Here is a 72,089-nt window from a genome sequence, read left to right as displayed (position 1 = left end):
AGATATATTTTGACAAATCTTATCAATGGCTCAGCTAAATCTATACAATCCATAAGATTCCTTCATTTCAATTTCTTCCAATAGTTTCAAGCCACAAGGTTAGGCTAAAAAATGCATGCATGTCACTTTTCATATTTCCTCTAAACTAGTGTTTAGTATAAGATGATCATTCTAAAAATTATGGTGATGTATACATGATAATTAAATCATTATATTTGATATTTAGCAGTAATATTGGATTATAAAAAATGATCAGATCATTATCTTAAAAGGTGATTAATTTTCATATAAAAAAATAAAAAATTTTATATAATTAATAATAATTAATTTTATGTATTTGATATATAAATTAAAATCTTACCGCATTTTAAAATTATAATTATTTTATATTTTTAATCTAATATGCATTATAAGGCTCCTGGGTAAATTTCGTCATTGCCTCATCAGCTAGTCGCGGCAATCGTTCGATCCGTTTGTAAATTTCGAACTCAATTATTTAAAATTAAATTAATCAAATTAAAATTCTTAATTTTAAAATTAATAGATAAAATTTAATTTGACCAATTCAATTAATTTTTTAATTAATTAAATAATAAAATATATTGAAATTAAATTAAAATTATTTATATTTAAATAAATTAAATAAAATTGTTCAACAAAATATTTAATAATCATATTATAAAATAAAAAACTCTAAAAATTTATAAGAGAAAATAAATAATTTTATATCTTTATTTTTATATAAGATTTTAATATATTTTTATTAATAGTTTTGTTAATTTAATTAATTTAATTATAGAAATCAAATTAATCAAAATTAATTTGATGACAGATTAATTAATTTAATTTAATCGCTTAATTCGGTTTTAAATGAATTATGACCGATGTGTCTAGACTGTTAAAGAAGAGGTGTGCGGCCGTGATTCTCTGATCCGCACCTCTCGATTGTTGACATGGGCTTCATTCGTGACCCACGTACTCATAAATTGATGTGCTCTTATGCTACCTAAGTACTGGTCTATCGAAGTTCAGGTCGGATGCTACAAGCCACATCATCCAGATATAAAATGCCTTTTATTCGCTCACAGTTAATCCTAAACCATTTATTCATTTTTCACCAGCATCTCTTTCTTTCTTTTGACCACTTATTAACTTGAAAGTCTAAACACAAACATAAAAATCACCTCCAGTTTTATTCCTGAGCTTTGGTCTTCCCTGACACTAATATCAGTAATTCACTTAATAAATGAGAAGGGTTTTGGTTTCGGCTTTAACTTGGTTTTTTGTTCTGATAGAGTGGAGAGTAATTGTTGGAACCGGCACCAGTTGCTTTACTTGTTGCTGACTTTCGTGGGGCTGCTATCATGCTCACGCCTTAATTCGCTTTGACCACCAGTGAATCAATTGCTTTTTTTCTAAAATCTTATTATTTGATTATAATATAATATTATCGCTAGTATGAAAATTTAAGAGAAACTATTAGATACGATTTGATGCATATTATGTATCGAATATCTATACAAATAATAAAAACTATTTCCTTCTTAAAATATATAGTCAGATCATTTTTGTTTTAAAAAATGTTTGAAAGATAATTTTTAAAATTTTTTTTGTTATATTAAAAAAATAAAATTTTAATACAAATAAAAAAATTTTTATTTCGAAACCAAATTATTAATGTTTTCTTAAACACCTTTAATTACTGGATTAAAAGCTTATGAATGATAATTTTAGAATTAAAGTCTATATTTGTTTTAAAAAACTGAGCTTATGTGTTGAGAAGCTTTTTTAAAAGTTCAGTTTGTTTCGTAAAAAAATATTTTAAAAAAGTAATTTTTTAATTTTAAGTATTTATTTGATAAAAAATTAATTGATCAACAAAAAAAAGATTTATTAATCAATAAAAAATAAGAATTTTTTTTAAATTATCTTACAAATTTTAAAAAGAAGGATATTTTTCAAAAAAAATTATCTATGAGTAGAATTATTATCAATATTTTTTAGCATAATTTTATTTATAAATAATATTATATTATATTAATAAATATATAGTGATAAATAATATATTATTAATAAATAATATACTATTAATATAATATATTAACAAATATTATTAATAAATAATATTATAATATATTAATAAACAATATTATAATATATTAATAAATAATATAAAGAATACTAAATAGTTTATTTTAAGTATTTTTATGTTAATATAACATTTTAATATTAAATATTATTATGAAAAATATAATTATTTTAATATTAATAACTTTAGTAATAAATAGTTTTAATATATTTTAATAATAAATAATTTTTTATATTTTAATAGTTATATTAATATTATTTGAAAAAAAGTAAATTTTTTAAAAAATAACCAAATCATGAAAAATATTTTTTATTAATTCATCCAAACAATAAAAAAATTTTAATTTTAAAAATATATATATTTTTTAAAAATTATTTTAAAAAAAATTTTTTTTGGGGGAACGGAAAAGAGAGAAAAGAAACCAAAAAGAGAAAGAGAATATAATATAGAGAACGGACAACACCTGTGGCCTCGGTTCACACCTGAGTTCTTTGGGGCATTTTGAAGCCATTACCTGTATTTGGGTCGACGCTTGGCCTTTTTTATTTTTACCGGGGTTAGGGTTTAATTATTTTTTAGCTTAGATAAACGAAAATAAAAGTGAGAAAGGGAGCATTGAAGAGATAGAGAAGGAACTGGAAAAAAGTACTGAAAGATAGGGGAGAGACAATGCGAAAGAGAAGGAGATGAGGTAAAGGTAGAGCAAGAGGAAGAGGTCAGGCACAAGAAACTCTCAAACACCTCTTATCCTTCATCCAACAACAAAAGTTTCTTTCTTTTTAGTCAAAATCTGAAACACGCAAAACTCTTTTCTACCTTTCTTTTTTTGGAATAAATTTTTTTTTTTGCCTTGGATCTGATTGAACTTTTTTTGTGATGTGAATCACCATAGGAAACTCCACGAAAAAGCATTCGATTTTGCATTTGAGGCATGCAATTGTTTTAGGAGGAGGTAGTCCCTAATTTTTTTTCTTTCATTTTAAAAATAATTAATTGTATGTAATTACAAAAGCTAGCTGAAAAAGCCCAAAAAATTTTAGTAAACATTAAAATAAATAAATAAAAACATCTTTTTCATAATGAAATTTTCTTTTTTTTACTGTTTTCTTCTTTTGAACTCTGAAGTTTCAATTGATCAAACCATCTTTTTTTTTCTTGAACATGAATGACTTACGGTAATTATCGATCACTTTGTTTATTCTCATATGTAGTAGTTTGGTCTGTTAATTAAATTAAGATCGTGAACTTCTTGAGTTCTACTTCTTTTTCTTGATTAATTATTGGAATTTTATTTTTGGGTTTCTGGTTTTATTTGGTTTGGTGTTCTAATTTTTCTGTTGCTCTTGATCATTTTTTACTTTAGAGACAGCCTTTTTTTCTCCTTTCAACACTGAAACCAACAAGCTTTTTTTCATGGCTATTGAAGAGGAATCGTTAGAACAAATAGCTACATCACGTAGAGATAAGCTTAGAGCTCTAGGAGTTGTTGAATGCCCAGATGAAGATTCTTTTCAATCCGCTGAGGACAAAAGACAGATGAAACAAAGGAAGAAAAGTAAGTTAAAAAGCTTACAATTTTTTTAACAATAAGTGGTTGGTTCAATCTATTAGGTTTATTTTTATTGACAAAAAAATCTAAGATTTGAGTTTTATTATGTTCATTTATTAGAATCATCTCGAATGTATGACTTACAATTATTTATTTTAAATTATTAAATATAATACATCTTATCCTGATCTAATGAACTGAACAATTTATTTATTTTCAAATTTTACAATAAAAAAAAAAGCTTACATTTTTTGTTTAATTCCCAACCCAATTTTTTTCCCATAAAATTAATGTGCATCAAAGTTTAATAATTGGGTTCACATTGAGTTTTGTTTTTCTTGTGAAGGTATGGTTGTTTTTAAACTATGGATATAGGCATAGTATGAATCATTGTTAAAATTGACTGATGTTATTTTTCTTTTTATTTTTAATTAAGTTTTATAGAAATTGTAATGGGCTTCTTCATAATATTTCAATTTATACTAATTCTAATTCTTGATTTTAAGTTTAAGGAAATTCAAAAGTGGGTTTAATTTTCAATATTATATTTTTATGTTTCTATGTTTGATCTTTTCCTTCTTTCCTTCTTTTGTTGAGTTATAAAATTCAATCATATTGGTTTCTACAATCATATTAGCTTAAATTGAATCATAGGTTTTTGCTATTTTAAGATTTGATGTGAGAAAATTTCAATTCTTGCTTTTTTCTTAGAGCTTTTTGTTATTTTTTGGATGAACTCAATCAAATTGGTTAAAGGAACAATTTATTCCAATTTGGCGTTGAATTTGTATAATTTTATGATTAGAGGTTAGATTTTAGAGGCCTTATAGTAATCCCAATCTTTTGCACCATAAAAAAAAAGAATTGGGTAATTGTTTTTTTGCATAATTATCATAATTGGATTGGATATTAAACCGTTCAAGATTTTAATCATTGGATTAATAGTTAAATCATCCGGTTAATCGGGTCAATTGTCGGTTTTATAAATAATATTATAAAAAATATAAATATTTTAAAAATTCAAAATTCACACTTTTAACTCAAGTTATAGTTTAATAATTCAACCATGAAACTATAAATTTTAAGATATATCATAAACTATAAATTTTAAAATATAAAATTCATTGAACAATTAATTACTGGGTAGAAATAAAATTACTTAATATTTTATTAGAATTATATTTATATTTTAATAGTTAGAAATAATATTTATATTTTAATAAATATAATAATTAATAAATAATAAATAATGATAAATAATAATAATTATTTATATTTATTAAAATATAAATATTATTTATTAATATATAATAATTAATCTTTTTATAACAAAAAAGAAATATCTATATATAAAATTAATAAAAAGGAAATATTTATATTATGAAAATTAGTAAAAAAGAAATTAAAATTATTTTTATATTGTTATATGATTGTAGATTTTTTTTTATTAATTTTAACATATGCATTTTTTATTAATTATTTTTTGCATGGTCAAATAATTAATCATTTTTATTAACATTTTATTTTTTATTAATTTTATATATTATTATTTTTATAATTATTTTTAATTATGGTATCAATTAATAAAATTTTTTGTTAGATCATCTTTTTTTTTTAAATTGCTACTTTTATACATGTAAGGTTTTTTGCAATATCATTATTCACATGTTTCAAAATATGCCAACATATCATTAATAAGGATACAAGGGTTTTGATAGTAGAAAATAAAAGTTGAGGGGTTTATTTAGATGAAATAGTAGTATGAAGATTTAATTAGATTATTTTGAATACTTGAAGGGTTTTTTTCATAGTTTATCTAAACTTATTAGTTGATATTGAATAAGTCTAGTTAAAAAAAAATTTGCTCAGTTTACTGGTTTATTATGTAAACCATCAGTTCACAACGGTTTAAAGTGGTTTAATTACAAAACTAGTCTAATTATAGAACCGAATCAGTTTCAGCACCAGTTCAATCGGTCAGCCGACGGTTCAATTCAATTTTGATAAATATGGTTTTTTGTTTATGAAATCTGAATTTCACAGGTTTAATTTTGTATTTCTTTTGTAATATGGTTGAAGCCAATACTTTACTTACATGCCACTTGCCCCACTTTATTCATGAATTTTTTTCAAATAACACTTGCAAGTAATGGATAAGTAACAATGCCACCAAAAACAAAAAAAAAAAACTTAAATCTTTGATTCAAAGTTGGATTAATTCATTGATGTGTAAACAATAAGTTAAACTTGAACATAAGACTTTTGATTTACACTATTTCATTACTGTGTAACTTTACTATTTTATTATATTGATCAACATATCATTTTTGTCTTACTATTATTAATTTTTTTAATACTTCTGGTGTGCTTTGTTTTTGGAAATCTTTAATGAACTTATCAAAAAGAAAGATTAGTACAAAACAATTGCCATATACATAGCCAAGATGATATTGAGTAGTAACCCTCATTATCGTATAGTTGATCCTTTGGAAAAATAGTCTTACACATAACACAAACTTATTAAGAATAACTATTAATACTTTTTTTTTCTATATGTTACCCAAAAAAAATAACTACTTGATTCAAGCACATGCATATTACCTAAAATGAGTGATTGTTGGTCTCATCAAGTGTCAACATTATGATTTTTTTTTCTTTCATTATAGTAATCTCAATTTTACTTTGATAGTTATTGTTTTAAAAAATGATAGACTTAGTTGTGGTGTTCTTTACTATATTCCAAGTCAATTGTTTTTTTCTTTTTGCCATTTTTTTGAACAAATAAGAACTTATACCAAGCTCTAATATTCCTATTTATGCCTTTATATCATTTTAGATGTATGGCATAGAGCTAAATCCTTAGTTATTGGGTATTGATCTCAAATATGCAACTTACTTCTCAATTTTCTCCACATGCTTTTTGCTTGATAAGACTACGACTTCTGCCCTTACAAAAATAGATTTATTGTTTTCATGTTATAGTCTTGGTTGTTTAAACTCCTTATGACTGATCAATAAAGTATCTATGTGTTTATGCTATATAAATACAAGGGTGAGCGAAAATTGGTTCGAATCGATTTAACTTACTGAAACCAATCGAATGTGGTAACTCAGTTCAGTTAAATCGGTTTCAATTTTATTCGATTTTTTTTTGGTTAAATTGGTTAAATAAATTGATTTTTAGTTTTTGAAATTGATAATCAAATAAACCGAAATAATCAATTTTTTTCAATGGTTAATTACTGAAGAGCAAACATGTCACTTCCCATCTAAAGAAAACCTAAGTTTTCTCCTAATCCTCTAAAACCCACAACCCTAAAATGGAAATTGCTTTGCCTTTCCCATGTTTTCTTTTAAGTTCTGCATTTCTTTGTCTTGTTCCTTTCCTTATTTTCTTCTCATATTAATCTACTGATTTGTTGTTAATCCCCTTAAGATGCCCTCAAAACAAAAACATGATCTTAAATCAAGATTCAATTTGTCGATCGATTTGCATAAGATCAAAAAGATCGAGGACAAGACTTTCTTGCTAATCCCTAGTTGGATCATGGGTAATACCACCAAAATACACCACCGTGAATATTGACCCAACCACTTTAACCATCATCTAGCCACCGTGAGCCTTCTTTTACTTGTTTTTTAACCCATCTTTTTTTGTTATTCTTCATTGCTTGTGGTCTTGGATTTACTTGATTTTATTTTGTTTGTGTCTATACTTAACAGAAAAAGCTAATTTTTAAGGTTTTATATAGTTAAATTTAGTGATTGCAATTCTGGAAACATAAAGAGATGATTAATTGAAAGACAGAATATAATAACTTAATAATCATGAAACCAATTATAAATATGCTTATTTGGGGGTTTTGGAATGATGATGTTGGATTGTTTAAGTTTTTATTTACTTTATATCTTCTTAATGTTCTTCAAAAATATTTGATTGAACCTACTTAATCGAACTAACTTAAGCCAATTAGGTTATTCAAAAAATAAGGATCAGTTAAATCAATTATCAATTTTTTTAAACCGAACCAATCGACTATTCACTCCTATGTGAATATATTTCTTTCACTAATGATGGAATCATTGTAGGAGATTTTTTTTCATTAAATAATGGGATGGCTACTTACCAACCTAACAATTCTTGCAAAAAAGAGTTGAAGATGGCTCTGTATGTTTAAGGTAAAATGTAATTACCAACTAGTAACTTCTAAGAGCTAATAATAATATAAACAGTATTTGAGGTGTAATCGATCGAGTTCGAGCCAATATACTATCAAGGTCGAGCTCAAGCTTGACTCGAAACTTAAGGCTCAAAGTCGATTGAGTTCTATTTTTTTAGTTTGAGCTAAATTCGAGATAAAAATTAAGCTACTCAAACTTACTCAATTAGACTCGTTTAACATATAAAAAGTCAAGCTCGATTTCTATAATTGACTTCAAACTTGATTACGTGTGCTCCAGCTCGAACTCGAATTGAAATTTTTATAAATACAATAAAAAATTAAAAAATAAAGAAAAACAACGTAAATAATAAAATCTGTGAAGAAAAGTGTCACAACAAATCAAATTCTTGGAAATAGTTATCAAGCAACATAAAATCAATAGATCTACAACATAAACACAAAGCTAAACAAATCCATTTCTCATAAAAACCAAAAATATATTCAACAAAGATGAAAAAGAACTATCCTTATCATATAAATAGTAAAAAAAGGCAAATTTCATGCAAAGCTAATAAATTAAGAAAGCAATATCTACCCAACTTAAAATCGAATGCATAAATGATGAAAAAAAATCAAAAGTAAAAACATCTTCATATATGTAAAAAAATAAATAAAGAAGTTGAAAAGAAACATAGCATTCTCATTTCCAATCTATCCAACTCTACTTACCAAAACATTTTTCCTCTACTATTCCACTCTCATTTGAGCCATCTTCTTTCAAGTAGTCACATCACTAACTCTATCAAATAGGTTTCTTTCCCTTTTTATCTCTTTCTCTAATTCGATGAACTAAATATAAACTCACCCTTTTTATTTCCACAAATTGATATAGAGAATTAGATATCTCAAACAGCCAAAGAAATATTGGTTGGCTACTACTGCTATTGGGGTTTGGGATAAAATTTGGAGAGGAATGGAGTGCCACTAGTTGAGACCAGACGAGTGAGAGAGAGACTAAGTCAGTGTCAAAATGATGGTTGGTTGGCTGCTAAATAGACGTCGAAGATTGAAAGAAAAGACGTCACAAGGTCCAAAGGGAATAAGACAAAAATTAAGTGAAAATGATTTGAAGTTTTTAGATTATGTAATATTAAGGCTAAAATAGTAAGTTAATAATTAAAATAATAAAAACATATATTAAAATAAAAAATTCGATTAGGCTCGTAAGCTATTTGAATTAAGTATTAACATACTCAAACTCAGCTCACTTGATAATTTAAGCTACTTGAGCTTAGCTTGATTCGATAATAATCAAATCGAATTCAATTTTTTTTTATTAAATCCCAGTAGCTTGCAAGTATAAGTATCTTATTTACACCCCTAGACATTACAATTAGAAAGTGTAAAAGTGATTTTATAACATTTGTCATAACGTATCAATTTGGAGACTCGATCGCTAAATGTAAAAATTTAAAATCGTAAAAATACGAGGAATCGCCACCAATCATTTTTAGAGTGTGATTGACGACCCAAAAAATTTATCTTTTTAATAAAATAGTAAAATAGATTTAAAATTTATTAAAAAAATAATTTTGGTATATGAAAATATGATTAGATTCAGGAGTCGGTTATATGTAAGGAAGGATTAGCACCGTCACAATGCCTATAAAATTTGGTACCAGTTAACCATGCACTATCTATAATTTTGGACAAAAATAGTTTTATCTAATATTTAATAACAATTTCTTTTTTAAAGAAAGAAAATCAATTAAAAATCTTTATTTAGGAATATTGTGAAAATATTTATATTAAAGAAATATCTTTTAATTATTCAACATCTAGGTAAAATTCAAAGATAATCTTTTCTATCTGAGATTCACCATAAAATTCTTTTAAAAGTAAAAATAAAATTCTTTGCAAATGACAATTGTTGATAACTCTCCAACATCTAGGTAGAGTACTAAAAATTGTTTCTTTCGGAATGTTATTTTATTTTTATTTTTAAATCCATTTTTAAATAACATTTTCTATAAAAAGATATTTTTGCAAAAAAACTACAATTCACCAAAAACAATAGTAACAATTAAAAAATAAATATATGAATGAATGTGATGTTAGGTGATGAAATGCAATTTTAAGATCAAATCCTTAAATACAAAGACACTAGCAGACTTCCTAACCTCTAAACTCTCTTATCAAATCAATATTCTTCTGATTCTTAGAAAAATTGTAAGGATTATTTTTGAAAATTTTTTTTCTTTTTAGAGCACAAGAATTGCATTCTATTGAATGGATACATAAATGGATAAATGAATGAATAAATAAATGAATGAATGCACAAATAACAAAACTTTTTGGTGAAAAGTGTGAAAATTAGAAAAATGGCAAGAATTAAAGACAAATCATAATTCACATATTTAGTTTGAAAAGACAACACCATATTAACATAAAGAAATACTTCACAAACAAAAGAAATTCATAAAGCATTTCATTTTCCAAACAACCTATCACATGTAAATCCTCTTTAATAAAAAAATCACATCCATATTCATTATCATGACATCTTTTTTCTCATTATTCTTAAATCTTTATCACACTATGGTCGTTGGTTCGAACCACTACGCATCTATGAATGATTGCACCTTGTGTTTGAAACTCTCACAGTTCTCAATTGTGTGCCCTATAATCATACCATGGTATTCACATCTTGTATTTGGGTCAAAATATTTTAGATACGGAGGCTTTAAAAGCTCTGAAGGCACATGGGCGACAATGTGTCTTTCAAACAGATAGGGAAAGAGTTTTTACATATGAAATGGGGATATGATCTAACTATTTCTTTTTCTTGGATAATTTTTAAGCAACAGATTGATTAGGAGTCTAAGGATTTGGTGGTGGTATAAAGGTTTGAAGTTGAAAAATTGGCTGAATAGGTGGTTGGGGAATAGCAAGCTGAAGATTTTGGTTCAAATATGGACTTTTCGAAGATTGTATAAAATGTTAGGGCTTAATCCTAGATGCTTGGAAAGGAAGTCGAAAATAGTCATGGGAAGGATTTGAATGCAAGTTCAGGTTCGAAACAACTAGTGAAGGTTGTATGGAACCTAGTAACTCCATCCAACCTTTTTGCATTATAATTATTTATTATTATTCTAATCATATTTATTGTCATTTATGTTTAGTTTTGATTATTTAATAACTTTGTACATGTATTAGCTTTTCAATTGGCATGCTTATATTCTTTGATCATATTTTATGCATTTTAGTTGTTATTTGCATTTGTTAAAATGAATTTTTGCCTAAAATATAATAATAAAAATAACAACAAAAGATTTTAAAATCCATGTCTAGATGTCGAAAAGAATTAAAAATCATGTTCTAAAGATTAGTAATTCTACCTAAATGTTGGAAAATTATTCAATAATAAAAGAGAAATAAATAAATAATAAATTTTTAATGAAAAAGGAAAATATATAAAAAAAATATACAAATTAATTTTTGGAAATCATGAAAAGTGAGTTTGCTCCAAAACTCTACCTAAATGTTAAAGGTTTTTAGAGAGGTTCATAAATTTGCGAAACCTTAAGTGAAACCCTAATACAACAAGAATGAAAGTAATAAAAGGTTATTTTTTTCATCACAGTTTAAACCACTCCAAATCTTTTTCTTTCTCATGTTTTATTAGCTTTAAATACAACAAGAATGAATGTAATAAAAGGTTATTGAAAAGTGATTCAAGTGGTGGGTCCCCAACTATTTGGGGGGATTTAGCTTTTTATAGGTTGGCTTTCAAAAGTTTGCGTCCACGTTAGCCTTAAGTTATTTTAGTCAAAAAGTAAGAATAGTTTTTGGTACCAAAGTCTAACATGATGGAACAAACGTTTTGATAAGGAAAATGTGAGGACAGTGGGACATCTTGGAGTGGTTTCATTTTGTATCAAGGTTAGCCTTCTATTATTTTAGTCAAAAAATAAGAAGAGTTTTTGGTACCAAAGTCCAATATGATGGAACAAATATTTTAATAAGAAAAATATGGGGATAATGGGACATTTGGAGTGGTTTCATTTTATTAGTAATAATAATAATAATAATAATAATAATAATAATAATAATAATAATAATAATAATAATGCAAAAAGGTTTTTAAACATTCATATAACCTAAGTTTATTATTTATTTGATTTTTATACAAAGTTATTATTTTTTATTTAATTTTCCCACATCTAGGTGGAATTAAAATTTTAAACTATAATTTCAAATCACCTCCAATATTTAGGCAAGATTTTCAAAATTATCCAAAAAAATGTACATATTAATTTTATAAATCAAACACACCAAAATTTAATACTTAATTAACAAAAAAAAAAATCATAATCAAGCCTATGTGGTAGCTAAATACTAAAGAAATGAAACCACTCTAAATGTTCCAACGTCCCCACATTTTTTTTATTAAAACATTTGTTCCATCATGGACTTCAGTGCCAAAAACTCTTCCTACTTTTTGACTAAAATAAAGGAAGGCTAACCTGAATACAAAATGAAACCACTCCTATCGTACCTAACTTTTCCTTATAAAAATATTTTTTTCATCATGTTGGATTTTGGTGCCAAAAATTATTCTTACTTTTTGACTAAAATAAAGGAAGGCTAACATGATGCAAACTTTTAAAAACCAACCCATAAAAAGTTAAATTCTCCCAAATAGTTGGGGACCCCCCACTTAAATCACTTTTCAACAACCTTTTATTGCCTTCATTCTTGTTGTATTTAAAGCTAATAAAACATAAGAAAGAAAGAGACTCGTAAGTCCCTAAAACCACATGCCTCGGCCCATACAGTAGCTAAATGCTAAAAAAAGAAACAAAGACAATAGCAAAGGCCACTTTCGTCTGCACTTTTTCTTTTATAGATAATTTGCCTCCTCTTACCTTTGCTAACATTCTCTTCAATTTAAGGTTGGAAAACATGAAAAAAAAGAGACACCCAAATGCATAACGACCCTTAAAACTACCATCCCATACTAAAGCTTTACAAGACTCTTAAAGCTTTTAAACTCTTTAATTTTCACAAGCTACATTGCTATGAGCTCTTATTTATAGGTAAAGAGCTACTTTTCAAGCGAACATCATGAATGATAACATTTAACCCTAAACCTCATGGGAAATAACAATTGTATCCATCAAACTTGCAAACATGAATGAAAAATGAATATTTAAGCCTTGCACCCCTTCACCCACAAACAAAGCCAACATGCAAAAAAAAAAAAAAAACACACACACACACACACACGCACACAGAGCAAACATGAAAAAAGTTTCTAGTGGAAAACATGAAGCAAAACCCCACATGGAAAACATGTCAACTATTGTGACCCAAGAAGAATTAAAAATTTACCTTTTTTAAAAGTCCTCCAAAAAGCTATGGTTTTTTTCTTCCTGAGTTCTCTTTCATTTTTTTTTTTTTACTAGCCAAAAAACTAAACCCTTTTTTCTTGTAGGTTTTTGTTGTTTTTTTTTTTTTTTATCCTTTATAAAACCTCGTTTTTAATAGAATAAGTGCCCCTCAAAATTTTTTAAACCTTATTGCTAGTGCTGCTTTCTTGGTTGTGTAATTGCCATTAGGGAAAAGATAAAGTGATGAGCATGCCATAAACTAACCTTACAAGTTTTGTTTTTCAGTTTCTTTTCAGTTTTTATGCTTTTTTCATGAATCTATATTCTTTAAAAATCGATTTAAACACCCCATTTTGTCCAAAATTTTTCAGGATGAAAATTGGGCTTTAACTATAAAATTAGGCTCAATTAGGAAGCTTCGAGCCCAATAAAAATATTTTAATTTTAGTTTGATTTATTTATTATTTTTCTTGGTTTAATTTTATTTTTAAAAAAAGAGAGAAAAAATGAGATTTAAAAAAATATTAGAAACAAAAAAAGGAAAGTTTGAAAATCTGAAAAGAAAAAATAGTGAATTGAGGAACCAATTATTTGATTTGATATTCAGGATTCAATCCCAGAAATTTAGCTTGAATAAAGCAACAATCAAGCCATAAAACTTGGTAATGTCAATCAAAAGGATAAATCAATAAATGGGATTGAATCTGTTCAAAACAGATTCAATCTTGGTTATTGAAGAGGAAATCCTAAAACTTTCGACAAAAAAAAAACTATAAATGGTATTCAAGCCACACGAAATGAAGGGGATATGGAGGGAAGGTTGGTTGACTTTTTAGGGTTCTAGCCATTTTTAAAATTGGTCTGAAGGTTTTAGCAAATGAGAGGGGAATCTAGAGCGATTTTCTTAATAATTTTAGAAATCGTTTTGAGTTGTGGGTTTTTTGGAATTTGATTTTCGTTATAGGTTTTCATTCTAGTCTGTTCTTAAAAAAATTTAAGTCTATTTGATTTATGAATTTTAAGGAATTTTAGTTTCCTGGTAATTTATGAAAGTTTTTTAGACTTGCGAGTTCAAGATTACTGGGAAATTTTAGGCTTAGGTTTGAATTTGGGTAAATTTTGGGTTTAATTTGATTTTCTGAGAAGGGCTTGAATTTTTCGATTGGGTTTACGATGGCCAAAAAAGAAGGTGGTGGATGGATTCTAGAATTACAGGCTATTTTCTAAAAAATGTTTAGGGTTTTTGACGGCCAATTGAATTTTCTAGTGCCGAAACTTAGGTTCTTTGGCCTTGTTCTTGGATTTTCTTGGAACTGGATGAATGTCTAGAGTGAGAAACAAAAAAAAAAGAAGAAAAAAAAAGAGAAAAATTGATCTGAGGATAATCAATTTTTTTGAATTTTTTATTATTGCTAAAACAACGGCATATTGGGGATTAAAGTGTCGAGATCCGCATGTTTCTTCAAACTGACCTAGTACTCGCGTAGATGATCTGACCTTAGCACACAACTCGATTTCAACAGCCAATAGGCAAGCTAAGCCAAGTCACCGTTCAAGTCACTTCAACCAATCTTTTTCTCTGCAGCTGAGCCATATCTCAACCAAGCCGAACCACCTTTGGTGTTTTTTCCTTATTTAATTTATTTAATTTATATTTTATTTGTTTTAATCATTTTTTTGTCTTAAAAAATGAAAAGGTCATGCGCATGATGTTTATTTAGCTTTTACATGGTGTTTATTTTTGCATGAATTTAATTACATAATTATTAATATATATTTATTTGCATGATTGGTATATGATTAATATATTTATTTGCATATTTATATATGTGATTGCATGATGTTTTAATTGCATGATACATTATATTACTACATGATGATTTTCATTTATTTTAATTGATTTTTTTCTTTCTTTTGATAAAAAAAAGGTTTACAAAAAAATGTTTTTTAATCATACCAAATTGTTAGAGGATTTTCAACTCAAAATAAATTTTACCAAACTATTAAAAAATTTAAAGATCTGCATCAAAGTAAATCTTACTAAACTATTGGAGGATTTTGCTGATTATTTTCAAAATAAAATATATTAATGAATTCGATAATTGAGCCTTTTCAGAGTAAGACATTAGTTTTCACAAATAATCTTAATGTGAGAGAATTATCTTAAATTGTTACTAAATTATTAGAATAATTTTAAGATTAATTTTCAATATTAAGTATTTTGGTAAATCATAAATATGGTTAAGGCTTAGATAATTTGAAATCAAACTAATAATATCCTTTGAATGAGTGTTGTGAGGGCGTTATAACATTCATCATGCATAACCGCACTCCTGAATCTAAAATCTGCTTTCATGAACTAAAATTTACTATGTAAAAATACCTAATTTAATCTTGGGACTCCTTTTTAAATAAAATAGATTCAATCAGGTGATCAATCACACCTTAACAAAAAAGCTAGGTTGTGAATCGTTTAATCTATGTCTAGCAGTAGGTTTACAGATCTATACATTATGACAGTTTGACAATTCCACTGGGGACTCCGAGAGTTGGGCCAGTAAATGATTTTATGTTATCCAAGCCTAACTAAATAAGTTTAAAGTTTAAGAATTTTTTTCCTCTTTTTTCTTGTCTATGTTTTATTTATTTATTATTTTTATTTCTCATATCTGTCATTGACTTACATTTGCATAACATGGACTCTATAATTGGGTTTTATCCCTTAGGAGAGAGTAAAGTACCTACGTTTTCATGAGATTTCATGTCTTTGCATAGACTAGTGAAAAACTCTCACTCAAATTAAACTATTTCCACTTATAGCTTATAATGGGTAAGGATTGGAATGACTCACTAGTTTGTGATAGACAATGATGTAAAAAACAATTTGAGAACTTGTAAAGTCAACTCCAAATCACATATAGTGAGCCATAATAAACTTAACCCATAGGTAAAGGCATATTCTTCCTTTTTATAGAAATAATCCAAATTAGGTCACATACCTTTTGAGTTACGCATTAACTTTTTTTTCTTTCTTTATATTAAATGTTAATTTTGTTCTTGTTTGTTGCTTCCTTAAGATTCGCATTTATTTATTTATTTATTTATTTGTTTGCCTATCTATTTTCATTCATTTCATGCATCTTATTCATTTATATATTAGCACCATCATTTATTCATCATGTTATTGCATAGTGAAAATTTGTCACTCATTTGGGGTAACAGTTTAAAAAGGATGGAAGATCAATTAAAAGTACAAATCCAAGCTTTGGAACTTAACTAAAAAGAATTTAGGCATGACCTATAAGAAATAAAAATGCAACTTACCAAGCTAATGGAAAAAATGAAAAATCTTGAAATGGTCCATTCTTGAGAATTCTCATCAACTCCAATTTGTATGTGCATTAAGCAACCATCTGGTCAAGATCAAAAAGCCTCTTATAATATTAATGTCGATCCAAGTCATGTCAATGCATCTAATGGCCTAAGAAAAAACCAAGTTAGAAAAGAAGCATAAGAGATAAGGCCTTCTAACCTTGCACCAGTTTCATAAATTGACCCATACCCATATACCTTCTCGGTTATGAATTATGTTTTTTAAAACCCTGGTACTTATCAATATATTCAACAGGCAAGCTTTCCAATGAACCTTTAGGCATATACACTCAATTCTATTCCAAGATTTGCACCTGTGAGTCAAAAAACTACTCAACACAAAAATCATTGAGAAAAAAAATAGAGAGAACAATCATTGATCAAATCTCTATGACTTGCACTGAATTATTCTCACTACTCCTTGAAAATTATATGATCGCCCTAGTTCCTCTAGAGCCACTAAAACTACCTTATCCTAAATAGTTTAATGCTGAAGCTCGATATGATTATCACTTTAGGAATATGGGCCATTCAACAAAAAATTGCATTACTTTCAAACATAAGGTGCAAGGTTTAATCAAAGATGGTACGCTAAGTTTTAGGGATAAAGGAAAGCCAAAGATTGTTAAAAAGGTATTGCCTAGTCATAGTGGCTGAAAAACTTATCCATGGCTATACCACAATCTTAAAGCTGAAAAATAGGATTAGGCAATAAATTTTAGGATTTTTCCTATGAATTTTTTTTATTTTTAATTAGAGATTTTCTTTTTCTTCTCTTTTTTATTATGTGATAGAATGTAATGCATGCACCCATTCATTCATATATAGATTTTTTTCTTTTCTTACATAAGTTCATAATAGACATTGTTCTAATTTTTAATTGTGACAATAAGGTTTAAAAGCCTGATCATCAAGGTAATCTCCTTGCCACTTATAGAGCCAAGAAGACATATTGAAAAAATGAGAGTAAATTTAGTCTAGATAATGAAAATGCTAAAAATTTTGAATAAAGAGAAAGAGGTGAAAGAAGCCTACATACAAGCATCCTATAGAGCATAATCACAACAAGCACCACCTTTAAGGGCATACTCTTGTTCTTGAATACCTTCAACAGCTTCACCAATTTCAGTCCTTGATGATTCTGAAAAGCTAGCAAAATTGAAAGAAAGTTCATTTGAAGCAATAAAAGATTTAGGTGCTAAAAAAAATAGATCTCATAAAAGAAAGGCTTCAAGCTATCGAAGAAATATATATCTATGGATCTATGAATGCATTAGAGATTTGCTTGGTGCTAGATGTGATTGTTTCACCTAAGTTCAAGATCTCAAAATTTAAAAAATATGATGAGACTAAATGCCCGATAACCCATGTCATTACGTATTGTAGAAAGATGGCTAACTGTACCTATGATGATAAACTTTTGATTCATGTATTCCAAGATAATCTTATAAAATTTACTGCTATATGGTATGCTCAGTTGGATAGAACTCAAATCACTTTATGGAAAAAATTAGCTAGAGCATTCATAACTCAATACGAGCACATTATAGAGTTAGTCCTAGATCAATTGTCTTTACAAAATATGGAGAAAAAAGATGTTGAGAGTTTCAGAGAATACGTTCAAAGGTGGAAAGGTGCTGTTGCCCAAGTTCAGCCTCTTTTAACAAAAAAAAAAAACTACAACATTGTTATCAACACTTTTAAAGCTCCATATTATGAAAAGATTATTGGAAATGGAATAAAAAATTTTACTGACATGGTCATATTATAAGAGATAATAGAAAATGCCAAAAAAAGTAAAAAGTTTAAAAAGAATAATGCACCTGGTGTAAAGGATGTGTGTGTACTGAGAATGAAAATAGTATATGTTCAAGTCATAATGTATGAAAGGAAACAAGTTTAAAGCTTTACCCCACACATGATGTACCAACCTTACCACCTTACTATAAATAACTTTTCTCAAAATTGTTTTTCATTAACCAACCAAAAAATCAGCTTCTCACATAAATCATTATCCCTAGTCTATTACTCGACCATTGAATGGCTAAAGAAGATCCCAATTCCAATTTTTTATCTTTTGCCTTTACTGGTAAAGTATCAGTATTTCACCCTAATACCTTTGAAAGTAACTCTGAATCCATCAGCCAAGAGTTAAGATCCAAATGGTAAATGTAATTATCACATAGGGGCAATTAGGCATTCAACTGAGAAATGAAGATAGTTGAAAAAAAAGATTGAAAGCCTCATCCATAGTGGCACCTTAACCAAAAAGCTTTTTGAGCAATAAAAAATTATTTTATCATAGGTTGATTATTCTTTATATATTAATTTCTTGGACATGAAGTCATTAGTTTCTGATGAGTTTTGATTGTTTGGGTTCTTACAAATGCATGTGAAAAAAATCTCAAGAAATTTAGTGATTATTATTAGGAACAGGTATCTTAAGCCATTTCCCTAAACATTTTTATTCTTTTTAATTGGAAGATTAAAAACCTTGAGAATTTCTAGGATGAAAGTTTCAAAACTTCACCTTATTTGACCATGATGAACCTTAAAATTTATTGATCTTCATTTAGGCTATGAATAATGAGATAGTCGATTAATTTGTAAAATTTTTTAAGGCATTCTCCTAAGTTTTTTTATTTTTGGTGATAATATAAATATCAAGGTTATTTCAAACACATCACCACCTAAATTCCTTGAGCCATATTTTTTCAATTTGTTCAGTATTTTGGTTTGTGCTACATTCATCTTCTTTTTAAATCCTTTACCAAGCAATCATCTATACTCATTTTAAGGCAAATTTATGGAAAAAGCCAAATTTACTTGATGTCTTAAATAACCTTTTTGACCATTCTAACTTATGAACATGTATGAGTTACCAAAAATAAAAAAATAAAAAAAGATTGATTGTGAAATCATGCATGTGAGGCATTTAAATGAACCTAAAGTCAATAAAAAAAATAAATGGTCTCCTGAGATTTATTTTTCAATAGGTATCCATACTTGAAATGAAAGATGGTTATCTTTCAAATTCCCTTCAGAAAAGAAAAAAATATTAATTTGCTACCTCTTTTAAGCCTATTGATTATTCTTTCTAAATAAACCCTAACCAAGGATCACTCTTCAAATTTGGGGGCAAGTTTAAGAAGAAAAGGATCTCATTAAAAAGACATGTGATCTTATGTTGAAAGTTAGAAAATAATGCCTTATGTTAAAGAGCAAGCTTAAAATAAGATGAGTTTCAAAAATTTTGAGCTCATGCAAAAAAAAAAAAAAAAGTGAAAAGGCATGTTTTTATAAAAAGAAAGATGTCTCTGAAAAATAAATAATCCTTGGTTTGATCATTTATAAATACATTTTTAGGCTTATTTATCCTTTCTTTCAAAACCCTAAACCCCAACCTACATTACGTCTTTTAAAAAATCTATTTTTATCAAGTGTGGATATCTAAATTGAAGAGATTTTTTTTAGGAAATCACCATCACTTTTTTATTTTTGATGAATTTTGAATGCTTAAATGCATGATGGAATATAAAAAAAAAAAAGAATGAAATTCTAGGGTGAAAACCCAAAAAGGTAGTTTAGAGCAAGATTGAAACTTTGAAAGCAACTCATGCCTTTTTATGTAGCACCAAGGAGACTTTTTTTTAAAAGTCCAAAGAGATCGATCTCATTATGAAGATTACCTTTAAAATTTAGGCCTTGTTCTTTTTCCATACCTAAAATTTTGAGCCTAACATAGTTGGTCTTAACATTTATTAAAATATCATATATCAAAAACTAAAATGAGTGCCAAACTAGATTGCACTTTAAAAGACTATTTTCAATTATGAGGAAAGATAAAAAAAAAATGTTCTTATTCTCATTCAGTGGTCAAATTTTTTTGGTAATTAGGATCCCTCTTGATGTGTTAAACCATTATATTCTTTTGGAAGACCAAAGTTATGATTCATCATCCTTATTCAAGGTAGTAATTATTAGCTTTTAAGAGATTTGATCACATGCGGAAGAGAGTTATGTGGGGCAATTTTTATAGTTATTATTAGGATGTTTTAAGAAATGTTTAAAATATGTTGGATCTTAATACTCATTGTGGGAGATAACTAAATGCTATAAGAGATCTTTCTGAGGCAAGAAAATGCCAAATACAAGGGATCGATATTGAAATAACTCACTAGATGAGAAAAATAGTTTTCAAGAATGAAAAATGTTGATAATGTATGCTTTTAGGCATAAAAAAACTTGTCAACTAGTTTAGAGGCTATGTCATGGAAATATGGAAGGAAAAAAAAAAGTTTTGAAATTCCTATTACCATAATTAAAAATATTTGGTATATAATTCATTCATCGCATTCATTACACTTCATGCACTTCTTGCATTGTATGCATCACATCTATTTCATATGTTGCATTCATATTTTACAAGGAAAAGAGATGTTAACTTAAACTTTTGATAAAAAAGAAATTTTTTATCAAACACGATTTTACCTTAGGGTGTTTTTATAAAAATTTTTTAGTATTAGTCTTAAAAACCTCAGAGAATTCTTATTAAAATCTCTGAGTACATCGTTAAAACTGTTAAACTCTTTTTAAAGTCCTCCAGACATGATTTTTTTTAAAACCTTCAAATATCCACTTTCTTTTTAAAATGGTTGAATATTTGTTTTAAAGAAGCTTTTTCAAAGTTTGATTTGTAAGACTTTCAGGCAAGATTCATAAGTCTTTCAAGCTGAATTTATTTTGAAGTCTAGATTTGTAAGACCTCCGAACATAATCTCTAAGTCCTATGGGCAAGATTCATAAATTTTTCAAGCTAAACCTATTTTAGAGTCAAGATTTGTAAGACTTTCAAGTGTAATCTCTAATATTTTCAGGTATAGTCTCCAAGTCTTCCTAGCATGATCTTGCAGGTACCTTTTTTTAAAAAATGTGAAGCCTTTGTTTTAAACTAGCATTGTTTTAAAGTTAAGAATGATTTGTAAGACCTTCAAGCTTAATCTTCAAGTTTTTGGATGTAATTTATAAAAAGTTGTGTGCTTTTCATTTTTTAGTTGCCTATGAAAAAAAAAAAACAAAACAAAAGAAATTGAATAATTTGGACCCAAACAAAATGGATATCTTTTATCTTTGCGTAATTCTTGTTTCACAGAAACTATGCAAAAGAAAGGTAAATATAAACACCTCATTTTGTCCAAAACTTTTTTGGGATGAAAAATGGGCTTCAACTATTAAATTAGGCACAATTGGAAAGCTTCGAACCCAATAGAAAATTTTTAATTTTAATTTAATCTATTATTTTTCATGGTTTAATTTTATTTTTTAAGAAAAGATAAAAAATGAGATTTAAAAATAAATCAAAAATGAAAAAAAGGTTTAAAAATCTAAAAAAAAAATGAATTGAGGAATCAATGATTTGATTTGATATTCAAGATTCAATCCTAGAAATTCAGCTTGAATAAAGCAAAATTCAAGCCATGAAACTTGGTAATGTCAATCAAGAGGATAAATCAATAAATAGGATTGAATATGTTCAAGATAGATTCAATCCTGGTTATTGAATAGGAAATCCCAAAACTTTTGGCAAAAAAAAAAAAAACCTATAAATGGTATTCAATCCCAAACGAAATGATAGGGATATGGAGGGAAAGTTGGTTGACTTTTTAGGGTTCCACGCATTTTTAAAAATAGTTTGAGGATTTTAGCAAATTATAGGGGAGTCTAAGCGGATTTTCTTAGTAATTTTAGGAATCATATTGAGTTTATGGGTTTTTTTGGAATTTGATTTTCATTCTAGGTTTTCATTTTGGTCTATTCTTAGGAAATTTTAGGCCTATTTGATTTATGAATTTTAGGGAATTGTAGTTTCTTGAGAATTTCTAAAAGTTTTGTAGACTTTGGAGTTTAAGATTTTTGGGAAATTCTGGGCTTACGTTTGAATCTGGGTAGCTTTTAGGTTTAATTTGATTTTTTGACAAGGGCTTGAATTTTCATGTTGGGTTCATGGTGGCTTGGAAGAGAAGGCAAAGGATGGATTCTAGAATTACAAGTTGTTTTTAGGAAAAGTTTAGGGTTTTCGAAAGCCGACTGAATTTTTTGACACCAGAACTTGGGTTCTTTAGTTGTGTTTTTGGATTTTCTAGGAATTGGATGAATGTCTGTAGTGAGAAGAAAATAAAAAGAGAGAGAGAGAAGAGGAAAGCTAATTTGAGGAAAATCAAAAAAAATTTTGGATGTTATATTGTTATTAAAACTGTGGCATATTAGGGATTAGAGTGTCAAGATCCGCGTGTTTCTTTAATCCTACTTGATACCCCCACAGACAATCCGACCTTAGGGCACGACTTGGTTTCAATAGCCAGTAGGCGAGCCAAGCTAAGTCACCCATTCAAGCCGCTTTAGCCAATCTTTCTCTCTATAGCCAAGCCATATCTTAGCTAAGCCAAGTCGTCTTTGGTATTTTTTTTCCCTATTTAATTTATTTGATTTATATTTTATTTGTTTTAACATTTTTTGTCCTCAAAAATAAAAAAGTCATTTGCGTGATGTTTATTTAGCTTTTACATTGTGTTTATTTTTGCATGAATTTAATTAAATAATTATTAATATATATTTATTTGCATGATTGGTATATGATTAATATATTTATTTGCATATTTGTATATGCGATTGCATGATTATTTAATTGTGTGATACATTTTATTATTGCATGATGATTTTCGTTTATTTTAATTGATTTTTTTCTTTCTTTTAATAAAAAATGAGTTTAAAAAATATTTTTTTAATCCTACCAAACTATCGAAGGGTTTGCATCTCAAATTAAATCTTATCAAAATATTGAAAGATTTAATTCAATTTCTAAAAATAAATTTATCTCACCAAATTATTGGGAGATTGCATCAAAGTAAATCTTATTAAACTATTGAAAGATTTTACTCATTATTTTTAAAATAAAATATATTAATAAATCTGACGACAGAGCCTCTTTAAAGTAGGACATTAGTATTTATAAATATTCTTGATGTGAGAGAATTATCTTAAATTGCTACCAAATTATTTGAATAATTTTAAGATCAAATTTAAATATTAAATATTTTGATAAATCATAAATATGGTTAAAGCTTGAATAATTTGAAATCAAACTAGTACCATCTTTTGGATAGACATTGTCAGAGTGGTATAACATTATTCATGCATAACCATACTCCTGAATCTAAAATATGGTTTCGTAGATCAAAATCTACTATTTAAAAATACCTAAGTTAATTTTAAGACTTCTCTTTAAATAAAATAAATTTAATTAGATGATCAATCATACTTTAACCAAAAAGATTAGTGATAATTCTTTTAATTTATATCTAATGATAAATTTATAAATCTATATATTATGACATCCGACATAAAAATACTTATGAGCACAAATATTTTAGGCGCGGTGGTATCTTTGAGTGCTTTCAGCTAACGGCTTCAAAATGGCATGTAAATTGTATGGCCTGCGAGATGCATTGTTACGTGAATAACATAACAATGAAATGGCATGTGGTGGAGACAAGATGGCACGAACAAAGATGATAGTGGGATAGGATAAGGTGAGAGATGTGGGAGGAAAAAAAAAAAGGTATAGGAACAAGAAAAAGTGATGTCTAGGTTTTTTTAATTATTTATTAATTTTAATTAATTAATTAATTAATCTTAAATAAATGAAGTTGGGCTCTTTGAATAATTAAATTTGGACTCAGTGTATCATAAGCCTTTAAGTTTAAATAATCAAACTCTTTGAATTGGATCTTGACACATTATCGATGAAGGTGTTCAAATAAAGTCAAATCGAAATGTATAAATTAAGCATAAAGTTGAACAAATTTAAGTTAATTTGAATAAAATTAAGTGTTTATAATATTATTAAAAATATTTTTATTATCAATCTTAAGCTTAACAAGAAATATTCATTCAATTTTATGAATATTTTTGTTGTTTACTTGAATTTGCTTGAAAAGTATTTTTATCTAAGTTTTAGATAATGAGTTGCATAATAAATACAATAATTTTGGTAATCAATCAAAAGCTTTAGAATTTAATTTAAAAATATAAAAAATAATTGCTAACAAAAGTAAGTAAAATAATACAAATTTAATTTTCATTTTTAAAATTATAAAATTTGTACAAGCAGAGCTATACAGTTAAATTTACAGTAATTCATCATTCAAAATCAAGTTTGACTTGATAGTGAGTCAAATGGAATTAAGGATACGATGGTAAATAATTTGATATCCAATATTATTAAATTCGTTTAGATTCATATATTTTGTGAATAAATAATTAACAAATTCAAAAAGTACATTTGCTATTATAATGATTCGAATAATATCATTTAAATATTTGATATTTGAGTTCTTATCCGAATCTATTATTAATTTATATATGTAAAAATTATAAAATTAAATCTTAACAAATAATTTTATTTGTTATTAAAAGTGAATTTGAATTTTAAATATAATTTTTATTTATTTTATATTTTGATAAAAAATTTAATCTAACATTTAATGATAATGTTTATTTAATCATATTTATATTTAAAAAAATTTAAATATCATAAAAATTAAAAAACTCAAATACATATAGTTATTTCAAAATTAACGAATATTCGTTCTGTTAGTATTTCAAAATTGAATGTATGTATTCATAGTTAAGACTTACTAGAAGTTTCTGCAACTTTTTAATAAATTTAATAAAAATAAATAATACTTAAAATATATGAAAAAAAGTTAAAAATCCAACTATGCCACATTTATTATTTATTATTTAGAAAAAATTATAAAAAATCTCAAACAAAAATTTAAGAATTAGTTAAGTTTTTTAACATTTTTGTTGTAATTAATTAGATCTTGATTTTTTATTTTAAATCAATTAAATCTATTAAATCTTTAAATATATACTTTTTACCTAATTAAAGTCTTAAACATTAATTTTATTTTTTATTTGACTGTTAATAACTTCCACCTAATAAGGATTCTACCGATAAAAATAAATATTTAAAATTTTAATTGATTATAATAAAATAATAAAAAAATATAAGTAGTTATTGAGTTTTTATTTAAATTTATTTTTTTACCATTTTGCCTATTGTTTATTATTCAAACAGAATTCATCATGATATGGTTGTAAAAGTTGTTCCAACAGTGGAAAAAAAAGTAGAAGAAGAAATCCTATTGACCAATGGTCAAAATCGTGAATCAGTTAATCAGTTAATAATCGCGAATCAGTTAAAGAAAAATTAGTGATTTGTGTATTTTGTTTACTTTAAAAATATAAAATTTTTATATTTGATTCGAGAAATTTAAAATTATTTAATAATTTTTTATTACATTACTTATAATAAAATATAAATAATATGTTACATTCATAAAATAATTAAATATTTAATTTATTCAATATTTTCATAATTTATTTATTTATTTATTTTACAAATGATTTATTTAGATTAATTTATATATTTATATAAAGTATAATTTATTTTATTTACTTATAAATTATTTATATATAATATAACACGTAAATTTTTTACTACGTTTATTGTTACCATCGCTGTCCAATTGATTATAAAAGACTACTATTATTATAAAACCGTCTTCTATTTAAACATAATCGACGTTAAGCATAACAACCGCCTGTCATTAGAGAAATCAGTGTAATAGAAGTTGATTGGACTTTTCTTTGAGCCATACTTATTAGTTTGCAAATGGGGAAGAACTGTCTTCCACCTTTTGGCCTAAGAGCTAAGAGGTTTTAAGCATAACATGTGAGTGTGGGTTCTAATCTCACCATCCTTTTTACGGGTTTTGCCTTTTTATGAAAAAATAGTGGGGGAGAGAATTGGTTGTTTACTATGAACTTAAAGGCAAGTCTGCTTGCAGGTAGAAGAAATCATGATTTTTGGGTTAAACTATGGTGGGCTTTCATTGAAAAAAGATAGTTGGTCTTGAAGTTAAAACTCATCAATCAAATCAGTGGCTCCTCCAATTCCATAGAAGGGTAAAGAAGAACGGTTTAAAGATCCAATTTTTAGATTAATCAACTGATCAGGAAGATCAGATAAAGCACTCAAAGAAAAAGTACAAAAAGAAGTAGACAGGACGATAGGGACCGAAAGAAAAGATTGAAGATTGACTCCACCATTGCCTAGAAGTCTGGAAGCAGATGAGTTTTGTCTTGAAATAGTAACGGGATTTGGGTTGTTTGCAAGAAAATGAGAAGGAGATGACAGAGTTGAAGGTGTGGAAATAGAGTTAACTGGAAGATCAAACTCTTTTCTATTTTGAGATAATGTTTGGTATAAGAGTGATCACTCTTAAATTATGGTGATTTATACATGGTAATTAGATCATTATGTTTGATAAGCACTTGGTGATTATATGTGGTGATGATTTTGGATCATTGAAAGTGATCAGATTATTATATTGGAGAATGATTTAATTCTCATATAAAAGAATAGGAAACTTTCATCGTTAAGGTAAAATTATATGTAAAATTAATAATAGTCAATTTTACCCATTTAATGTTAGAGCAAACAGTAAAAATCTAGAATTATTATTTATGATAAATCTAAAATTTTGAGAAAAAAACTCCAAGGTGTGTAACGGTGTCACTTTCCTTAAAGTTTTATTTGCCCTCATTATATTATTTACTCAATAGGTGTGCAAATAGGTTGCAAGCAATAAACTTTGAGGATATAATGAAACCAGTGACTGATTGCATTTTGCACTAAAAAAATCAGTCTACCGAGCAATCATCGATATATCACAAGATCACTAAATCTCTATAAAAGGTTTTCTACAGCAAAACTTTTATAAAAAAAAATGGAGTTTGAAAAAAAAAAGAGGGAGAGTTCCAAGAATTGTTTTCGTTTATTTTTAGAAAACCAGAAGAATCTTTTATAAAAAATAAGTGTCATTTCTTACAGACATGACTATCTATTTTGAATAGACAAAAATTATCTATTTTTTAACAGTTGAAACTATTCATTTTGAACAGCATTATCATCTATTTTGAACAGACTTAACTAACTATTTTTCTTTTTTCTTTTCTAATATGGGATTATCTCTCATATTTTATTTTGAAAATCTCTAACAATCTTCCACCATTTTCAAAATAATCTAGATTTATAATGACTTTGAAAATCAATTGCATAAATGAAGGTATCTTATGATTTGAACCTTCACTTAGTGAAAACAAACTAAAATTAACTGAAATTGCATGGTAGACTATGCTTTGAACCAGCTATTCTGTTTGGTTAACCAAACTTTTTTCACACAATGATTTCAACACCCAATGAATGTTTGGTATCTAGTGACACATTTATAACCATGTGTTTGCGTTTTCTTTTCATAAGTGTTGTTAGAGCCAAGCTCTTAAACTCCTAGTAGCGGCCACACTTAACACTCACATAAGTAGCTTCGATTAAGAGTACTTCTGTAACTATGTCACTCTAATATATTTATGGTTGGATCTATTAAGAGTATATTACTCATTATTCATTTACCATTACAGGTACCTAGCACTTTACTTGGGATGGCATTAAACATTACTATAGTGCTAGCAGTCACACATAAATGATGTACTTTATCTCATTGAACTCAAGAGCTGACGTTATACTAAGTGCTGAGTCTAGTTTCCATCATGGGTGACTTTACTTCATGAGCTAAAGCCATATCCCTATTAAAGTCTTTTTTACCAACTCTTTAACAAAACTTTTGATTAAAAGATCCATCAAGTTTTCACTTAATCTCACATAATTTATAATAATCACTCCATCTGATATTAATTATTGAACATAGCTATGTCTTAATCCAATATGTCTAGATTTTCCATTATATACTTAGCTATATGCCCTAGCTAGAGTTGCTTCATTATCACATTGAATAGAAATTGAGGAAATTGGTTTAGGCCACATGGGTGTTTCATGTAATAAATTTCTTAGCTATTCAACTTTTTTAGCTGTTGCGGCTAATACAATAATCAGCTGCCATGGTGAACCTGTTATGCATGTTTATTTCTTAGAACCCCAATAAATGACACCCCACCAAGTACAAAGATCCACCCTCTTATAGAAGCATGATCTTTCATATTAGTAATCCAACTACCATCAGAATATCTTTCTATAACTGAAGGATACCCACTATAACACAATTCATAATTGATTGTTTTCTTCAAATATCGAAGTATTTTTTTTAACTACTTGCCAATACAAGTTACTTAGATTACTTATGTACTTATTCAACTTTTCAACAGCAAATGCTATGTTTAATCGTGTACAAGTGATTGCATACATCAGACAACTAATTACTCTTACATATTGCAATTGATCGATTATTCTACCAGTATTAAATACTAATTTCAGTTGAGAATCCATGAGTGTAGATACTAGAATACAATAAAAAAGATCAACCTTTTAGGTACTTTTTAAATATAATGCAATTGTGACAAGCTTATGCTACTATCATTTTGAATTATTTTAATTCCAAGAATAACATTTGCTATACCCATATCTTTCATTGAAAAGTTATTTGATAAAAAATTTTTTCTTTCCTTAACTCGTTCTGAATCAGTGCTAAATATTAGCATGTCATCCACGTATAAAAATTATGACTCCTTTGTCATTTTAAAATTTGCTATATATGTACATATCTGACTAATTAATTCTAAAACCATTAGTAAGAACGATTTCATCAAACTTTTGGTGCCATTGTTTTAGTGCTCGTTAAGTCCATACAAAGACTTTACAAGCTTACAAATCTTATGCTCTTGACTTGGAATGATAAATCCTTATGGTTGTTCCATATATACTTTCTCTTCTAATTCACCATTTAAAAATGTTGTCTTTACATCCATTTGATGTATAATCAAATTATAAATCAAGACAAGTGAAATCAGAAACCTAATTGTAACAATTCTAGCTACTAAAGTATAAGTTTCAAAGTAGTTTATCTCTTACTTTTGTGTAAAGCCCTTAGCTACCAACCTTGCTTTAAATTTACCTATGGGTACATCCACCTTTATTTTCTTTTTGAAAATCTATTTATAGCCTATTAGATTAGAACTTGATAGAAGGTCAACCAAAATCTAAGTGTTATTTCCCATTATTGAATCCAGTTCATTATTTATTGTTTTTCTCTAAAAAGTAAAATTTTAAGACTTTATTGCCTCTTCATATGTAACAAAATCAAACTCCGCATTAAAACAGTAAGGAATTTTATTGTTTATGCTTTCACTAATCCCTTCTACAATGAACATAAAGAAATCTGGTCCAAAATATTTTACCTTTCTAACCTTTTTACTTATCCTTATTTCTTAACAAGATTCATTACTAATTTCAATTTGTTCTAATGGATTAAGAATTTCTTTTTCACTTGAAGGATGAATTGCTTGTAGTTGTCTCGAAATAAATTTAAATCTATTTTCATCAAAAATTACATCTCTTGATTCAATAATAGTGTTAACTGAAATTGAATCATTTGGTTCAATAACCACGAACTTATATGCTTCACTATTTTATGCATATCCTATAAATATGCATTCTATTCCTTTTTCACCCAACTTTTTCCTTTTGGGTTTTGAAATTTTAAATACAACTTTATATCTTTAAACCTTTAAATAATTAAGATTTGGTTTTCTTTTCTTTCATTGCTCATATGGGGTTATTTTTGTTTCTTTGTTAGAAATTCTATTTAGTATATGACAAGCTGTTAATAAAGCTTCATTCCAAAATCCTTGTCCAAGACCAAAATATGATAACATTCATTTACTATTTTTGTTAAGACCCTGTTCTTCCTTTTAGTTATACCATTCTATTGTGGTGTATAAAGAGCAGTACCTTAGTGAATTATTCCAATGGATTCAAAGTGATTTAGACTATAATATTCTTCACCCCTATTGTAAACTTAAGCATTTGATAAAAGATTCACACTGAAGTTCAACTTATGATTTATATATTTTAAACTTATCAAAGACTTCATTTTTAGAGTATAATAGATAAACATAACAATATCTAATACAATCTTCTATAAATGTGACAAAATATTTATTTTCAAATAATGTAAGAGTGTTATGCATATTACAAACATCACTGTGAATTAACTCAAGTAACTTTATATTTCTTTTAACCTTAAAAAAATGATTTTCAGTAATCTTAGTCAACATGCGTGTATTATATTTATTAATATCTTGGCTAAATTCAAGAATTAACATAAGCTTACTCATGTCATGCAATTTTTTATAATTTAAATAACCTAATCTATAATGCTATACATGTGAAGATTTAACCATATAAGTAGAAACAACATTCTTATTTTTATTAATAATATTGAGTTTGAACATTCCTTCATATATATAGCCTTTCCCAATAAAAATTCCTCCCTTAGATATAATAAATTTATCTGCCTCAAATATAAGTTTAAAACTAAACTTTTTCAACAAACTTCCAAACACTAAGTTTTTCTTAACTTCTGGTACATAATAAATATCATTCAAAGTTAGAGTTTTTCCAAAAGTGAATTCAAGGTCAACAATCCCTTTGCCTTTGATTGTTCCTATAAAAGAATTTCTCATGTAAAGGACACTACCATATTCACTTGGTTTGAATGTTATGTACATGTTTTTGCTCTTGCACACATGTTTTATTGCCCTAGAATCAACCCACCAAGATTCATCATTTTAAACATGTTGATCTCGAAAATCATGGCAACAAAATTTTCAAAAGTATACCTTTTTGAAGAATCATTTTTCTTTTATAGCAATCGACATTCTTTCTTGAAATGTTATGGCTTACTGCAACGTAACATAAGCTTTTTTTTTCTTCTTGAATTTAGGCACATTAGCAATCTGCCTGAATTTAAACTTATTTTTGTCAAGATTTGTAGTTTGTCTTTCCTCCAAAACATGAACTTTGGCATCATCAAAATTGAAATTATATTCTTGTTTTCTATATTCCTTTTCAATTCGAAGATGATTAGTCAAAGCCTCAAGAGTGATTTTTTTTTTTTTTTATGTTTCAGACTTCTTTTAAAGTCATTCCATGATAAATGAAATTTATCTATTACAGAGGACATAATAATTGTTTCATCCATACTCATATTATATTGTTTAAACTGATTAAGCATTTTTTTCAATTTCACATAGTTGATCAATCACAAAACATCCATAAATCATATGATAATTATCGAAATGACTAACAAGAAATTTCTTACTTGTTGCATCCTTGGTCATATACCAAGTTTCTAATTTGTCCCATAACTCCTTTGCAATAGCCTTATTTTGGTATATATCAAACAGGCTATTAGACAGACGGTTCAGAATATGGCATTTGCACATGTAGTCTGCATTATCCCATTTCTGCCTTTCTCTTATTACAGCAATACATTCTTCTGTTTCATTTTCTTTTGGCCTTGGAGTAGGGGTGTAAATAATACATTAGTACTCGCAAACTACCCGGGTTCAATTTGAATAAAACTCGAATTTAGCTCGATTATTATCGAGTCGAAATTAAGCTTGAGTAACTTGACTTATCGATCGAGCCGAATTCGAGCATTCTTATACCCGGTTCGAGTTATTAGTGACCTTAATTGAGCTTTTATATTTTAATATATTTTAATTATTTTAATTGATAAAATATCTCGAACTTGAGTTCAAGCTCGAGCACAAATAATCGAATTTTTATCGAATATAAAAATTAAACTTATTTTTACATGTTAATCAAGCTTAATCGAGTGAGCTCGAGTAGCATAATTTCTATCTCGAGTCGAGTTCGAGTTAAAAAAATAAAACTCAATCGAATTCGAGTCGAGTTTCGAGTATTGAATTTGAAGTCGAGCTCGAACTTAGTACTGTATCGCTCAAACTTAATCAATTACACCCTTACCTGGGAGTACACAGAACATATACAACTTTCAAGGTTAAAAGTAGGAAATGCATCTTTTTTTGCCATTTTTAAAAATTGCCACTATCAAAATGATTCAATTTGACAAAACTAGAAGCCAGATCCCTTAACGTTGCTTCGGTAGCCATTGTTGAACCAAATAAAACTTTAAAATTGTTAGAGCAAATACTGAAAATCTGGAATTACTGCTTCTGATAAATTTAGAATTTTGAAAAAATGCTCCAAAGCATGTAACGGTGTCACTTTTCTTAAGGTTTTATTTGCTCTTACCGTATTATTTACTTCGTAGGTGTGCAAAAACGTTATAAGCAATAAACCTTGAGGATACACTGACGTCTAGTAATTGATAGTGTTTTGTACTAATGAAATCATTCGACCGAGTAGTTACAAATGTACCACAAGATTACTGAACTTTTATAAAGGTTTTGAACAGTTAAAATTGTTCATTTTGAACAAATTTATCTGTCTATTTTGAACAAACTTAACTATTTGTCTTTATTTTTTCTTTTTCAATGTGAGATTATTTCTCATATTTTATTTTGAAAATCTCTAACATTTAATATGTGAATTAAAATCTTGTTGCATTAAAATTGTAATTATTTTATATTATAAATTTTTATATTTTTAAATTAATATTCATTATAACAAGTTCAAAATAATTTATATTGTTTTTGACTTTCTTTAATATTTTATATATAATATATTTTTTTAATTTTCTTTTATTATGAATTTAATAGATTGGTTTCATTTTCTAATTTAAATATTTTTTTCATAATTTATATTATAAAAATAAATTTACCTATCAATAAATATATTTATTAATTTAATAATTTAATTATATTTTATTATAAAATAAATAAATATTACTAATATTTTATAAATTATTATCTTTAAACGATCATAAAATTATTAATTTATGTAACTATTGTAATATGTATTGTTATTTTCATACTTATAAATAAAATAATGTTTGATTTTTAGTAATACCAAATATAATGATCTTTAATTTCTAAAAATTAATCATTGTTAACAAAATAAAATAATTTCAAATCACAAGTGTTAAAATCACTTTATTAATGAGATCATCTCGATAATTACATTATAATAGTGATCTTATAAAAAATACCAAGCTACATAAGAGTCAATAAATGAAGTATTACATTGATAATAAATGATGTTTACATCAAATAAATGTTATCTATTGTAATAATAGATAACATTTATTTTCTTAAACGTTACTTATTTTGTAATTAAATAATAATGTTTATTATAAATATTTGATTATAGCATTTATGTTATTTATTGAACCAAAAAATTTTATTAATTAAAAATAAATATTTGATTCAAACGTTTGTTGAATATTATTGACATATGTTAGTAATTTTTATTACTCTATCTTTATTCAATAAAACCAAATTATTTATATAAAAAAACTCAATAAAAAAAACTAAAATAACTTAATTAAACTCAATAAAAATAAAAAATAAAACTAAATTAATTTTTATTTTGTAAAAAAATAATTTATCCCTACATGTTGTCAGGTATCAAACATTGGGTCTTTGAATGCATCTTTACTAGTCAGTTTGATCTTGGTTTATGATGTAATTTTTATGATATTGAAGGGTATAATAAACTATAAATACCAATTATTTAGGATAAAAGTGGGATAAAATTTTCTTTCCACCATAAATCTGAAAAAACTTCATAGAGAGGGTATATTTTATTCTAAGCTATTTTCTTCTTATTAATACTGTTGAAATCATAAAAAAAAAAAAAACTTTAAAACATCATATTCTGTGAACCAAACAAGGTAATCACTTTGTGAAAATTAAGATTTATAGAGAAATCTTATATTTTATGAATTAAATGCTTTTTTAATAGTAATAATTCAGTTGAAATTATTATTATTTATTTATTTAGATGCACAGTGAAATTAGTTTTAATTAAATTAAAAATAGTAATTGTGGTGAAATTTATTAGTATAATGATGAGATATATATTTAAATACAAACATATTGGTGACAATAAAATGAGTTGTAATGAAAAGAGAAAATTAGATTAAAAATGTATATAATAAAATTTTAAATTATTTAATACTTATAAAATTAATAAAAATTGAAAATTTATTAAATTATTTTTATGTAAAATAATAGTTTTATTAATTCATAGTTAATAATGTGATCTTGTCATAAAAATCATTTTAAAACTTTTAAATAAAAAAGGAGTAGATTTTTGAAGGGGATTGGTCTCTTTTTTTTTTTTTTTTTTTTTCTTTTTTCCTGTATATATTTAAAAATAAGATTTGCTTTTCCAAGATTCTAATGGATTTGGGCTTCATATCCATATTGGCAGGCCAACATGGGTGCTCTACCATTAAGTAATGGGCAAATAGTGCACAGTAGGTCTAATAGGAAACGACATCGTCGCACATCTATCACTGGTTCCTACAAATTGATAAGGGAAATCAGATAAAACTTGAATTAAAAAAAAAAAAAAAAAGGAAATCATCTTCCGATCCCCAAAAGTTAGCGAAGGCGATAGAAATGGAAGAAGAAAAGGCGGCAGCCTACTACGACGAGCTTACGCGGAAAGGCGAGGGAGCCGCCAGATTCAAGAGAGGCCTCGGTTTCTCCTCCAACGATGAGCAAAACGAAGCGGTTCCGCAAAGAGGCTCTGCTTTTGTTTCCTCGTCTTCGTCCTTCCTCAGCGGCTTCGTCAGGGCCTCGAGCCCTACCACCGCCTCCAAGCTCGAGAAAGAATCTCAACTTCAATCCATCCAAAATAAGTTAAAGAAGAAGCCGGAAAGAGAAGCAAGGGTTTCGGAGAAAGGCAGCGTGGAGATGGAGAGAGACAGAGACAGAGATAAGGACAGGCATTCGAGGAGGCGGAGCAAAAGCAGAAGTAGAGATAGATACAGAGAAAATGAGAGAAGGAGACGGAGAAGCAGGAGTAGGTCGCCACGTAGAGACCGGAGGAAGAGTAGGAGTAGGTCGCCCCGTAGAGACCGGAGGAGGAGTAGGAGTAGGAGTAGGTCGCCCCGTCGGGATCGAAAGTCTGAGAGGAGGAGGAGCGGGAGTTTGCCGCCGCGGGAGTCTAGGAGGTCAGAGAGGGATGGAGGGAGAGAGGGGAAATCGAAGAAGGAAAAAAATGGCGCTGTTGATTATTCTCGGTTGATCGAAGGTTATGATAGGATGGTATGAATATTTCTAGACTCTTCATTTCAATTTTATTCCTTTTTTTTTCATTTTAAAAATATTCACATACAAAGTATTTCTTCTAGCTAAACATATTTATGATTGCAACTGGTTTTTTTGAAAGAATCAGAGGCCCCAAAGTGCTCAATCTTCGCTTTGTCAAGTTCATGCCACAAATCAATATGTTTAGAAGAGATATGGAATTTTATTTCAAAAGCTATTAAATGTCATGACAAAAAAAAAGTAACATTTGAGGACAAAGTAATTTTGAGTAAAACCTGAGTATGATTCTATTGGTTTTTTTACTAAGGAACCCAATTTTTGTTCAATTTGCGTGATATTGGGAAATTATTCTTTTCAAAAGTGGAATCTATGATTCTAAGGTCCTTGTGGATTCTATGCCTATACTAATTTTATTTGTGATTGGTTCTTTATCTAAAAGAATGATTTTGTCAAGTATCTTTTATATACTTGGATCTTTGTCTTTACAAATTTTTTGCTCTAAGGAGTGATGACAAAGCCACATTTCTTTTGTGAACAGTCACCAGCTGAAAGAGTTAAAGCCAAGATGAAACTTCAGCTTGCTGAAACAGGTTGTTTGTCCTATTTCTTGTATGGGTTTTTACTCTGTCGTTTTTTGAGTTTCAAGGGGTCCTGAAAGTGCAAAGTGCCATGTTTCTTGAAAGTTTGATGTTTGATACTATCAATTTAGCATTATTTTGGCTGGAAGGCTGTATATCTTAGTTTATCTTTGTGGGAGGTCAGTGTGATCTTAAGAAGTGAAGTTCAGTAACTCCTAAAACAGAAAGTTGGATGCATCTTGACACGCTTTATATTCAGGTGTGATCTATGTACTTTTCAAACTAAAGTTTGCTTGAGAAATCTTGTGGATGAGTAGTTTCATTCTTGCGTTTTCTTTGACAATAATGCTTATACAACTAAAAGACTGGACTGTTAGTGCTTTGTTCTTTCCTATCTTTGTTACTCAATTTCATGAACAGTGAACCTTTGCTACTTTTGAGATTATGAGTTTTACAAGTCATCAAGTCTTGTACTTTATATCATTCTTTATTTCAGTTGGTTTAAAAAATATTGCTGTGCTAGTTGTTACTGTCATCTGACAATGCTGTTAATTCTGAAAGGCTGTGGCTGTAAGATCCTAATGGTCTTTCTAGGTTGGAAGGTTTCTCTTTCTGGTGTGTGTGTGGGAGAGAGATTTTTCTCCATTCCCATTATTAAGAAATAAATTTTGCATGCAGCTGAAAAGGATCCCACAAAAGGCCCTGGCTGGGAACGATTTGAATTCGATAAAGATGCCCCTCTTGATGATGAGGAAATTGAAGGTTAAACATCTCTCCATATTGTCTATGAACACTGAGTTCCTTGCAAGCTGATCAACAGATTTATAATCTTGATGGACTGTTGCCTTTTTCCCCGTTGGCTATTTACTATAAAACTTAATATGTAGGTATCAGTTGTTAAGCCTTATTAGTAATAATGAGTATTTGTATCTGGTACTTGATCAAAGTGACTGAAAATTCATATATACTCAATGCAAATCTGTTTCTATGGAAAGCAGTATGTTAAATAATAAGAGGAAGAATTGAGCTGACTTGGTGTCAGGGTTGGTAAAGGTTGAGCATAAAATGAAGTCACTGGTTTCACTCAATTTTTATGGAGGCTAAAGCTGCTTTCTCCACTTTTCAACTAGAATATTCAATTGAGAAAGTCCTACTTAGTTTGATAAGCCTCTCTGCTTCTCCATCAACCATGTATGGCATTTAGGCCCCTTAGTAAATCTGAGAGCATGTAAGGCCTCTCTGCACTCTATTCTCTTCCCTCTTTTCTGTAATTCCCTTGCTCTAGTTTAAAACTTGAAATACAGGGAATGATAAGAACATCTAAATGAAATTCCTGATCTTTTGAACTACCTTGAATATCTTATTTTGGAACAAACTAAAGTATCCTCTTTTCTCCAAGTAATGCTTTGATTTTGTGTAATAAATTTGAAACTTGTGAATATTAATGAGTTTATAAGCAGAGCTTACAATGAATCATATGATTTTCAGTTAAAGACGTCAAGTTGATGTGCTTAACATTTGAATTTATATATTCAAGTGGACTCTGCGACCTTTTGCTTGAAATACATATAATCCTGGAATGAACAGAGCAAAATAGAACTTGCTTAATGCGCCTTCTTGTTTGCAGTTGCTGAAGATGATGCAACAGTAGTCAAGCATATTGGTCAGAGCTTTCGATTTTCTGCCATAGAGGTGTTGCATCATTCATTTGTATCCATCAATCTTTCAAATTTCATTTAATGTTCATGCATACCAGTCCTGCTGTGTATCCATTGTTTGAGTTTTGTTGGAGATAATTAATTCATTAGCTCTAGTGTAACAGATGTTGTGTTAATATGTAGGCAAGGAGGGAGGAGCAAATTAAAACCGCTCATGATGAGGCCATTTTTGGGACATCAACAGTTTGTCTTCCTGTTACTGCAGATAGTGAACCAGACGAGGAAAACCTTAAAAAGGATAGCAATGATAATGGTCTGGCTACTAGCCTCTTAAGTGAGAAGGTGAGTGAACTTGAGAGACTGTATGTTCAAGTTTGTATTTGCATTTGCATGTTGCATGTGCATGTTGCATGTGCGAGCACATGTATCCATGAGAGTAATAGATGATTGGTTATATTTTCCATGGTTGTAGGTGCTAGCAAAGCAACCAGGATCATGGCGAGATCGTGTTCGTAAAGCATAAGTGGAGCAGCAAACCGATGTGGCATTAGAATATGACCGAGAATATTGGCATGGACAACTGCTGGTAAATCATAATTATCTGATGTCAACATGGCAGCAGCCAATCAGGGAGTCTGACAAAATTCATAAAGTGAAAGAAAATATTTCCGAAATTCATCCAGTTTCAAACTTAATTTTTAAACTTAGACTTTTTGCTACATCAATATTAAAAATGTTTTTCCAAAACTTGTTTTGACTGAAATTGCGCTCAGAACATATCCTCTAGAAACTGAGTTTTGAAAAACATGTTTTTGACCTACTTTTTTCACAAAAGTTTCTGGTTTGCAAAAAGATGTGTTTCAACTTTAAAACAAGATGGGTTTAGGATTTTGGTTTTTTCTTTTACCTATATGAGTTTCCTAATCAACACATCAACCAGGTGTGGACTAAATTTTGGTGCCAAGAATTGTTTTTGATTCTGTTAATGCCTAGCTGAAATCAGAAATGCTCCCAGGTGCCTCGGTGAACTCGAGTCCTTAGGTTGAAAGTTTCTGCTTCAATCTGATATCGAACACTCATCTGGTTATTGTAGTTGTGAGCATTAATAGTACTATGTTCACTGTTGGTGTAAGTTCCTAAATTTTAATGAAGCTGCTCTTTCTCTTAGGTGTTATGTTTCTGCAACTAGCTGTGGTTATGCTCACCTTGCATCTAGACTAGTAGAACAATAGCGAAGAAGTATCAATGCCCATTTTTACTTGTATTGTTATTTGAAAAACAAAAAAAAAAAAAGAACTAGTATCGTTTTGTATCTTAGCGGTCGTTTTCTTGTCGAAAAATTAAAAAGAAAAAAATTGAAACAATTTGAGCTCAAGTAGGTAATGAGGAATACTAAATTAGTTCTGCGTTGTCATTTTTTTTTTTTTTTTTTTTTTTTTAGATTTTGTTAGTTATTTTCCCTGCAACCATTGTTGACCTTGCTTCAAGTTTCTCCTACACTACATATAAGTTTTACACCAGTTCATCTCACCGTAGAGATCTGTTTCCATTAACGCAGCCCTTGTTACAGTCCGAGTTTGAACAAATGGGGAAATGGGCCAAAATAATATTAAAAAAAAAGTAAAAAAAAAAAAGAAAGAAAAAGGAAAGGAAAGGAAATGGATAAATACAAATAACCTCAACAGAGGCAGAATGAAACACTACAAGACAAACTCCTCGCCAAATATGACACCACATTTTCGGCATCGAATGCTTTCCTGAAAAAACCTAACTATCCTGATCTCAAGATGACGTCATAAAAGCTAGATCAAGCTGAATGCAAATTTGATGCATTGGTTGCCTTTCCTGTTAATAAATGCCAATGAGATGAGATTTATCAGGCACGAAAAACCATCTAATTGAGATTCGGAAGGTTTATACAGGCTTCTAGCTACATCTTTCAATTTGTTATGTTACAACACAACAATTAAAAAAAAAAAATGAGGATTTTTTTTCCAAGTTACAGACATTTAACTACACCATCTGTAATGCTACTGACCAAGAACTACCCAACTAGAATTGACATAACCCAAAAGTTTGATTGGTCTTTGGTTTCCCAAATCCAAAGGAAAGGTAGAACCGCTTCAAAAGATTTTGTAGCCTCTATCAGTATGAATGAGAAAATCAGGGATGAAAATGCTCGACGTCCATGGAAGGAAAACTGGATTGTGCCATTCTCATTCCTCTAAGTAAACTCTTAGCTGTTTCTCTCTCCTGTAATCAACAATGGAGAAGAACAAAATAAGTAAAACTCATTTGAAGCATCAGGATGCATCTGAAAATTTGCATAAAATGGGGGTAATTTTGAATGATATATAGAAAGAATGACAATGAAACTCACTGGGCCAGTATAATCCAGAAGTCGTGTACAATACACTTCTGCTTCTTCAAATCTCTTCTGTGCTTTGTAGTGTGTAGCTAGAAACATCAGAGCTTCAACTATATTTGGCCCTTCTCTCTCTTCAGCTTCCATTCTTTCTAAATCCTTCCTATAGTAGAATGCCGCCTCCTCAGGGTAACCAAGTTCTCTATGTAACTTTGCTAGCCGATGTAGGGCAATTGCTTCTGTGTCATTGCAATTTGCAGCCCTTTTATAACATTTGATGGCCTCCTCAAGCATGTGTAGCTGTTCAGATTCATAGCATTGAGCCATGGCAATCCATAACCGAGAATCAATTGGCTGAAAGAAAACAGATTTCCGAAAATAATGCAAAGCATAGTGCGGCATGCCCATCATCTCATACGCTTGTCCCAACCCATACCAAGCTCGATAATCCCGAGGATTTATGTCCACAGCCCGTCTATAGGCATCAACTGCAGCTGGAGTATTTTTCATCTCGACATACTCATGGCCCATTAGAGTCCAAGCAGATAAATAATTTTTGTTCAATTTGAGTGCCCTCCTAAAATAAATGACTGACTTTTCATGCTGCCCTTTTAAACTGTAATAATTTCCAATAATGCAGCAAGATTCAGGCCTGTATTTATCAGTCATAATTACCCTGTGAGCCAGGTAACTCAAGGCAGAGAAACATTCCTTCGTGTAGAGCACATTAGAATACGTATCCATGTCCTCTACTCGATATGGGTCATTCCTTAAAAGATCTTCAAATATCACTTCAACTTGTTCAAATTCCCTTAGACTATACCGGGCTTTTGCAATTTGAGCCTGTATGTAATTACTAAATGTAAAAGTACCCTGTAGATTTTCATATTTGGACAGCGACTCATTATGCATCCTGAGCTCTTGGTAAACACTGGCAAGAAAGAACTCCTTCATCCAGTGATTACTGAGATTAAGGCCGTTCAAGATGTCAACTGTAGTGCACAAGGATTGCAACTCTGACCAGGCACTCCAATTCCAAGGGTAACTATTCACAGATTCCACGAGAACTTTGCGGGCAAGATTTTCATTGCCTTTCTCTTTAAGTACAAGACCATACAAGTACAACCCAAAGGGATCTATCATGCCATTCTTGCAAAGAGATGATAACTCCCTCTCTAGAGAAACCAATTCACGGTTCACAGCATCACTCTTACCTAAGGGCCCTTCAAGTTCTATCATTTCTTCTTCTTTCCGCTTTTCGCCAGCCTTCATTATACAAAAAGCAAAGTACAGAAACATAAGATAGCTTGAAGAAATCACATAGCATTGGCATAAGAGCAAATGACCTATAAACAAGGTATACTAAATTCAATGCTAATAATAAATGATATAAGTATTTCAGTAAGTAGTTATATCATGCATCAATGATAAGAGCTTCCTCCCTGTGGACTAATCTTGAATGCCAGGTGAACTAGAGGATATCCGGCAGACAAACTTAAAACACCAAAATAAAAGATAAAAGGAAATCAAGCACAGAAATAAATCCCCATTCCATTTAATATTCTCTCAAGTACAAAGGCCAACTTAGATCAACTTCAATAATATAATACATGATATGACTACTACTTTGAGTCTTTGATTTTTGAGTTAGATGAATGCCAGGATTAGGATTTACAAAGTTTGGTATGGATTGTAACAGTCCAAAACTACAGAACTAGTTGCTTTGTATTCTTCAAAACTCCTTGAGCAATTAGAATTCATTAGATGAGGACCACCGACTACTTTTGATGGATCAATACTGTCTTTTACATAAACTAATCAAGTAACCTAAGTTGTTCATCTGTGGATGTATGTTAAAAATTTTAATAAGGCAATGAAAACCAAATCATGTATAAGAATAAAAAGAGGCAAACAAACATAAAATATTTATGAAAGGTTATTATGTATAAGTTTAATCTACTTGGGCGGGATAACAAACACTTATGCAAGATCAACATTATTTCCCCTCCCTCAACCAAGTCATAAAATTTCTCCATTAAGCCCAAAAAAAGAGGGAAAAAGAGTAATATAAATGTCCAAATTAACTACTTCCATCACCTCAATTTTTGAACTTTGAAGCAAGGACAATTTAATTGATGATGAATAATTAACCACCTCAGAATATTCTCCTCCATAAGCTTCCAAATAGAGTAAGATGTTATATAATGTGCTAGAGGTGCAAATGAAGCCCTATTAAATAAAATCTGGTGTTTTTCAAATCTTAAGAGACAGGTGGTCAACTAAAGCTTACGGAACATAAAAACTCACACATGAAAATAGCTATCACATCATCACTCATTTTATACAATCAAAAGCAGGGAACAAAAAAACAGCAAGTGATGTAAATTACTACAAGCCACTGAGATGACAAATAAACAAACCAGATAAAGAGCATAGCATCGCAAGAACACGGATTTATTTCCAGTTTGATCCCGAAGCACATGAGCAGCTCTCCTATACTCTCGGCAATCAAAGTACGACTTTGCTAGAAGGTAAAAGTCACCATGTATCACTTCATCCTCCTCCATCACTGGAGTGGACACATAGGCAACACCAGTGGGAGGAGTTGAAGTGATCTCATTGGTCCGGAACCTTCGGCGAATACTTGAACTTCCACGCTGGAATCTTGTGTTGGAAGGTGTGAACTTCGCTGGGTCTTGCTCGATTCCCACAAGCTGTTCGGCTGCCCTGCAAATCAAAACCAATCAATGATTCATTGCTCAAAAACACCAACTAGAGATTCTGTATATACAAGGAATCAAACTTCATAAAATTTCTGATGACAGACTGCATCTTCAATGAGAAAATGGAGCATGAAGAACATCACTTCATCATCAAAAAGGCATAAAAGCAACGCAAAGCCAAACTTTGCATCCCAAATTAAGGCATTACATTTGCCAAAAAGGGTTCAATTTCCACTTCAAGAAACCTAGTAAAACACCATCTTGACAGTGCTTTAGAGATCTGCTAACATCTACTAAAGACTTACAAAGGCACTCAGAGAAATGGGTTCTTGATGAGAGAGCCAAAATTCCATCATTCTTTAAAAGAAAAAAATGGAAATACCAAAAAGAGATTAGGGTTTTGGGTTTAAAAGGGGCTACCATTTGGAAGCAGAGTAAAGGCAACGATCTGTGAGTTGGCGAATGGCAGTGCGAAGCTCGTTTCTGCAACTTTCTTTCGAACTCATTTTTTGAAATTACTGAATTGAATTGCTAACTGCTAATAATAATGAAGCTGGCGCCCTTCTTTGAACATCCCCCTCTCAAAAAAAAGATGGTAACTTTGTGTCAAATAGCTACTGATTTTGAAAACAGAAAAGTCCCTACCTCTTTCAACTGGGCTTGGAAATGGCCCAATGACAAGCCCAAAACTGACTTCCTTTTCTTTGAACATTTGATGCTCCTTCATTTGTCGTTGTGTTTGAATGGCAAATGAACACTTTCTGACCATACTTGAAAGCGCCTGTCTGAACAGATAATTTTAACCCCAAAAATGTTTTCTTTGCTCTCCAAACTCTCTTCACTCCATTCCAAAACACCTCTCCACCTGCCAAAACCCTTCACCACCACCCCCATTCCACCTTCGCAAACCACCATGAACACCCCCGCTGCTGCCTCTACCCTCGCAAATCTCATCCTGACCTCCACCAACCCACAATCCCTAACTCAATCCCTCCTCTGCTCCTCCATTAACTGGACCCCACTTTTAGTGGACAATATCCTCAAACATCTCTGGAACCACGGCCCCAAAGCCCTCCAATTCTTCCACCTCCTCCTCCACAATCACCCTACCTACACCCATTCTGCCTCCTCCTTCAACCATGCTATCGACATCGCAGCCCGCCTCCGGAACTACGCCGCCGTCTTCACCCTCCTCCACCGCATGCGCTCTCTCCGCCTCCAGCCCACCCCCAAAACTTTCGCCATCATCGCCGAAAGGTACGTCGCCGCTGGAAAACCCGATAAAGCCCTTAAAATCTTCTTGTCAATGCATGAACATGGTTGTTTCCAGGATTTGCATTCTTTTAATACAATTCTCGATGTTTTATGTAAAGCTAGACGTGTTGAGAAAGCATGGAAGTTTTTTAAAGTACTCAGAGGAAGGTTTAAAGCTGATGTTATTAGTTATAATATAATTGCAAATGGTTGGTGTTTGATTAAGAAGACAAATAAGGCTCTTGAGACTTTAAAGGAGATGGTGGAGAAAGGTTTGACTCCAACTTTGACTACTTATAACATATTGCTAAAAGGGTATTTTAGAGCTGGTCAAATTGAGAATGGTTGGAAGTTTTTTTTGGAAATGAAGAAGAGGAAGTGCGAAATTGATGTTGTTACTTATACTACTGTAGTTCATGGACTTGGTGTTATGGGGGAGATTAAGAGGGCCCAAAAAGTTTTCGATGAGATGGTTGAGGAAGGTGTGTTGCCTTCCGTTGCTACTTACAATGCTTTGATTCAAGTTTTGTGTAAGAAAGACAGCGTAGAGAATGCTATTTCAGTTTTTGAGGAGATGTTGAGTAAGGGTTATGTGCCAAATTCGACTACTTATAATGTGGTGATAAGGGGGTTGTGTCATAAAGAACAAATGGAAAGGGCTATGGAATATATGGATAGAATGAGGGATGATGAGTGTGGACCAAATGTGCAGACTTACAATATCATGATCCGGTATTTTTTGTATGCTGGTGAGATTGAGAAAGGTTTGGAGTTGTTTGAGAAGATGAATAGTGGGGATTGCTTACCAAATTTAGATACATACAATATTTTGATAAGTGCAATGTTTGTAAGGAAGAAATCCGATGATTTGTTGGTGGCTGGGAAGTTGTTGATTGAGATGGTTGATAGAGGATTTATGCCTCGGAGACTAACTTTCAATCGGGTTTTGGATGGACTTTTACTGACAGGTAATCAAGGTTTCGCGAAGGAGATTTTGAGGTTGCTGAGCAAATGTGGCCATTTTCCTCGAAAATTTAAATTGTGAAGCCTATTTTTATTTAATTTTGGCATATTGATCTTGTGGATTGCATTCCTATGTCTGAGGATTTATGCCACTTCACTTTCCAAATGCGATCTGATAGGGAAAAAGTCCCTGTTACTTTTGTATGACTTTCCAATTATCGAATGCATATCTCTATGCAATTAGAGGATTGTGAACTCACTGCCTATCACTTGCATTAGAGCACTTTTAGACAAATTCCTTCTGTGGCATAAAGTCCACAGAATCTTTTAACACAAACCTTACTTCATTTGATTGTTGTGGGGAGAATATAAGGTTGCTTCTAAGCAATGTTTTCATATTTATTGAGGTATGAGGTATGTACAGGTGAGGGTTGCAAATCATTTTCTCAACAAGCTCTCAGGCCAGATAGAGTCTAGAGATGCTTGAACTAAACATTGGTTATCTTAAGGTCAGTATGTTGAACCATGATGTTTTTGTTGTCCTGATTATGATTAAGTCACCGAGCCTCACTCTTGTTTTAACTTTCAGGAAGTTTTGCAAGCTTAATGCAGTTTAAAGATAAACCAATCTTAAACTTCTCATGGAGGATGATAATCTTCTTGAATTGATGTCCTTCACAAAGCAGCTTCTTCCTCGCAGATATCTGTTTTGGAGGTTTGTTTTCTAACTATATTTTTATCATAAAAAAATTGGTCATTTTTTATACATGCAAGTTGCAGTGGTTGATAGGTTCTGTTTCTGAATTGATCGTATTAAGTAAAGCTGGTGGAGAGCCTTTCTTTGTCAGACTTTGATAGAGGAATAACTTGCTTCACTGCTTCAGCCGCATTAAATGTGGGTCATTATTGGTATTTTCAAGTGTAGGGTATAAAGTTCTCCAAGGATTAAGGATACTCGACAATAGAGGCTCAAGTATTGAGTGCGGAATTAGTTAGTTGTTATTGAGGGCATAGTAGCATAAGTTTTTCTTTCTCTTCTTTCTTTGGTTCCTTCTTTGATGCAGAGTTTGAACGAGAAGTTCATGATTCACTAGATCGAGTTACGGTTGAGGCTTTCTAGGTTTTGGTGTTTCTCATGTAGCTGACCTATGGCTGTGGAGATAAATGAACCTAAATTTGATCCAACCTGCCTAATTAACACCTAAACATCATGTGTTCAAACTGTCCAAGCATTCCCCCCCCCCCCCCTTTTCTGTTTTTTTGAAAGTCTGTCAACCTGTTCTTTCCAAATGCGTATTACTTATATCACAAACTGTTATTAAAATCATTGCTTTTCATTTTCTTGTTGCAGCCAAAATAGCAAAAGCAGGAGGGCTGCCAAATCCCCCCATCAATATCCCAAAGCGGGTAGAAAATGGAAATTGATGCTGTTGTAAACAATATGGAGTTTGCCATAATGTTGTTTTGGTGGTGAAAATTATTATTAGTTTAGTTAAACCTTAAATGAATGAGTTACAAATGTACAATTTGATCCGTAATTACCTACATTAATTTAAATCCATAGTTTAGTTCAGTGAGGTATTTCCTGAACTAAGATAGATTTAAATCTTAATTCTTAAAATAGATTACATTTAAACTTTATTCTTAAATAAAGGTATTTTAGTCTAATTGAATACCATGACAGATTTATAATTCCATGTCAACATCTCCTAAGACATAAATATCTGTTATTTTTCTTCCTTAATTCTCAACCAAGTAACAACAAAACCTACAGAGAGAAAATTGACTAGGAGAGTTTAGCAATCCCCAGAAGAGTGTAGCAATCTGAGCAACACAACCGACAGCACGATGAGTCTTAAGATGTAAAACCCAAGCCACTTGCTTGGCATTCTTCCCTTTGCTATTTTCCACAGGCTTGAATGCAGCATTTGGGCCATCAATTTCCACAGTATATATCTTGACAATATTCTTTTGGCGGAGGAGAACCCTGATTGGTGTTCTACTCCTCTCTCTCACATCACTTGGTCATATGTCTCAAGGAAGAAGCTGTAGAAGTGGAGGTAGAGGTGCAGATGCATGGTGGTCGCCTTTCATATGCTTTCCTTTCATTGAAGAAGTTGCCCCTTTTACAATTGTTAGAAAGAGTGAGGTTCCTCATTGGTTTTGGCCAATTAAAAAACCTAAAATCTTTTTTTTTTTTCGTCTTCGACTTAAAAGAGTTTTATTTATATAAAACCTTAAACAATAAAAAAAATATTGTATAATAGAGAAATAGAAGGTAATGGCATCGAAACCAAAGAAAAATGGAGAAAAAAAGAAAAAAAAATTGATTAAATGAAAGTTGATTCACGATTTAATTAAACTGAAAGTTTATTAGTAAATTTATGTTTCATACGATGAATAGTGGGTTTGATGCTTTTTAAAAACAAATTTAATATATATTTAATAAGTCACATATTCGAGAAAATTTCTCAAATTATTTTTTCAATTGTTGATTAGTTCTAGTTTTAGTTAAAAAAATTTTGTATATCTATTATTTAATATTAAAATATTTATTTTATAATTCGTAATTTTTTTTATACTACCAAAATTTTTTATATAAATCTTAGTGTGCTTTATTTTTTTTGTATTATTGATTATTAATTATTATTTATTATTATAAATTTATTATAACATATTATTTTTATGTTATTTTATTTATTACTTTTAGTCCCAACAAAAATCTCCATGACCCCGTTCCATTGTCGTTGACGTATCAAATCTACTCACCTTGTAGTCATTGTCTAGATAATCCTGCCTTCATGTCTAGGAGATGGTGGACCACGGACTCCAAAGTCTCTTTTTTATGCCCTCCCTAGCCCAACCACAATGGGGAGATCTAAAAGCATTCATATTCCTTTCCAGGCGCTCATAGAAAACATTTGGAAGAGCATGTGAAGTTGGAGGACCATGGTAGCCTCCACGAGAACTTCATCAGAAAAAACTCTTCAATTTTCGTTAGGTAACATTCTTTTTCCTTATTTATTTGGTTTTAGATCTAAATTCCTTTTTCTCTCTCAATTTGAAGTTGTATAGTTTTTCTTTAAAATTTGAAAATCTGAGATGATGATGGAGCTGATGAGATGAAGCAGGTTTTTTTCTTGTTAGATGAGATTACAAGATAGAAGATAGAGATTATTTATGCGTACAGAAAAGAAGATGCTGATATGGACTATAACACTGACATGGAATTTAATTAAATCAAAATATCTTTGTTTAGGAATAAAGTTTAAAAATACCTCATTTTAAGAATTAAAATTTTCAATAATCATCTTAAAGAAAAAATTTTTAATTCAGTTGGTTGATTCAATCACTCAGATAATATTTATTAAGTTTTAGGTTCGAATTTTTATATCTATAATCTTTTCTCTTATTTTTAGATTATGATTTTTATTTATAAAAATTTTTTTAAGGTCAAATTTGTCAAAATGTTGTCAATTTTTCTTTTTAAAATGGTTGAAATAAATTATTGGATTTAAAAAAAGAAAGATTGAGGTTCCTTTTGGCAGAACTTGATTCCTAATATTTGCAAAATCCCTATTTTGGTGTTTTAAATTATAAATAACATAATTAATTAGTTATTATATAACTTGAATTTGAAATAAAAATAAATTTAAAAATAATTTTTATGCATGTTATTAACGAGAAATAAATTAAAGATAATAATTAAGGTTAATTGATAAAAGAAATAAATTAATGTTTGGATGAAAATTTTTTAAAATTTTGAAGAAATTTAAAATGATGTCATTTTAAAATGTTAGTATTTATAATTATTTTGATTGGATAAATATTTTTTAAAAGAAAATTTGGTCTATTTAAATTTAATGAACTAAAAAAAATAATAATATTAAAGATAAAAAATATACTTTATAAAAATATGCAACAGTGTATCATTATATTTATAAAAATATATAAATATTATTAATAATATAAAAATATTTTAGAGTTAAATAAGATGATATTTTATTTTTTGAGTTTTGTTTGTAGCCTACGCGCAGTAAAAATATAAGGTTTGGAGAAATTTTGAAAAACCAATTATTAGGTGAAATTTTAAGATGGCTCAAATTCTCTTTTAAATTTTCTTTTAAATTTTGAAATTTTCTCTTATTGTTACCCAATCAATAAATTTATTTTTGAAATGGTAAAAATCTTGATTGAAAATAAAATTTTTTTTTTTCAAATACTCCACCCAAACACACCTAAACTATTAAATATCGTATTTAAAACAATTAATGAATTGTAATAACTATTACATTAGTAATAAATAATTTATAAACAAAAACATATATAAAATTGGAACTTGATGTAAAAAATTATTACCATACTATGGTTCGGGTATTGGGTTCCCAATATAACTAATCGAACCGATTACATGTAGTAATTTTAATTTTATTATTTGAATCCAACCCAAATCTAATATTCTAAAGCTCCATTTGTATTGATGATAAAATTGATTGTAATAAGATTAAAAATAATAATAAAATTTATTATAGTTATGATTAAAAAATATTATTATAATTACGATTAAAAGAATTTTAATAAAAAATTTATATTAATTTTATTTTATTAAAATTAATATTTAAATTCAATTAAAGGTATAATGAGCTTAATCGGATCACACCGTAAATATTGTGAGATCCAAATGATTATTAATTTTATTTAATCAAGTGAGGTGACGTAAAGTATGAGGTACTCATTGCCATCTTTGATGGTAAGATTAAGAGTTACGGTGGGGAAATTAAAATTAGTAGTGGAATAATATGTGTTTAGTAAAAGGTTATTGTGTGATGGTAAGATTAAAAAAGTAATCATTAAAAATATTTAATATAAATTGATATATTATGTAATTTTCTAACATAATTATTATAATATAAGTCGATCATTAAAAATATTTAATATAATTTGATATAATAATTATTGTTAAAATGGATAATGAAATTAATTTACATATTTATTTATTTAGTTGCTTATGTAATTGTTTCATTAAATAATTAATTAATTGAATTTTTTTAAAAAAGATTAATTCAATATTAAACACATTAAAATCAAAAGAAATTTTCTATCTACTTCTATATTTATTTATATAATTTTATTTAAATGAAAATAAATTCATATTTATATATGTTTAATTTTATTTAATTAATTATATTTAAACTATTATTTATAAAATTTTTATATTATTGTAAATAATTTGTGACTGATCAATTTCAAAATGAACATGAATTCAAACTAATTTAGAATTGTAATAATGTGAATTTTTTAAAAAATCCGATCTAACTAATGCAAACCCGAAATTAACTAGAATCGATTGAATTCTAACTTAAAATGAATTCGAATCCACAAATAAATTAATAAACTAATCTAAACCATCCGAATCTACTGTAATCACAACATCTATGTTTTACCCTTATAAAGGAAACTCCATTTTTATGCAGTTTATCATTTTCTAAAACGAGAAAAAAAATTGATAACAAATTTTTTTAGGGTATTTTTTAAGGTTAATTAATATATTATTTGTTGTAATTATTTTATTATTAAATGTAATAAGTAATAATTTTATTCATAATTAATTTTTTTTATTCATATACTTTGCACGATTGATTTCATAATTAGGTAATATTAAAATTTATAAAATTTTTATGATTATATGATTTTATATTATATTATCAATATCGTATTTTTTTTCAATATTGTACTTGAACATATAAATCCCAATAGCAAAGATGGATTAAATTGTTCATTTTGCTATGACGATTTGAGTATAAATGCTAGGATTATTGTTGTTTAGTTATTTGATGTACAAAAAAATTACTGTTTATATCACATATTTATTTTATTTGAATTTTATATTTTTAAATAAATAATGTGTTTTACTCATCTAAAGAAAGGAGAATTTCTTGTTACTATTCCAAATAGTACAAACTATATGTTAACAAATACAAATGCAAAATTAAGTATAAAAAATGTTAGCTAAAATCCCATATTCTCACATGCTACCCTCTTAATCTAAGTAATAAGATACAGTTTGAATTCTTACAATTGCTTTAAAATCTATATTTTTTTAAGATACTTACTTTTGAGGAGTTAAATAAAAAAAATTCACCATTTTTTTAAGATACTTACTTTTGAGGAGGTAAATAAAAAAAATTCACCTATGCCAATCAAATTACATCAAATTCATTATAAAAATATTGTTAGGATTAAAATTCTTTAAAATTGGTTTATATTAATTATGTTTAAGTGATTTTGCTCTATTAAAATTTAATCTAAATAATATTTGTGAAGTTTTTAATTAATCTTCTACATAAAAAAAAAAAATACACAAATATAAAGAGAATAATAGGTGCTTAAGTTTTAATATATTACATATTAAAATTTATTGAAAAGAAAATTTCACTTTACCTTACATAAAAATTGATCTTGTGAATCATATTAAAGAATTTGCAATTCTAATGTTAAAAAAGACATGTTACTAAATAATTAGTTAAAAAATTTAGATAAAACATTTTTATTTGTAATTAAAAAAGTATAAGACTCAACTTTATTAAATCCAATTAAAAAATTTTAAGTGAAAAAATAAATGGTGCAAAAAATATTTATCATTATTTTCAGATAAAAAATTATTGATTTTGATTATCTAATTGAAAAAAATAAAAATAAATGTGAAATAATATAATTCTTCTTATAATTTCATGAATTATTAGAGGATAAAATTATATTATATAAAAATTTTAATTAAAAATTTGTTACCCCACATTAAAACTTTTTTAATATTTTAACATTGTATAAAAATTCAAATGAGCTTATTCCATAAAATAAATTTTTTAAAATTTTGAAAGACAAACAAATTACTTATACTTTTGAAAACACCTTTTATATTAATAAAATTGTCAATAAATATATTCATTAATAATAAAAAAATTTAATTATATAATATATAATAAAATTTAATAATTAATTGCGATAATTGATTTTTTGGATTTTTTTCCCTATTCATTTTCTTTAGTTTTAAAAATCATATTTATCAATTAATTGTATTTTTTTTATGTTTTAATCTTTTTCGTTTTCTTTAATTTTAAAAATAATATTTCTCTATTAATTATGGTAATTAATTGTGTTTTTTTGTTTTCTTTATCTTTTCAATGTCTTCATTTTTAAAATAATATTTATCTATTAATTGTAATCATTAGTTGTATTTGTTGAGTTTTCTTGTCTTTTGATTTTTTTGCAGTATTCAAGATAATATTCATTTATTTGAAATTGGATTAATTGTTATCACTAATAGTGTTTTTTTACTTTATTTGTCTTTTAATTTTTTTAAATTTTAATAAAAATAATGTGTATTTATTAATTGCGATAATTGATTGTATTTTATTATTATTTTATCTTTTAATTTTTACTATTTTAAAGATATATATATTAAATTGATTGTTTATTGCTTTTCTTTACTTTTGGGCTTTATCTTTTTCATTTTTTAAAATTTATATATTAATTATGGTAATTTATCATTTATTATTTTATATTTTAACGTTTCATTTTTTTTAATTTTAAAATAACGTTTATCTATTAATTATGATAATTGATTGTATTTTTTAGATTTTTTTATCTTTTAATTTTTGACAATTTTAAAAAAAGTATTTGCTTATTTAAAATTGCATTAATTGTGATCATTGATCATGTTTTTCGATATTTTTTATTTTAATAAAAATAATGTTTGTTTATTAATTGTGATAAATTTTTTTTTTTTTTTTTTGTTTTCCTTACTTTTTAGTTCTTTAAGAGATACAGATTATATTAACTGTCTATTGATTTTTTGAAGAGTGCTAGCAACACTCGTACTCACAATCGCTTTTTGGATACACGAGCCTTTGTAAAGCCACGTCATCTTATATTTTATATCCGAAACCGACAACTCCAAATCATAGGTTACCTGAGTATTATGACTTTTCTCAAAATTTTCTTGGTTCTTTTCGTTGTAAAAGCATGCAAAGTGTTTAACTAAGCAAAGAAATTCAAAGCTGAGTCTTTTTTATCAATAACAAATGTGATCTATTTTTAACTTTTCATTATACTTGATTAAATTCATTCGTAAAAAAAAAAAAAAAGCTCGATTAATTTGTTATTTTGAATTATATGTTTTATCTGGACTTTTAGTCGATTTTATATAATTTTCTTTTACCCTTTAATTGATGAAATTTATGTTGAAAAGTTCAATTAAAAAAATTGTTGTTTATCAATTTAAAAAGGTAAAATAGGTGCACTTTGAAACATAAAATAACAAGAAATAAATTTTGCTCGTGAGTTGGTAAAGAGAATTTTGAAATTAGGAGAATGCCAAGTTTAGAAAGAGAAATCCCAAACTCTTACAATGGCTTCTATTCTTCTTGGTCTCTAATATATTTTGTTTTTATTGATTATTTTGCTATTTTACTTTAATCTAGTTTGTTTTATGTGTTGGTTTTCACTTTTATGGATGGTGGTTGATGGCGACTATCTAATGTTTGTTAAAATGCCCATGAGAAGCTTATTCTTGTAATCTTTTCGAACCTTTGTCTCCTATTGGTGTTCAACTGTTTTGTTCGTGATCTTTGATTATTGAGCCATTTGCATCAAGCTCACGGGCAATTCTGTTACTAACAAGGGGCATAATGTTCCTTTTTAGACGGGGTTCACAGGCTCGCTTGTCTTTTTGTTATATCATAATTTTTTTGTTGGTTTTTTTATTGATTTTTTCATTGAGAGGTTTTTTTTAACTTGCACATTTCACTCATTAATAAAAATTGTAAAAAGAAAAACTAATAAAAAAAATCACTTTGATTAAAAAAAAAAAAAAAGCTCTGCTAATACAGTACTTTTTCCATGAAGGTAAACTTCAGTCAATGGTAGAGATTACAGGGTATCAGGAAATTGGGACAAAAATAAATATTTACTGGTAGAAATGGTGACAAATTTTAAGTTCAAAAATCGGAATGACGTGGCTTTATAAGATTTCGACTGTTGAACAACATCTACAAAAAAGATTGTCCGTGGCATTTCTTTTTCTTTTTTTGCCTTTTGATTTCAATAGGTTTTTAAAAAAAGGCATGTAATGAATAAAATATGCATAAACTTGCTAACGGTAGAGATATATTTACAATTGTAGACTTACAAAATATAAATTTCACTATAATAATTTATTTAATATATGGTATTTAAAATTTTGTGAAGATATATTTAATTTTTAATTTTAAATAATATATTAAAAGTTGATCTTGCAAGACATGGATTAAAAAAACCTAGTTAAATAATGAAGACCATTTATAACATTAGAATATTATTAAAAGTATTCTTCTAAATAGTATATATTTATATTTGCTATAAACTAAATTTTATTTAAGAAATTCTAGTGGATGTTAGAAATTACCAATATTGTAATTTAACTTGAAGATTGACCAATTTCTAAAAGAATGAGGTACAAATAAATTTCAAAAAAAATATAAGAGATTTTAATAAATTAAATATACTTAAAGAATGTGAAAATGTGATAAATTCATTATCCACTATTGATTCCAAGATTTATCTATCTTTTAAAAGAAGAAACAATCCCTTCAATGAAAGCATTAATCTAATAAGAAAGACGATATCGACATCTAAGAGGTCGAAAGGTTCCTTAGAGTATTTTTTACTTTTATTTTATTTTACTTTATATAAACTATCATATTTAAATGATAAAATTTGTGAATTTAATATTAAATCTCTAGTATTCATTTGACTTTAAATTTATTTAATAGGAAAATTTTTAAACTTTCTGTTTAGCTATACTTGTGTCTTTAATAAATAAAAATTTATATGAAAATTTCTAGTTTAAATTGAGTTTTAAGTCAAGGATGTGGAGGGAAAATATGAAAAAAAAAAAAATTATCTTTTGGCTAATTAATAAAAACATAAATTGCCTAAGAATGTAAGACCTTATGCTTAATTTTAGACCCACTAATCAATTTTGTGGTTAAACAGAATTATTTTCATTGATAAATTCAAGACATTCTTTTAATAAAATTTAAATTTAAAAATAAATATAAAAAAGTTAATAAATTTTGCCTTGGTTTGGATTATAGGTTTTATGAATTAGCATTAAATCCCAAAAATTTATCCAAGTTCACATATATTAATAATATTAATATTTTTATATTCCTTTCTTTATATTTTTAAAGTAGAAATTCAAATTAAAGTTCTATGATTATAAGTTATCTATCTAATTTATGTTTTCAACTATAAATATGAATGAAAAAATAAAAGAACTATTTAAAATATTGTTTTGAGGAAAATTGATTTACAAATGAAATATGAAAATAAATAAATAAATTTAATTAATGATGAGATTTCTAAAATTGACATTAAACCATTAGAATCCAATTATATATATATATATATATTTATTTATATATCTGATGCAAACACTATCTACTTTCTGTTTTCTTATAAAACTTTTTACTATATAAATCATCATTCTAGCAAATATTTTAATTAAACAATAGGTGTGTAAGAAGGGAAATAAAAAAATTTATTAAGTAAATTAAGATGTTATTTTATGAATAGAAAATTACAAGAAATATGTCAAAAATATAAAATTTGTTACGGCTTTTAAGGATTTATCAATGTTGTATTAATTCTCTAGCTTTCATTCAATTCATATGTTATATGAATATTTTTCCAAATATCAACATTTCCAGTTTCCCTTTTTGTATATTTGTGCCTTTGAAAAGCAAAAATCTACAAAAAAAAATACTATTATAACTAAATTATTACCACTCGATGTTCATGTGTAATGAAAGATTACACTGAAATGAAGTAAAAATAACCATAAATATTTTAACTAAATATTTTGGTGTAATTTTTTTTTATCTAACAAATCTCATCATTTTGATTCCATTCAAGACCTTTAAAATAAAGGTTTTAAGATCTAATGGTTAATTAGCAAAAAGGAAAAAAGTTTTAATTTTTAGAATATTCTTAGGCACTTCAATTGAGTATTTTATTTTATGTAAAAGTTATTGATTTTATTATTATTATTATCAAGTTTTTTTTATGGAAAAAATATTTAATTTTTTGTTAGTAATAATCTAATGTAAAAAAATTCTTGAGAAATAGATAAAATTTTTCAAAGGAACATGGATTTTTAAATATTCTTAATCTCAAATTACAAAAAAAGTTAATTTTTTTTGGATCTCTTGAAATTATAGCATGATAAATAATCAAATAATTATGAAAAATTTTAATTTACTCACTACAAATAAAATAATCTTTTTGCTCATTTCATTTATAAGAATGACTAGATTGTAGATAGAGTATTTAGAAAGACAAAAAAAATCAATAAACTTGAAAGTTGAGATTAAAGAGTTAAAATATTAAATATATTAAAAATAATTATCCATAAACTACATAAATTTATGCCATGAATGTAATTGCAAATGTAATTGATACACATTTAATTTTTTAAATACTAAAATTTAAAAAATATATCTTCATTTTGAAATGCATTTATTTTACAAAACTTGTTAATTTTATAAGTATGTTGTACAAGATATATTATAAAATTTTAAGAATTACATAATTATTTTAGTCATATTATAGTTAGTTTATTTGGTTTTATCCTTGTAAACTTTTATAACTATCATTTTAATTAATTTAAGAAGTTTAAAAAAGAAAAGAGAAAATGACTTACTGGAAAGATAAATAATATTTTTTTATTAAGAAAAAAATACATTGATCTCAAGTTTTCAAAAAATCTTACACTGCTACCATAACATAAAAAATCAAATTATAATCACATAAAGAAACCATCAAAAGTCAAAAGAAATCTTCTAAAGAAAAACATAAAATTGTTAACAATATAAGCAAATATGATAATATAAAATATCTATATTCTATAGTTTAATTATCATATGAAAAGAATGAAAAGAAATAAATGATAACATAAAATATCTATATTCTATAGTTTAGTTATCATATGAAAAGTATGAAAAGAAATAACTAAAGAAAGAAGAACAATAAACAAATTAAGAAAAAAAGAGAGAAAAACATGGGATAACAAAAGTAATCAAAATCTTAGCGAAATGTTGGAACTTGAGTATCACCTTCTATTGCTAATGAGATTATATATTACCAAAATTCAAAATTCTTGTAAAAAGACAAACACAATCAAGAAAATGTAAAAGAAGCAAACTTTATGTTAACTCGATTTCATAAAAATAAGATGTAAATAAAATATTAATACATACTTTCAAAATAAAATGAAAAGTATAATACATGATAAACCAGCAACTACTATTTCAATTTCCAAAATTTAGTAAGGTTGATAAAATCTTTCTCTTTGAAAGACTCCAAGAATGTTGGTTATGGTGAAATGTATATAATAGAAATGTTTAGCATATTTTACAGTTTGGTAAAATTGATGCTTGATAAAAGCTAAAAATTTTTTGATAAGTTCAAAAGAAAAGTTTTGGACTAGGATTTAGCCAACTATTCCCAATTCGATACTGGTTATATCAAAAGATTCATGGTTAAGGCGAAATTTGATTTTTGGAATGGAATTGCCAATTTCTGTAATAAAAATATAAGTAGAAAAATAATGTTCTAAAAATTTTTCGATCAACAATTTTTTTGTTGTCTGAGTAATAGAAAGATTTATCTATTGAAACAGTTCCTTGGTTAGGAAAGTTGCAGTTTTATCGAACAAAAAATTTTTGTTAAGCTTATTTAGCTGAGGAGAATTATAGTTTTCAAAATATTCACATAAATTCAAGAAATTGTTTATTTTTTGGATACTGTACTGATTTTCTTCTAAAGCAAATAAATCAATATCTTGCTATTGTAGCAGATTAGTGGAAAAAAGGTTTTGGAAAGCTATTTCTTTAAACTTTTGAATTTTATCAACCTGTTTGACTAGAAATTCAGCTAATTGGGTCATCCATTTTCAAAAACTAGATTTATTTTCTGAGAGATGGGATTTCAAAATTTTCTACCCTCATCGCAACTACTAATTTATTGCTTAAAAAAAGAAATTTAATAGCCATAAACAAAAATGAATTCTAAACGTGTCTAAAATCCATAATAGATAAATTTGAATAGTAAAAATTGATTATGGATTATATAAAAATTAAAAAATTATAAAGATGTAAACATAAATAGAATGTGAACAAATCTCATGATTAGTAGCATACTGCATATTAAAAATTTTAAAAATAAAATATATAAGAGATTGCAAGTATTTATATAATTCAAAATAAAAAAATAAAAATAAATAAACAATGTAAAAAACAATGGTCATACCTATGATTAAACCCAAAAATAATGAAATGAATCAAAGATAACAAAATAGCATGACAAAAACAGAGAAAAAACATATATACATTTTCATCAATCAAAATAATTTATGTACCAACATGTTATTTAGTCTTATAATTATAAATATCTCACAATCGACAAACATAAATTTTGTTTATCCAATCATTTTTTTAAAAGATAATCATCAACGGTGATATATTTTAATTTATTAATAGTCAAGCTTGAATTGCAAAAAAAGGATCACAATAAAAAAAATAACAAAATTATAAAAATGTAAACATTAAAAAATAACTAATTGGCTAATAAAAAAGTTGAAATGCTAAAAAATATAGATCATGATTAAAAAAATTTAAAAGTTATAAATATGAAAACATAATAATAAACAAACCTCATGATTAGTAATTTGTTAATAGCCAAGCTTAAATTGCAAAAAAATAAAAATAAAAAAATTATAAAAATGTAAATATTAAAAAAAAATACATCAATTGGCTAATAAATAAACTTGAAATGTAAAAAAAAAAAAATAGATCATGATAGAAAATTTATAAAATTATAAAATTATCAAAATAAAAATACAATAAAAAAACAAAACATCATAGTTAGTAATATGACAAACAATAATTAAGAGAAGAAAGTGTAATAGAGACATGAAAGGTACTTATATAACTTTCACCCTTAAAAAGAGATGAAAAACCATAAGTTACAAGAAGATAAAAAATAAAAAATATAAATGTTACAAAACCAAAATTGGTCAATATTGTAATTTAACTTGAAAATTGGTCAATCTTCAAGTTAAATACACAATATTGCTACACTGTTAGCAAGATGCTGCTTCCAGCACACCAACAAAAGTGGAAATAATAAAGCACATATACTAGCTAAACAAGGGTTAAATATTACTAAAAACATGTTCTAGATTGAGGAATTCTATGAAATCCTCATAAACAATCCCATTGTTACTGATATTATATAAATGAAAATAATTCTGTTTTTCATAAAAAAAAAAAAGAAGGTAATTTTTTTATTAAAATGAGTAAAATATTTTTTAATAAAAGTTAACAATAATTTATAATTTTTTTGTATTAAAACATGTTAACGTCAATTTATCAAATTTTATTATCAGTTATAGTTTTACCATCAATGTTAAGGACTTAATTTTTTTTATAAAAAAAAAACTCTTAAATTCTACAAATGGACAATCCTACCCAAAGGATTTTATATACCAACTTCAACAAAATAACAATAAAAAGAGTAACTGAATATATAATTATAATTATTTGATGTTATTAGCTTTTATTTTTTAAAGTAGAGATTTTATTTGTGCTTAACATATAACTTATGCATTATGTCTCATTTGGTCCTTGAACTATTGTATTTTTTTCTAATGAGGTACTTAAATAAAAAAATTTTGTAATCAGGTACCTAAACTATATTTTCATGTGCTAATTTGTTCCAACTATTAATACTATTAACCTTAAACACTGATGTGACATAAACTTCCAAAAAGATGCTAATACATATGAAAAAATGTCTAATCACTTCAAAAAAAATTTTAAAATTTTAAAAATTTTTAAATATTGCTAAAATTTTTTAAAAAATTTTAAAATTTTCAAAACAAATTCAAAATTCTAAAAAATTCTTTAAAATGTTAAAAATTTTTATAAAAATCTAAAATTCTAAAAAAATTCAAAACTTACAACAACTAAACATTTTTTTTTTCATTTCTTCTTCCCACTCCAAAAAAAAAAAAATCATCTTTCTTGTATACAACCCATTTCATCCAGGGTTTTGAAACTTTTTTAGATTTCAGAGTCCTAAAGTTTTTTTATCCATTAATCAAGATTTTGGGCATATCTAATTGAACTCGATTTTAGGTTTAGGTCTTAAACCGAAATAAGTGTTGATTTTTTTTTCATTTATCTATTTTATTAGTATGTAGTGTGTTTTTGGAAAAAAAAGAAAAAATATTGAAAAGAAAAATTTTATGGAAAAGAACCCGAATGCAATAGGATTGAAATTCTTCCAAAAAAAAAGTTGTTTTGCATTATAGTTCTTATGGAAAATAAATTTTTTTGTTTGAATTGATGATCAAAATTTCAGTGAAACAAGAAACATTTTTCAATCAAAATTGTTTGTTGGATTTAGAGTTCTCTTTGGATTGGGATTAATCCCTATAAAAGAACCTACCCAAGAACATAGTGGGGACAATCAATATTATATAGATAAGCATCAAGAAAAACAAAGCAAAAAAAAATTGTTAGGGAAAGTTTTGCATTGAAAGTTCAATTTGAAGAAAATTTCAAGGGTAGATCACAATCAAAGAAAGAAAAGGAAAAAAAGGGGTTTTATCATTATAGAATTTCAAAATCTTGGGTAAATTTGGCAATTTTCTTTCGAGGTTTCTTAGGCCAAAAGAGAGGAAAATCCATACAATTTAGGAAGAACCAAAAACATTCAATCAAAAACCCATAGCCTTAATTTGTCCTAATCAATTCATAATTTCCAAACCCAGAACTTCAAACAAAGTTGAAAGTCTCAGTAATCATAGAGGAAATTGCAATCTATTAAAACCCAGAAACACAACTCAATGCACAAGAAACTCCGTAAAAAATAAAGGAATCGAGAGTTACCAAACCCAAAATCAAGTCCAATAAAACAAGAAACATTCACCAGTAAAAATCAAGAAAATTCATAGTTTAGGTTTCGGGTGTTGTTTGCCTTTAGTATTGTTTTTGGGTTTTAGCCTTCTAAGAAAAAGAAGAATTTTAAGTGGTTTTAAGTTACTGGTTGATGATCGAATGTGTTTTAGGTAGTAGATATTGTAAGATAGTTTTTCTAGATTTGTAATTTTGGTTAAGTTTTCTTATAAATCTAATTCGATGAAGAAGAGAAAGGAAAGGAAAGAGGCCAAGGCTGGTGGTCAACGACAAAGCAAATGGCAACTTTTCTTTAATCTAGGTTTGTCTGTAGAGAGAAAGCACAGAAAGTCGAAGCTAGAAAAAAAAATAGGGAAAAGAATAAAATAAAAATTTTTACTTTTGCTAGTTAAAGAAACTTAAAATAATGTCATTTTAGGAAAAATTTTTGCAAGACCCGTGTGTAATCTATGTGACCCGTATGTCTACCCATTGTGCTATGTAACCCATATGTTTCTATTTTTTTTTATTTTGAAAATTTTTAGAATTTTTTATGTTTTTCTTTTGGTGTTGACGTGACATTGATGATGTGGAGCTAATTGGACATTTTGACACGTGTCAATATTTTATTTTTGCTAGTTAAAGAAACTTAAAATAATGTCATTTTAGGAAAAATTTTTGCAAGACCCGTGTGTAATCTATGTGACCCGCATGTCTACCCATTGTGCTATGTAACCCATATGTTTCTATTTTTTTTTTTAATTTTGAAAATTTTTAGAATTTTTTATGTTTTTCTTTTGGTGTTGACGTGACATTGATGATGTGGAGCTAATTGGACATTTTGACACGTGTCAATATTTTATTTGATGTTTATGCCACGAGTTTAGGGTTAACAATATTAACGGTTTGGACAAATTAACACACGTAAATATAGTTTAAATACTTGATTATATATATATATATATTTTGTTTAGGTACCATATTAGAAAAAGTACAATAATTTAATGGTCAAATAAGACATTATCCTTTTTTTTTAATTTGTTATCATAATATATTTATTATTTATTATTTTAGGCCTATCTTCTTTATTCTCTATCCGAATTGTAGAATTCTTTTTAATCTCTTTCTTTTTCTTAAATTACAAAAAAAAATACAAAGTAAAAAAAAACTAAAAAAATTAAAAGTAGCTTTAAATTTTAAAAAATTGAAAAAAAATTAAAAGAAAAGTGTTTATCAAATAGTGATCCAGTTATCAATCTCAACTATGCATGTTAGCTTTTTTTAACTTTGCTAAGTTATAAATAATTACTCTTTCCATATAAAGTTTGAGACATTGGATAAACTTGATATTTATTTTGAAAGCAAAGTGTTCTCCCCCTTAAAACCAAAATTTGAGACCTAACTTTTACATAAAACTAAATTTTAATACGTTAATTTTCACTTATAGGAGCTAAAATTTTAGGATTCTTTCAATTGAAGCTTTGAAACCTTGTCCAAGGTCTAACTCAAGTCGGATAGATTCCACCGACTCGTACTGGTAGTTCAGTGTTTAGACAAGTCTAATCCTTATTCAAATGGAACCCATGGTGCTCATTTTAAGATTCTGCAAATATGAGTGGCCATGAATCAGGCTAAGCTGGACTAGGATGGAGCTGAGGTTTTATATGGTATTTTAATACTTTATATATTTGTTCAAAATGACGATTTGAATTTTAAATTATATTCATGCTCGTCATTATTAATAAAAGTATAACTCAAGTCTACCAAGATAACTTTTTTTTTCTAAAACAATTTTTAAAAAATATATGAAAACATGTTAATTTTTAACTTAATCTTTAGTGTTGTTTACCTTTTTTTAACTTTTAAACTATGAATAACTTAACATTTTTTTAATGTCTACAATACAATATTAATTAATATTTATCTTTTATATAATATAAATTATATAATAATAAATTAAAATAAAATAATATTCTTTAAAAAAAAATTCTTTAAAACAAATTACACTAGCAAATTTTTTATTTAAATTTTTTATTTAAATAAACTTTAATTTATGAAAAATATTATCTATCACTAATAAATTTTTTAAAATATTATATTATTTTACTAATTATAATATATTCTGTATCTACATAATTATATTTATTTAATAACAATAATTCTATTAATAATGATAGTTATAGTAATGAAATAAAATCAAAATAAAAAATTTAATATATTGAGAGCAATTATTCATAAATTACATATTTCATATATCATGAACATATTTGTAAGTGCAATTGATATATTTTTATTTTTAAAATATTTATATTTTATTAATAACTAATGTGCATATATCTATGTTATCAAAAAATATATTAATATTTATATTATCAAATTCTTCATTAGTAAAATTTGATTTAATTATCAATAACAAATATCATAACTTATATAATATTTTGTTCACATTTATTTTAATGATTATATGAGTATGTTATAATTGTAACAATGTATAGAAGGGTATAAAGCATTTAAAATCATGTCCACAATAATTATATACTAATAATTAATATTAATTGATTTTTTCACATTAGTTAAATTATTGTTAATATAATTTTCTTATTTATTATTATTTTATTTACGTACATAATTAAAGTTAATAGGAATTTTCAAAAAATCATCACTTATAATTTTCCTAAAAATTCTATTTTTGAAAAATTTTTAATAAGTATTTTAATTATTTATTTCTCTCATCATTACTTCGCTTACTTATTTGTTGTAGGGATATTAATTTTATCCATATTCAATGAGAAATGTGATTTTTTACCCAACTGGGGATAGGAATAGGTATTACATTATGGGGATGGGTATAATTTTAAATTTTTTATAAGGTATAGGGATGGAGACGAGTAATATAGTAGCTATCTTATATTTGTACCATACTCTACATATATAATTATATATATTTAGTAACTATATGTTTATTAAATAATATAAATTATATTTATGATTAATTATAATTAATACATTTTTATTTAAAAATGTATATTAATATATATTTATAAAAAATTACATAAACATGAAAGATAAAAATTAAAAAAGCTAAAAAAAAATAAATTTAGGTTTTTATTTTTTAAAAAAAGTTATGAGCATGAGGATTACCTATATTCATTAAATACATGCGAACATAGGGATGAGAATAGATTTGAAATACTGATTGTATATGGGTACAAGAATGGATATAGTATAAAATCCAAGAATGAGAATGCAGAATGCTCTACTCGCCCCATGCCTTACCCATTGACATCCTTAATTTGTTGTAGACATAACAATTCATGTATTTGTTGTTGCAACATGCAGGTCTAAAAACCTGACCAGAAGGCTTGAAAAACATTTTAAAATCTTAAAACTAAAGGAGTTGCCACCAATTTTTTTAAAGGTATTATTAATCTCCTAAAAAAGTTTATCTTTTTAATGAAATAATAGAACGAGTTTAAACTTTACTAAAAAAATATTTTGATCTACAAAAATAGTGTTGGGTTCCAGAGTCGATTACATATATGCAAGGATTAGCACCCTTACAACACCTATTAAAATTGGTACAAATTAATTGCATGTTATCATTGAGCTTTAATAAAAATATCTTAACTTTAATATTTGAGAATTAATTCCTTGAACTTCATTTATCCCCTTCAAAATAATTTTTCTTGAAATCAATTCAATTTGAATTTTGAACTTTAAAAACAAACCATTTTATTTTTTAATTTTTGAAAATAAATCTAATTGTTTTGGATCAAGATGAAAAATCCCTCGTATCGAAACATTCTCTTTATTCCCCTATATATAAGTGAAAATTCAAAAATTCCCTTCACTTTGGAAATTTTTATAATGTGTCATAAAACCAAGATAATATTTCTCATAAATTATAATTGTTGAGAATCCTTTTATATTACGCCAAATCTTAAGAATTATTTTTACCTGAAAAATCACCTTATTTTATTTTTTCAAAATATTTATGAAAAAAACTTTATTCAAAAAACATGTAAATGATATGAATGAATGTAGCAAGACATAATGTATGCATTATTACATATAGTGTGAGTGACAAATATAAAATGTATGAATGCAATGACTATTTAAAAAGGCTAATGCATTTAACAATTTATCAAAATAAAATGCAAATGCATGAGAATGGATTTAGGGTTATCTTTAAAGGCTTTGGTTAGATTTTTGGTTTAGGGTTTGGTTTAGAGTTTAGTTTAGGGTTTAGGGCTTGGTTTAGGGTTTAGGGCTTGGATTAAGGTTTAAGGTTTAAGGTTTTATTTAGGGTTTGGTTTTAAGGTTTAGGGTTTAAGGTTTTTGGGAACCCAATGCTTTGGTTTGATTTTAGTAAAATGGCCCAAATTTGACCATACTTCAACCAAAATTGACTAATGTCAAATAAGTTTGACAAAATTAGCCTTAAGTTGACTTTTGACTTTTTTTCTTGATTTTTTGCTATTTTTCTTGCATCTCTTTAAAAATCAATTTATTCCAAAATCTTGAAATATTCGAAAGATCTTTAAAAATCTTGATCAAGACTTAGGTCTTGACTTTTAGAGCATCGCAATTGACTAGAACTTATCTAGATAAAATTAAGTGTCTACAATTATCATTCTTTGCATATTTCTGAGATCATGAATAATGCAAACATAAAAATAACAATTTTGATCGAGATTAAGTATTAGAGTTCTTCTTCTCTTTTTTTTCTTCTTTTTTTTTGTTTCCTTTTTGTATTTTGGGTTTTTATATTATCTTATTAAAGGTTTTGAAATCTTTTTTCTTTTTTTAAGAGAAAAAAATCTTATCTTTAAAAGGCTCTTTCTTAACAGAGGCTTTAAAACTTTAAAAATTTTATATTTAAAAAAAATCCCCCCTAATAAAGATTTTGAAACTTTAAGAATCTCATCTTTGAAAAGCTCTACCTAAATAGAGATTTTGAAACTTTAAAATTCTTGTCTCTGAAAGGTTCATTCTGAATAAAGGCTTTAAAACTTTAAAAATCTTATCTTTGTAAAAGTCTTCCTAAACAGAGGCTTTGAAAGTTTAAAAATCTCATATTTGAAAAACTACTCCTAAATAGAGGCTTTGAAACTTTTAAAAAATAAAAAGCCTAAAAAGCTTGTAGATTATGCCCAGAGATCTTGCAAATCTCAATACTAAAACAAATTTAGTGTAGAAGTCTTATGAATATTGCCCAAAGATCTTAAAGACTATGCTTAGAAGTTTTATAGATCTGAACATTAAAATAGATTTTGCTTGAAAGACTTATGAATTTTGCCTAGAGTTCTTAATGATTACATTTTTTTAGTGCTCGGAGATCTTTGTAACAAATTTTCTTATTTTGATGTTCGAAGGTCTTTAAAATTTTTTAACTTGGAAATCTTAAAAATTCTTAATAATTTCCTTCCTATAAACACTTTTAACTAATACCATATCTTTTTTCCATTGTTTGAATAATTTTCTAGGGATTAAGTTAGGAGATCTTATAAATCTCGACACTAAAACAAATTTTGCTCAGAAAACTTATGAATCTTACCTAAAAGACTTAGAGATTATACCTAGAGATCTTAAAAATCTCAATACTATAGCAGATTTAGCTTGAAAATCTTGAAAATCATTCACAAAATTGAAAATTATGTATAAAGATCTTGGAAATCATTGAAAATTTTAAAATTCTGCCCAAAAGTATTGGAATTCATTTAAAAATTTAAGATTATCTTGGAGGTCTTGAAAATCATTCAAAAATTTAAAATTTTACCTGATGGTCTTGAAAATCATTAAAATATCTAAGATTTTGTCCAAAGGTCTTGGAAATCATTCAAAAATGTAACACTTTGCCTGAAAGTGTTACAAATTTACCTGGAGGTTTTTAAAGTTATTTAAAAATGTAAGACTTTGCCTTTTTGGAAATCTTGTACTCAGTCTCCTAACCATAATCTCTTTTAAAGTTAAAATTTTTTCCACTTCAAAATTTTTACTTTTTGTCTTAAACGTTTTCACTTTTTATTTCAAAACATCTTATCCTTTAGATTTGAAAACGCTCAATATTTCATTTCTTTTACAACCATTTTTTTCTTCTCGAAGTGCTCCACACCATTGTATCAAGTGTTTTAAATTTCAAAAAACAAATTTCCTCTTTCTTGTTTTATGACCAAACTTTGGCAAATATAACCATGATGTAAAGTATTATTGAAATGATTATCCAAATGCAAATTTTTTGCTCCATGCAAAGATGCAAGTGCATATCTTCCCAATGCAAATGCTCTATGCGAAGATGTAAATGCAAATGTCTTTTTCCTTATGCAAATAATCTATGTGAATGTGCAAATGCAAATTTCTATCTTAGTAATGCAAAGGTCTTGCAATGATGCAAGTTTAAATACTTTTTTCACGATGCAAATGCAAATATGAGGATGCACATGCAAAGATCCTTGCCATGATGGAAATGAACATTCTTTTTACATGATGCAAATGCCTCTACAAAGATGCAAGTGCCAAGATTCCTTTTTTTTTTTTCATTTCATAAATTTCAAATTTGCTGATTTCTCTTTGCTCATCTGATTAGCTCTATAACTTCCTCTAAAAAAGGTTTCTTCTTCCATTTTTTCATGCTTTTTTTTTATTCATTGAGCTATCTTCCTTATTATAACTTTATCAGTTTTTACTCTTTCTTATCTTCAAATAGTACTTAATGACTGTTCTTTCATTTTTGCTCTCAATTATTCTATCCTTCTTACTTCCATCATTGATTCGAACATGCCATATGCTTATGATCACTTCAAACTTATTGTATGTGTAGACCCCCTATTTTGTCTAAGAAATTTTTTCGATTAACATGAGCTTCGATCATAAAATGGGCCTTAATACAAAAAAAAAAAAAAGAATTTTAGGCCCAAGGGTTAAAAGCCTAAAAATTTTGATTTTGATTTCAATTTTAATTTTAATGTTAATGTTAATGTCAATTTTTATTTTATTTTATTTTTGGTTCAATTTTATTTTTGGTCAAAGTACAAAAAAGTAAAAAAACCAAAGAAAAAATGTGTGATTTGTTTTGGTAGATTGTCGTTGGATCTGGTTCAGTCCTAGATTCAATGTCAGATTTTGAATTTACTCATTAATCATGTGTGGAAATTCTTGGCTCTTAATTCATTGAAAAAAAGAAAGAGCAGAAAAATTGAATCCAAAAAAGTTTCCCTAGATTCGGTAGAACTTAAAAAAAATTCCAAAGTAAAAGGAATTGAATCCTTATAAAAAGACCTAGCCTGTGAATACAGAGGAAGGGGAAGCAATTAGGCAGCAGTTTAATTTTTCCTGAATTTTTTGTTCTAGAGATTCAAATTTTGAGGGTTTTTTAAATCAATTTTAGAATTTGTTTTGAAACTTTTTTGTGATTTGATTTGATTGGTGGTTATTTGAAAGCTTTTGGGAATATTTGAAGTTTTGATCCTTTTAGGGATTTTAAAGAACTTTTGAAATTTTTAGGACTTTTTTTTTCTTGGTTCTGGGAAGTTTGATTTAAGGTTCTTTTTAATTCTAGAAGTTTTTTGTATTTTCAATTTGATTCCTAAAGTTGCTATTGAATCCTAGGATTTTGGTTGAATTGGTTTAATTTCTAGATTTTCTTAAAATTTCTAGGTTTGGATTTGAATTTAGGAAATTTTTTGGAATTTATTTGAATTTTTCGACAAAAATTTAAATTTTTAGATAATGTTTACAGTGGCAAGTAGGATTGACGATATTTGGAATCGAGAATTTTGGGTTGTTTTTAGGAAAGATTTGAACTTTTTAGTGTTGTCTGAATTTTTTGGCACCGGATTCTAGAATTGATGGCCAGCCATTTGAATTTCATAGTTAATTCTAAAAAGAAGGCAGAGAAAATTGGGATTAGAGAGAGAGGCAGAAAAAGAAGTTTGAGGAAAATGGCTGAAAATTGCCTTTATACAAAACCAAAATGATGTCGTTTAGGGAAGGCAAGATTCATGTTTCAACCTATTATGACCTACGTGTCAACCTACCTTTGACTCAACTCGGGTCATAGGTTTTCTAGTTTCCATTTCTTTTTATTTTCAATTTTGATTTTCTTTTGATTTCTTTAGGTTTTGATTTTTTTTAATTTTTATTCTAATTTATTCTTTTTTTAACTAGTGATTATATTAAAAAGGATCGAAAAAAGAAAAAAAAAACCTTGATATGAGTTTTTTATTGTTTGAAATTTTTTATCTACTTGATCTTTATATTTTGTCGAATAATTATAATATATATTTTGCATGATATTTGATATGAATTTAATTTATTGCATTTTTTTTGCATGAATAATATATATATTTGCATGATTATTTATTAACTGTATGATTTATTATATATTTTTGCATGAATATTTATTTTTGCAAGATGTCTACCTGTATGGTTTCTAATTTATTTGCATGAATAATTAATATACATTTGCAAGAATTTAATTTGCTTGCATGATTATTAATATAATTGTATGATTATTAATATATTTGCATGATTATTAATATATTTGTATGATCATTAATATATTTGCATGATGTTTTTATTGCATGCTAATTTTTGCATGATATTTTATATTATTGCATGATATCCTAATTTTTATTTTTATTTTTTGCATGATTTGAAAGATATAAGACCATCTTGGATTAAGGCTTAAGTAAGATAACATATAATTAATTTGGTACCAATTTTAGGTGTTTTGGGATGTTAAAACCTTCCCTGCATGTAACCGACTTCTGAACCTAGTTTTATTGATATAAACCAAAACTTATTCTTTTTAAGGATCCTTAGTTTAAACTTAGGATAACTTTAAAAAGAATAGATTCACATAGGTGGTCAATCACACCTAGATAAAAAAGATTGTTGGCAACTCCATAGTTTTTGTGTCTAATGAGCTGGTGCTCTAACTTGAATGTTATGATAGTTTGGTGACTCTACTGGGGACATTAGAGAGTTGAGACATTAGTTAGTTGTGTGTTATCTTAAGCCCTAGTTTGATGGTTTCATTATTATGATTTTTCATGTATACTAACCTATTTGTTTATTTTGTAGCTTATGATTTATTTTATGTATTAATCTATTTGTTTATTTTGTAGATTTTAATTTTTCATGTGTATCAATTTATTTTATTATTTGGGTTGGCATGTCCTTTTACATACACTAAATTTGCATTCATGCATAAACTCTAAACTCAAGCTTTATCCTTTATAAGGAGGGAGTAAGTACCTACACTTTCAGGAGATGATAACCTCTACATGAGCTAGCAAAAACTCCCTTTCAAATTAAAACCTTTTCGTTTGAGCTTATAATAGTGGGTGAGAATTGGGGTGCCTTACTAGTCTATAATGAATGATGATGTAAGGATAAATTTGGGAGCCTTTAGATTGTCATCAAACCCAGCATGTGTATAAACCTTAAAGATCCAAATCTAAGTTAAAACCTTGCCCATTATTTTTGTTAGAAATCTTAAATAGGACACATGATTGGACATTTACTACTATTCTTCTTGTTAAATTATATTTTGCTCTTTATGTATATTATGTTTATTAACCCTTTTCTTTATTGTATGTGCATGCATTTATGTCATAGATTTATGATAAGGAGTGATTGCCACAAAACAGTTTTAACAAAAATAATCTTAATTACATTTATGAAATGCCTAGTAAAGTCTTCTATTGCCCTGAAAAAGAAGTCTGAAGAGTTAAAACTTGCAAACAAAGGGCTAAAAAGGGAAGTTCAAGCAGTCAAACTATAAGGGGATGAATGGAAGTGTTTTTTCATTGAAATCAACATAACATAGTCATCTACTACTCATGAGCTAGCCCAACTCCTAAAAGAAAATAGATAGTTGCAAGCAAAAGTGCAAAAAAGTGAGGGGGAATTCTTTAAGGCACAAAAGCCCATCCAAATGCTAAACGGGGTTATGAGTGGAATTGGAACACAAATGGGGGCTATAAATGAAGAATGTGAACAAGTAAATGAGACATATGTGAGAAAGCATGATAAATTGAAGTACTTGCTGGACCAAATCACTATGGCTACTTATACAATTAAGGACATGGTAGAAAATTTTAAAGAATGGAAGACAAGGGTACCACCAGTTGGAGCATATGGCCAAGAATTACTAGATTTCCTTAATGAAGTGCAAAACCAATATCAACAGATTAGGGATTTCTTTCGACAATAAATTATAAACTTTTCATGGATGTAATATTGGATTAGTTAGAAATAACTTTTAATTCAATAAAGATTTTTTTTGTTAATAATTATTATGTGGAAAATCCTCCCTATTGCATTCATGCATTCATTCTCATACATAAAATTAGGATATTTTCATAAATATCTCTCTAAATATATACCCTAATTATGATAAACTAAAGTTCAAGGATAGCTTAATCTTTAAACAATCAGAGGCTTTACGATACTAGATACCAAGCAAGGATCATGGAATAAGAACAACCTATTCGCATTCAAAAAGTAGAAAAGGCACAAGAAGAATTGAAGAGACAATTGGAAACTATTACTGAGTTGCTAAAAAACATGAACAAGAGAATGATCATCTTAGCTCATGGTGTATGATTTTATATTTATTGCATGATATCCTAATTTTTATTTTTAATTTTTTCATGATATAATACCATCTTGGATTAAGACTTAAAAAGATAACATATAATTAATTTAGTACTAATTTTGGGAGTTGTGGGAGTGTTAAAACCTTCCCTACACGTAATCGACTCTCAAACTTAATTCTGTTGATGTAGACCAAAACTTATTTTTTTAAGGACTCTTAGTTTAACTTAAGATAACATTAAGAAGGATAAATT

General features: G+C 27.4%; 3 protein-coding genes and 1 long non-coding RNA gene across 10 annotated transcripts; 3 read left to right on the top strand and 1 right to left on the bottom strand.

The window, feature by feature from the left end:
* The first annotated feature begins 34,974 nt into the window (after positions 1-34,974).
* On the top strand, positions 34,975-39,097 carry LOC111312108 (uncharacterized). Of its 5 annotated transcripts, none has more exons than XR_002692789.2 (7): positions 34,975-35,691; positions 36,233-36,284; positions 36,951-37,034; positions 37,900-37,964; positions 38,114-38,272; positions 38,403-38,516; positions 38,946-39,097. XR_002692789.2 is itself a non-coding variant. In XM_022912113.2 (6 exons), exons 1-6 carry the CDS (start codon positions 35,041-35,043, stop codon positions 38,451-38,453), a joined length of 1,062 nt encoding a protein of 353 aa, XP_022767848.1. In that variant the 5' UTR covers positions 34,975-35,040; the 3' UTR covers positions 38,454-39,097. The 5 variants fall into 5 exon arrangements, 3 of the variants coding, with proteins under 3 accessions (XP_022767848.1, XP_022767869.1, XP_022767879.1); XR_016345199.1 differs by having other exon boundaries at positions 38,871-39,097; XM_022912113.2 differs by having other exon boundaries at positions 38,403-39,097.
* Positions 39,098-39,802: 705 nt separating this feature from the next.
* Positions 39,803-43,579, bottom strand: APC8 (anaphase-promoting complex subunit 8). The gene is made up of 4 exons (XM_022912072.2): positions 43,439-43,579; positions 42,716-43,022; positions 40,311-41,561; positions 39,803-40,183 (listed from the first exon to the last, which is right to left on the bottom strand). Exons 1-4 carry the CDS (start codon positions 43,522-43,524, stop codon positions 40,094-40,096), a joined length of 1,734 nt encoding a protein of 577 aa, XP_022767807.1. The 5' UTR covers positions 43,525-43,579; the 3' UTR covers positions 39,803-40,093.
* Positions 43,580-43,829: 250 nt separating this feature from the next.
* OTP43 (Pentatricopeptide repeat (PPR) superfamily protein) lies at positions 43,830-46,833 on the top strand. 3 transcript variants are annotated; one of them, XM_089765929.1, is made up of 4 exons: positions 43,830-44,275; positions 44,396-45,744; positions 45,825-45,950; positions 46,587-46,833. In XM_089765929.1, exons 1-2 carry the CDS (start codon positions 43,830-43,832, stop codon positions 45,315-45,317), a joined length of 1,368 nt encoding a protein of 455 aa, XP_089622055.1. In that variant the 3' UTR covers positions 45,318-45,744; positions 45,825-45,950; positions 46,587-46,833. The 3 variants fall into 3 exon arrangements, with proteins under 3 accessions (XP_089622055.1, XP_089622054.1, XP_022767834.2); XM_089765928.1 differs by having other exon boundaries at positions 43,830-45,240; positions 45,660-45,744; XM_022912099.2 differs by having other exon boundaries at positions 43,830-45,744.
* A 1,124-nt stretch (positions 46,834-47,957) lies between these two features.
* Positions 47,958-53,820, top strand: LOC149516888 (uncharacterized). Its single transcript, XR_016345396.1, has 2 exons — positions 47,958-48,236; positions 53,094-53,820. It is a non-coding gene; the product is annotated as an uncharacterized LOC149516888 (long non-coding RNA).
* Positions 53,821-72,089: the final 18,269 nt, after the last annotated feature.

The sequence above is a fragment of the Durio zibethinus genome, chromosome 9 (genome assembly GCF_047325235.1).
Source record: "Durio zibethinus cultivar Kanyao isolate XHJ-2024 chromosome 9, ASM4732523v1, whole genome shotgun sequence".
Classification (NCBI taxonomy): Eukaryota; Viridiplantae; Streptophyta; class Magnoliopsida; order Malvales; family Malvaceae; genus Durio; species Durio zibethinus.
The sequence above is the reverse complement of the archived record's forward strand: the minus strand, read 5'-3'. Positions and strand labels throughout refer to the sequence as shown.

What these genes read in the sequence shown, in the direction of transcription:
- OTP43 (XM_022912099.2), top strand. Translation starts at nt 43,830, where the DNA reads ATGTTTTCTTTGCTCTCCAAACTCTCTTCACTCCATTCCAAAACACCT.
- APC8 (XM_022912072.2), bottom strand. Translation starts at nt 43,524, where the DNA reads ATGAGTTCGAAAGAAAGTTGCAGAAACGAGCTTCGCACTGCCATTCGC. An exon ending in GATGCTATGCTCTTTATCTG is followed by an intron (nt 41,562 to 42,715) that starts GTTTGTTTATTT and finishes TGTATAATGAAG; the next exon opens with GCTGGCGAAAAGCGGAAAGA. An exon ending in TTCTGGATTATACTGGCCCA is followed by an intron (nt 40,184 to 40,310) that starts GTGAGTTTCATT and finishes TGTTGATTACAG; the next exon opens with GAGAGAGAAACAGCTAAGAG.
- LOC111312108 (XM_022912113.2), top strand. Translation starts at nt 35,041, where the DNA reads ATGGAAGAAGAAAAGGCGGCAGCCTACTACGACGAGCTTACGCGGAAA. An exon ending in TCGAAGGTTATGATAGGATG is followed by an intron (nt 35,692 to 36,232) that starts GTATGAATATTT and finishes TTTTGTGAACAG; the next exon opens with TCACCAGCTGAAAGAGTTAA. An exon ending in CTAGCCTCTTAAGTGAGAAG is followed by an intron (nt 38,273 to 38,402) that starts GTGAGTGAACTT and finishes CCATGGTTGTAG; the next exon opens with GTGCTAGCAAAGCAACCAGG.